The sequence below is a fragment of the Castanea sativa genome, chromosome 2 (genome assembly GCF_040712315.1).
Source record: "Castanea sativa cultivar Marrone di Chiusa Pesio chromosome 2, ASM4071231v1".
NCBI lineage: Eukaryota > Viridiplantae > Streptophyta > Magnoliopsida > Fagales > Fagaceae > Castanea > Castanea sativa.
In genome coordinates, this window is record NC_134014.1 from 13,775,931 (window position 1) to 13,848,019 (window position 72,089).

The 72,089-nt window shown below is 36.3% G+C and overlaps 4 protein-coding genes and 1 pseudogene across 6 annotated transcripts; 1 reads left to right on the forward strand and 4 right to left on the reverse strand.

Moving 5' to 3' along the window:
• Positions 1–13,954: 13,954 nt before the first annotated feature.
• Positions 13,955–15,838, reverse strand: LOC142623204 (ferritin-like catalase Nec2). Its single transcript, XM_075796601.1, has 3 exons — positions 15,487–15,838; positions 15,065–15,290; positions 13,955–14,459 (listed from the first exon to the last, which is right to left on the reverse strand). The coding sequence occupies exons 1-3, from the start codon at positions 15,804–15,806 to the stop codon at positions 14,079–14,081; spliced, it is 927 nt and encodes a 308-aa protein (XP_075652716.1). The 5' UTR covers positions 15,807–15,838; the 3' UTR covers positions 13,955–14,078.
• A 3,237-nt stretch (positions 15,839–19,075) lies between these two features.
• LOC142623273 (uncharacterized) lies at positions 19,076–22,540 on the reverse strand. Of its 2 annotated transcripts, none has more exons than XM_075796663.1 (5): positions 22,447–22,540; positions 22,147–22,268; positions 20,951–21,146; positions 19,987–20,006; positions 19,076–19,494 (listed from the first exon to the last, which is right to left on the reverse strand). In XM_075796663.1, exons 2-5 carry the CDS (start codon positions 22,260–22,262, stop codon positions 19,464–19,466), a joined length of 363 nt encoding a protein of 120 aa, XP_075652778.1. In that variant the 5' UTR covers positions 22,263–22,268; positions 22,447–22,540; the 3' UTR covers positions 19,076–19,463. The 2 variants fall into 2 exon arrangements, with proteins under 2 accessions (XP_075652778.1, XP_075652780.1); XM_075796665.1 differs by having other exon boundaries at positions 22,147–22,264; positions 22,447–22,518.
• A 349-nt stretch (positions 22,541–22,889) lies between these two features.
• LOC142623886 (uncharacterized) lies at positions 22,890–27,274 on the forward strand. 2 transcript variants are annotated; one of them, XR_012842238.1, is made up of 2 exons: positions 22,890–25,563; positions 27,085–27,274. XR_012842238.1 is itself a non-coding variant. In XM_075797368.1 (1 exon), the coding sequence occupies exon 1, from the start codon at positions 23,195–23,197 to the stop codon at positions 25,196–25,198; it is 2,004 nt and encodes a 667-aa protein (XP_075653483.1). In that variant the 5' UTR covers positions 22,890–23,194; the 3' UTR covers positions 25,199–25,704. The 2 variants fall into 2 exon arrangements, 1 of the variants encoding a protein (XP_075653483.1); XM_075797368.1 differs by lacking the exon at positions 27,085–27,274 and having other exon boundaries at positions 22,890–25,704.
• Positions 26,131–35,349, reverse strand: LOC142624920 (ferritin-like catalase Nec2; annotated as a pseudogene).
• Positions 35,350–38,297: 2,948 nt separating this feature from the next.
• Positions 38,298–40,263, reverse strand: LOC142623233 (ferritin-like catalase Nec2). Its single transcript, XM_075796630.1, has 3 exons — positions 39,914–40,263; positions 39,407–39,632; positions 38,298–38,675 (listed from the first exon to the last, which is right to left on the reverse strand). Exons 1-3 carry the CDS (start codon positions 40,234–40,236, stop codon positions 38,304–38,306), a joined length of 921 nt encoding a protein of 306 aa, XP_075652745.1. The 5' UTR covers positions 40,237–40,263; the 3' UTR covers positions 38,298–38,303.
• Between the last annotated feature and the right edge of the window lie 31,826 nt (positions 40,264–72,089).

Consider the following 72,089-nt stretch of genomic DNA (forward strand, 5'->3'; position numbering starts at 1 on the left):
TTTTTATTTATTTTAAAAACATATAAAAAACAGATCTGATTTTTCTGTTCAAAAAGCATTTCCACATACAAAAACAAATTTGATTTTTTTATGCCAAAATCATTTTTCTTCTAATCATAAAAATAGAGCTGAATTTTTTTATAAAATAAAATAGAGGATACATTCATAAATGGTTTATGTAATTAGTTTATTTCACATGTTCAACATATCATACATAACATGCATAAAATGGTACATTGGTCACAAGAGTCTAGAAGACTAGACTCTGTATGGGCGGAATGGGTGCCTAACACCTTCCTATTTTGTAACCTAGCCTTTAGATTTAGATATTTGGCTGAGTAGATCTAGTCTTGTTTTTATTTATCTTGGGTAGATTGTAGCTATGACAAGAAACCATGTATATTTGGTAGTTTGTAATAAGGACCCAAACCCATGTAATTTTTAATTTTTTTAATTATGTATTTTATTATTCAATCAATGAGAAGAAGAATTTAGTCATTTATTTGGTATTTATTTTTTCTTATATTTTTGTATTAAAAAAAAATAAGTGGCAACCCCACACCACTTACCCAAAAAGAAAGGTGCCCTAAAAAGCACTCCAAAAATATCTCTTTTTTTATAGGCAATTTCTCGGTCTCTCACACCGGTCAAGGTGCTTGACTGTGGGGGAATCCTTTTCCGCCTCCTTTGGGAGTAATAGAAGTCATCCAGGCTTATTCAAGGGGTACGTTAGTGACCTGGAGGAAAAGGGGTACTAACTATGTTCCCAATGGAGAGTAGTCAGGACACGTAGCCATCCAAGAAGAGGTTGAAGTATACTTGGGAGCCCATCGCCTTTGATGATGATGATCTAGAGGGAACGACCCAACCAAATGATGACACGTTGGTGGTAATAGCCCTAATAAGTGGTTTTATAGTGAAAAGGGTGTTAGTAGACCAAGGAAGTGGTGTTAGAGTGATGTATCTTAATCTGTTTTGGGGGCTTGTTTTGAAGAATGAAGATTTGTCTAAGTACGATACACCCTTGGTTGGTTTTGATGGTCGGATGGTGGTCCCCGAGGGGCAGATTTCGCTCTCCATGAACATGAAAGGCAAAGAAGTGATGGTGACCTTTATAGTGGTCAATTCATTCTCATCATATATGAAAATACTCCAAAGACCATGGATTCATGCAATGGAAGCAGTTTCATCTACATTGCATGTTAAGGTCAAATTCCATACCAAGCACGGTATTACTAAAGTAAGGGGAAACCAATAAGTGGCAAGACAATGCTTGGTAGCCACTATTAATTGGGAGATTAAGCAGAAGGAGTCTGCCGAGGAGGCCCCTTTATAGCAATTACAGGAACCTAGAGGGAAAAGGGGTCTAGTTGTGCCAAGGAGTTGATAAGGGGGAGTATTTTGCCAGATGAGAATAGAAGTTTTTAAGTAGGAGCAGGAATGTCTAAGGAAGATAGGGTGAAAATGTTGTTGTTGCTTGTACAAAATGTAGATGTATTCGCTTAGAGCCTTTATGAAGTACTTAGGGTAGATCCAGAGTTTATAGTGCATAGGCTTAATGTAGATCCACTCTTTCCACCCAAGAAATCAAAGTCGAGGAGGTCAGTTAAAGAGCATGTTAAAGCCGTCAAGCAGGAAGTGAAGAGGTTAAAAGAAGCGGGGGCAATAAAAGAGGTTTTCTTCCCGGAATGGTTAGCAAATACTGTGGTGGTGAGAAAGAAGAACTAGAAATGGAGGGTATGCATGGACTTTACCGACCTGAACCGAGCATGCTCAAAAGACCTCTTCCCTATACCAAAGATTGATCAGCTAGTAGATGTAACATACGGACACCCAAAGATGAGTTTCTTGGATGCTTTTCAGGCCATCAGATTGCCCTGGTTGCTGAGGATCAGGAGAAGACAACGTTCATTTCTACCGATGCTAATTATCATTACACTGTGATGCCATTTGGCCTAAAGAATGATGGGGCTACTTATCAACAGATGATAAGGAGAATGTTTAGAGATAAGATTAGGCGTACAGTGGAGGTGTATATTGACGACATGGTGGTGAATAGTAAGAAGGAGCTTGGGCACATCAATGATCTTAGGGAAGTGTTTGAAGTACTCCGGCGACACAAATTGTGTCTTAACGCTGACAAGTGCGTCTTTGGAGTGGGGGCTGGCAAGTTCCTCGGATATATGATTACTCATCGAGGAATAGAAGTTAATCCTGATCAAATCAGTGCTATAAAACGCCTCAAGTCGCCGAACAATCCAAAGGAGGTCCAGGTGTTGACTGGCATGCTAGCTGCATTAAACCGGTTTATTTCTAAGTTTGTAAATCGGTGCCATCCATTCTATCAGCTTTTGAAAAAGTGAAAGGGATTCCAATGGATCGAGGAATGTGAAAAGGCCCGACGAGGATTTGTTCATGTATCTTTTAGTGTCTGAGCATGCCGAGAGTGCCTTGTTGTTGAGGGATCAAGGTGTGCAACGACCAATATACTACGTCAACAAGACCCTGGTTGATGCCAAAACGAGATATTTTCCCTTAGAGAACTTGGTGTTAGCCCTAGTGTATACCACGCGGAAGTTGCCCCTCTATTTTCAAGCTCATACCGTCTACGTGTTGACCAAGTATCCCTTGTAGTCCTTGTTGAGGAGATCTGATTTTATGGGCAGGATAGCCAAGTGGGGAACCTGACTGGGTTCTTTTGACATAAGGTATAGACCTAGAAGTTCAGTGAAGGGTTAAGTCCTTGTTGATTTTGTTGCAGATTTTTCCTCGAGAAGGGAGGTGGAGATCGTTTGCCATGTGGAAATCCAACCATGGAGAGTATTTGTGGATGGTGCATCTAGCGCATTGGGGGCTAGGGCAGTAATTGTTATTATCACACCAGAGGGGATAAAGGTGGAACATTCTTTCAGGTTGGGCTTTAAGGCTTCCAACAATGAGGCTGAGTATGAAGCCTTACTTGCCGGACTAAGAGCTATTTTGAATTTGGGTGCATGGAAAGTGGAGGTTTACTCGGATTCTTGGTTGGTTGTGAATCAGGTGCGGGGAAGCTTCGAAGCCAAAGATTCCTAGATGATCAATCATTTATAGTTGGTAAAGTAGACTATGAAGTAGTTTTAGGAAGTGAAAGTTGTTCAAATTTCTCAGGGACAGAATCAACATGCTAATTCTTTGGCAACCTTGGTGTCATCACTAAATGAGGAAGTACCATGGTTGATCAGAGTGGAGGTGGTGAAAGAACCTAGCATTGATACAAGGGTGAGCGTCTTAGTGGTGGCAATGTCCAAACCTTGCTATATGGATCCAATCATAGATTTTTTGGCCAAGGATCGAGTGCTAACTAATGGAAAAGAAGCAGACAAGGTACGCTGAATTGCTGCTCGGTATTGGTTGTCAGCAGACCGTATTTTGTACCGAAGGTCTTTCAGGGGACCGTATCTACAATGCTTGCAACCAAGCAAGGTTGATGAGCTCTTAAACGAGCTCTACGAGGGGATTTGTAGTAGTCATGTTGGGGATGCATATTGGCCCACTGTGTAATGACCCAGGGATTTTGGTGGCCATGGATGCATAAGGACACTGCCGAATATGTTCGAAAGTGTGAGCAGTGTTAAAAGCATGCCCATTTGATACATCAACTAGACGGGAGTTTGAATCCTAGTAGTAGCCCGTGGCCTTTTGCATAGTAAGGGCTAGATGTTATTGGTCCGTTTCCTTGGGCTACAAGAAACTGCAGATTTTTTCTGATCCCCGTGGATTACTTCACTAAGTGGGTGGAGGCCAAAGCATTAGCCAACATCCAGGATGTAGATGTCAAGAAGTTTGTATGGAAAAATATAGTAACAAGATTCGGAGTCCCAGAGTCCTTGGTATCTGGCAATGGGTTGCAATTTGACAATAAAGCCTTCTACAAGTTCTGTAGTGATCTTGGTATTAAGAGCAGGTATTCAACCCCGGCATATCCACAGAGCAATGGTTAGGTCGAGGCCGTGAACAAAGCAATTATGAATGGGTTGAAGAAAAGATTAGAGGGCATTAAGGGGATGTGGGCCAAGGAGTTGCTGAAAGTCTTATGGGCCTACAAGACAACCCCCTGAAGATCTATGGGAGAAACTCCTTTTTCGCTGATGTACGGCGGGGAAGCGGTAATACCAGCTGAAATAAGCCTTTTAATGCTCGGGTTTCAAGATTTTGAAGGGAAAAACTGGTTTTGTATCTCATACAAAACACATAGCGGAAGCAACAAACAAGGATCTATTTCATTCATGATTGATAACATGCACTATGTAAATTTTAAAATTTAAGAACAAGATAGCGTACCTTGGTATGGTGAAATTCAAAACCAAAGATTGAAGTACTCGAGAATACTTTTAATTTTCACTCCAATTCCACTTTAGGCCCAAGATGTGTGGTCTCTCAATCAATTTTCAAAGAGAGAATGAAAGTGTGTCTCACTCTCACATACACACCATTTCTTATATCTTAAATAAAAATTTTGTATGTTTCTCCCTTTATAATTAACTGATTATCTAATTGGGTTGGCCTATTGGGCCTTTCCAATTGGGCTTTAGTGTGTGGCTTGGAGTGGGACCAAAAGGGACCAATAAGACACTAGCTCCAATGGGTCTTGGGCTTTTCTATCAACTCTTGACAAGTCCAAAGTTACTATTAATTCTATTTAATACCACTATATAAATATAATTGCACTCTAGGCCTTATTAATAAATTATATCCCAAGACTTTATTATACATGCAACCCCTTCATTAAAATATTCGTAGTAATACAAAGTCATATATATAGACTGCTACTTTGAAGATTACTACATCTTAATCCTTGAGTACCCGGTTTAATCCTTTATGTTATTCATCATATATTTATGAAATCCAATTTCATAAATATACACTTTAGCAACTCCTTACTAAAGTGGTTGGACCCAACTCTCTGAATAACTAAGCCCATTAAACTTATTTCAAGGGAATATTTTGTATCTCCATTAAGAGACTATGAATTCTATCTTAAGAATATATGTTCCATCAACACTTAATGTGGCTGCCCAACATACTAATGTTTTGACCGTAACTAATAGATCTCACTTCTGATATATCAAAGCAACCTACATCTCATGATCAGGTTCATTATTCTCTCAAGATTTAGAGTTGATGTAAATAGAAGTCGTGAGATTTATTATTCATTTGACAGTCATTAGGAGAATAATAAATCTCACAGCAGTCCAGTTCAATATGTCTTAACTCTTAAAACATATCAACATACCAACTAGAAGTCTCCACTTCCATGATCAAGACAAATCATCTTAGTTGATATGTTATTAGTCTTCGCAGATGAAACGCCCAATTTCATCACCGACTACGAGCTACATTTTGAGTTTACAAGGAACTTGTGATTTATATCTTCTGTGACTAAATCACATACAATGCATCTCATGGACTATGATAATGTCCCATTAGTTCATTTATAGATAGTCTCATATAACTAAACAATTTAATTATTAAATACATGCCAATAAATTGGGTTTTAGGGCATAAACCCCAACAGATTTGCCCCTGCCGAGAATGAAGAGTTGATGGAAAAAAAGTTAGACTCGCTAGAAGAACACCGGGAGTCAGCAACCATAAGGTTGGCCGAGTATCAACAGAAGCTTGCTTGTTGATATAACCAGGATGTTAAGAGTAGGGAGTTTAGTGTTGGAGACTTAGTGTTGTGGAAAGTAGTGGGGAATGCTTGGGATACCAATGCAAGAAAGTTAGCTCCAAATTCATAAGGCCCCTACAAGATTACCTCTATTGCAGGAGTTGGAGCGTATTACTTGGAAGAAATGGACAAAAGGCCACTACCCCGATCGTGGAATGTTCAAAATCTGAGAAGATTTTACCATTAATTATAGGAGTTAATAGTTATGTACAACTACTGTGCAAAAGAACAATGTTTGTGCATGCAATATACATAAGAGCTTTATCTTATCTAAGGATAGAAGCTTGTTCTCGGTTCGATCCCTATCACCGAATAGGTGGAAACCAAAGCTTTATTTTATCTAAGGACAGAAGCCTGTCCTTGGTTCGATCCTGGTCATTGAGCAGGTGGAAACCTAAGCTTTATTTTATCTAAGGACAGAAGCCTGTTCTCGGTTCAATCCCTATCACTAAACAAGTGGAAACCCAAGCTTTATTTTATCTAAGGACAGAATTCTATCCTCGATTCTATCCCAGTCAATAAGCAGATGGAAACCTAAGCTTTATTTTATCTAATGACAAAAGCCTAGTCTCGGTTCAATCCCTATCACCGAATAGGTGGAAACCTAAGTTTTATCTTATCTAAGGATAGAAGCCTGTTTTCGGTTTGATCCCTATCATGGAATAGGTGGAAACCTTATTCCTATTTTATTTAAGGACAGAAGCCTGTTCTTAGTTCGATCCCTATCACCGAACATGTGGAAACCTTATTCCTATTTTACTTAAGGACAGAAGCCTGTTCTTAGTTCGATCCCTATCACCGAACATGTGGAAACCTTATTCCTATTTTATCTAATGACAGAAGCCTATGCGCGGTTAATATCACCGAACATGTGGAAACCCTACTTCTATTCTATCTAAGGACAGCTTGAAATCTTCCCCACTTCACCAAAGAACAAAAGCCTTTGACTAGTTTAGAAGCGTGCATTATTTTGGTTACATCACATTCAATGAGCATAGTAAAAAATGTTGCAGAAACGATTTATCTCTAACAAGGGCAATACTAATAAAAATTGTTCACAAATTTAAATAAAAATTGATGTCTTGTCTACCTATCCCGGAGACTCAATAAACTAAAGTAAAAAGAAAGTCTTGACACCACATCTCTTTGATAATAGGTAGTCAAAGTAAATATAATAAAGAAAGCGCTGGAAAAATCAAGGGGAAATTAAAATGATTTCTCTCTTTCAAGCCATCAGGTCCTCAGGTTGGGATGGAACGGTATCCATAGTAGGCTGAGTGGGAACCTCCACGGCAGGTTGGGTAGCAGGGTCTAGAAATGGAGATGGAGCTATGCGTGGCATGGCATCTAGGTTACTGGTAATCTCAAGGTCAACCAACTCCACATGGGAGTCAATCTCTTCCACCAACTCCCTCATGCTCGAAGTGTCCTCTTCTTCTTCGGCATTTGTAGGATTTTGAACTGGGGGGAAGGGGGGAGGCTCTGGGAAGGGTATTTGCTCGAGATTCCTCAGCGGGGAATCATTGGGCCACCCCATCACTTGTAAGGCAGCCACCCACCCTTCGCTTAACCCATGTCGTCGTGCTTGGTAGACAATTGGTTCCACAGAAATCTTAGGATCTGTGAAGCCCGCATTATACCACTTGTCTTCGCAGGCTTCTAGAGCCAGCTTTAGCTTAGTAATCTCGTTGGCTTGAGCCAAATTCAAACTCTCCGCTTCTGCCAGCTTGAGCTCCATTCCCTAGAGCTTCACATCCATCTCAATCAGCCTTTTCTCTGCCAGTATCCGAACCCGCTCATACTCTTGCGCTCTATTCTCAACATCCTCTGTAACCTGGCCCTATCTTTTGTAGTGGCCTCAGCAACATCCTTCAGGGCATTTTTCCTGTCAGCATCCTCGGCAGCCTCTTTTAATCGGTCTTCAATTACATATGCCAATTGTGCTGCCTGATACCACTATAACAGCAAACATAAGATAATATCTATATATATATATATATATAGAAAGTAAGATAAATATATTTATTAGAAAAAGAACAACGTGTATTACCACTATTATATGCCACTGCAACCGGGTAGCTAAAGATTCATTGGTACCACCCAAGAAAAAATGCACGTCCTTAGGGAGTTGACGTCCTTGCCCCAAACTTCAGGCAACTCGACCACCCTTCCTTTGAGCCCAACTTCTGACACTAGCTGTCACAGGAAGAGGCTCATTCTCGAGCCTGAAGATGGTCTGCAACCCCACAGCTGGGTGAGAGAAGGACGCCACATCGGACTCAACCTGTGCGGCTAGGCGGGAGCCACCAGTGGGTTCCTAGATGACTATGCCACCTGATGCTCAAGCTAGGGGAGTTTTTGGGTGAGCATCCCCCAAGACTCTTGGTGATTGGTCCACTGTGCGCTACCTTTTCCGAGTGCGGGCAGCTGGAGGATGTTGATTTCTGCCTTGGGTTTGTTGTTGTTGTGCCGCCGGGTGTGCACTGGGTATAAACTGGTCAATAGTCATTGTCCTTTTGGTGACCATGTTGCTTTCTTGTTCGGCTTCCACTTCTGAGGAGCTGACTAACTCTGCTTCTTGTTCGGATGGCTGAACTTGGACTTTTGGCTCTTTAACAGGTCTGTGAATAGCATGACCTTGGAAGACGGAATTTGCTGAAGCGTCCCTCACCGATACAAGAGACTCTGACCTAACTAGCCTAGGGCTGAGGTCCCGAGCTTCTCCTACTGTTAGGTTAGGAGGAAGAAAGTTTGGATGCCACACGTCAATATACGACAATAAAGGGTTGTCCACCAATAGGGCTTGTCCGAAAGGTTGCTAGGTAGAGTAAACCGACTCGCAACCAAGTATGAGCTAAGATGCCTGGAGATGGCCACCAAAGTTGACGAAAATCTTTGATCGAAGCACAAAATTCAGATCTCTCACATGCATAACCCTGATGTCCGGCTTAAACCTTTTGCCTTCTGCGTTAAATTAAGGCAAAAGCTGGTTAATGCATGTTTCAACAAAAATAAAGACGAGTAAAACACACTATATTGTAAACAAAGTTAAACGTGCACGGTACTGACCAACGTCACAGGGTGAAGTTGGTCAGGTGAGCTTGTTGGCATGCCAGTTGCCACTCACCTGGACATATTCTCCTGTCGAGTTTCTGTTAGAGTCGGGAAGGCACAATATGAGCCGTACCCATACATCCCTAACTTTTAGGTAGTAGTCAATCTAATGTTACCACATAAACCATACATAAAGTTTATATCGTGGTGGTTTAGTTGTAGCTTGTACAATTGGTTTAACCGGTTAACACAACTCACTACTTGGTAAAAAATAGGGGGGAGTTGGTCGGGACCTAAACCATAAAATATAAGGGTACTAAGTATTAGGGGGTCTACGGGAAATCTAACCCCTCCCTCTAAAATAGCCATTAAAGGAAAAAAAAAAAAAAAAACTACATGAGGGCGCTGTTGAAAAGAGATATCACCCTCCTGACAATAAGCAACCTCTACATCTCCAGGAATATCATAAATTGCCCTAAAGTTAGCTAAAGACACCTCGGTGTTAAGAAGATGTGTGAAACCGATCCCTAACTTTAGAGTGATAAAAAGAGACTAGAAAAAGAGAAGGAATGAATGAAGAAACTTACTGTGGGCTCTAGGAATTAGTGATCTTGGTTGGAGGATCTATGCGTGGAAGAATGTGCTCTGCAGAGAGAAAGTTGAAGGAGTGAGGACGTAAAAAGTAGTATAAAGAATCAAAAGGTACTATTTATAAGGAGAAAGCATTTAATGAAAGAGAAGTGGGAAAATCTTTTTAAATTCTTTTTGTAACTCCTACATGTGTGGCCTCAATTCACGAATCGTCAGATCATGATTGCGGTTAGACTTGACAAGCTGTCATAACGCTCCTTTTAAGAGAGCATTAATAACCGTCATGTCCATTTAATGACTGACGATTAAGCTTCTCGAGGAACCTCTAGTATTTTCAAGGCATCCTTGATTAATTCTCGGTAGCTGGACACAAATCAAGGGGGGGCTATTGTACGGCATATGGCTCCAAGCCCATTGGGCCTTGGCCCGAACACTCCCAAAACATTTTCGAGTAAGTCTAATGATAAGCCCTTTTCAGTTAAGTGAATGTTTGGTAAGCCCATACTGATCAAGTATGAATTGGTCGGGGTGTACTTATTCAGAGCTGCTCATAATCTCGGTAGCTCGATATTGCCTTGGGAAAGATCACTGCTAAGCAACCTTTTGGAGGCTAGAACCAGTTCCAATGCCATTATTATTGTTTCCAATGTGGTATATTCCTTGTCAAGAATAATAAAATCGAGTCCCACCCACATGAGTGAGACTTGAGCGTAATCATGAACACTTCACCAACCTCAAGCTATAAATAGGGGAATTGAGTAGAATAAGGGTTGGTGATTTGGAGTCTGAAAATAGAGAGTGAAAGCAAGAGAAAGCATTGTCCATGGAAAGAGAGGATCTTAAAGGGGCGAGGGGAGAAATTTGTGAGGGCAAAAGAGTTGCAGTTAAGATACCCAGTAATGAGCTACCCGTAGTAGAAAATTCAAGACCCATTCTATATAAATTGTGAGCCCAACATTAGGCCCAATCCAGTGAGGAAAATTGGGCACGCACAACATCTTACACAAGAAAACAAAAATGTTGCAATTGTAATCCAACCTATAGAGAAACTTTGACACAAAATTTCCTACAAATCAGATTGCCTGCTAAAGTTAACCACCCCAACACATTTGCCCTTCACAACCAAGAATGATAAAGGAGAAAGGACAAGGAAGATAGACCGAAGTAAACCACATCCATATAATATCTAAAAGTTGAAACGTAGAATTTAGTGTTACTAGGTTTCTGTTGAGTCACATTAGTGTAGCATTTTGGTTCATTTTAGTCCATTCCATCCATTCAGTTCGTTTGGTCCATTTTGGTCTACTTTGATACATTCAGTCCATTTCGTCTAATTCAGTGATGCTTGAGAGTTTGTGTAGAAAGAGAAGCTGCTTCATTGACAATTATGTCAATCTCAGCATAATGTTAGTAAGTTCTTGATAAAATTACATTTTTTTTTTGTTATTAAAGTCTTGATAAAATTATTTTATTGGCTTAAATGTACTTTTAGTTTCTACATTTTGGCTTTTTTTCATTTTGATCCCTACATTTTTATTTCACCACTTTTAGTTCCTAAACCAATTAACGCGTGTTATTTTAGTCATTTCCGTTAGTCAACAACCAGAAATAACAAAAGTGACTAACGGAAGGATTAAAATATTATTAAAATTTTACTGTAGCACTCATCAAATTTTTAACAGATTTAAAATTGAAAAAAAAAACAAAATTAAAATCTAAAAATATATCAAGTTCTATGTTCAACAAGAACACCAAATAACATAAATCCAGATTTTAAACATAAGAACACATGCCCAGATTTTCTTGCCCTTTCTTGTCAACCAAACAGAAACACAAATCGATCTCTAGCAAGAACACAAACACAAACCTAGCAGCAGATCTTCTCAGATTTTCTCAAACCACAAAACCCAAATATACGAAATCACAACTCAAACCCAGATTTTCTCATCTTTTAATCAACAACGAAACCTCCAGCAAATAAAATTCATTAACCCAAAAACCAAATTCATAAACCTAGAAAATTCAGCATAAAAACACCATAAAAAAAAATCATAAATTCAACGTCCCCTTCGCCCCTTTCTCCCTCTTCGATTGGATTGCTAAACACAAGCTCAAACAGAAACCTCACATACCTAACGAAAAACAAATCTAGCCACTATATATACATCAATAAAACCAAACCAACTCAAATTTACAAGCTCTTCAGTAAGAACAAAACAAAGAATTTTCCATACACAACCAGAACCAGAATCGCTCTAAGAACCCTTCTGATTCCGTCTTCGACTTCTCTAACGATTCCTCCTTCCCTTCCTCTGGCGCCGCCGATGACGACTCCTCCTTCCGTCTCGTCAACGGTAAGCCTCCACCTAAGCCCAAGTTTGGCCCTAAGTGGAGGTTCCAGCAACAGCGTAAGCTCCCTTAGTCCCAACCCAATCCCAGCCCATTTCTTCAAGCTTAGATGGTTGCTCCACCTCGATGACCCACATGTTTTCAGACGGGTTCTCGACTCAAAACCTTATAGGTTTCGAGCAACTGGGTTCAATTAGGCTAAACCAACTAACCCCATCTCAGATCCACCAGATCCACCTCCAAAACCAACACTTTTACCCACAAAATCAACTGCCACAACTTCCCAAACCTTCATCACCATGGCTCTTGCGTTGGCAGCGATTTCGGTGAGTACCAGCCTCTCTATTCCTCGGTGGACGCTAAGCTCCAAGCCATTTGTGAAAGCTTGGCTAACGCACCGCTGAAGACAGAGAAGCAGAGTAAGAATTTGAAGACAGCTGAAATCAAAGCTGAGCTGAAGAAGAAGAAGAAACAAGAGGAGGAAGTGGTGGTGGAGTCACCATGTTTTCTTTTTCATCTTCTTCATGCTCGACCAAATTCCCTTCTCCACCTTCTATTCTTGTTATTATGTTGTGGTGTGTTCTTATTTTTTTTAATTATTAACACATATTTTTTCTTTTGTTAAATTTGAAAAATAAATATTTTAAATTATAATATGAAGTGGCATGCTACAATAAAATTTTAATCCTTTCGTTAGTCACTTCTATTATTTCCGGCTGTTGTCTGACGGAAATGACTAAAATAACACGCGTTAATTAGTTTAGGGACTAAAAGTGGTGAAATAAAAACGTAGGGACCAAAATGAATAAAAGCCAAAATGTAGGGACTAAAAGTACATTTACGCCTATTTTATTTCTCAAAAAAAAAAGAGTCTCGAATTTTTTTTTCTAATATAAGTGATGGATTTATTTAAATATGCTCTCTCTTCAAGACATATAGATGATGAACCATTTGTAAGGAGAACTAGATATAAATTCTAACCTCATATTGCATTATTTACAAAATATCTCGCCTTATATAATAATTTAATATAAATTGCATTATGTTTCCTTGAAAAACAAACTTACAAAATTTAAAAGACTTTCAAATAACAAATCTAGATAGTTTAATTTACACAAATTAATATATTGTGTCAACTATATTTTGTTAGAAAATAATCACGCCATTTTAAGAAGAATTTGAGACGAACACTTTTTTTTTTTGCTGAATAAATTTGAGACTAACACTTAGTTCTTCTAAATTTAATTTATTATTTTCATTTTACACTAAACCAAAAAAGAAAATCAAATCATCGTCACATATGTCTGCCACTAGTAATCTTTTAAAAGCCGGCACAAAATCAGAAAAGCATTTTCCAAACTCCCCGTAAATGCAGATACATCACAGCAAGCAGCAACAACATCATGGCTTTGCTTCCGTTCATGATTAGCACAGAATTCATCAGAACACGTGAATGATGTCATAGGAAAATCTTCTTATGTCAAGGAAAGTAGTAAGAATTAAAATAAAATAAAATAAACAAAAAAACAAACTGACGAAAAAAATGAGAAACATGTAGAAAACCCCCCACGCTATCACTTTGTTTCAAAGGCAATAATAGAAATGACAAATAAAGGGTGCTCTCCTGATGCAGTGAGCTATACGAATGTAGTGTCAGGGTTGTGCAAGTGCAAGCATGGTAAGGTGAAGGAAGCGAGGAATCTCTTGTTATGAGGATTGAACCCAACACGGCAGTGTATAATGCATTGATAAATGGGGTTTGCAGAGAATACAAGTTTTTGAGGATGCATTTGGGTGGTTATCTGAGACGGTGGATAAAGAATTGATGCTAATGTCATCACATACTCGCAGTTGCGGTTCAGAAATTTTTTTCAAGACTTAAATTAAACAAAATTTAATAGAAATAAAACTTGAATATTTTGACTTCACATAAAAAAAATAAAGAACCAAGCACAAATACATAAAATTCAAGTTTAAATCGATACAATATTCCACTAATTTTTTTTTTAGGGAAATTATGGCCAAGAGGTTGAAAAAAGCCTTTTTGTAAATATACTATTTTTTTTTCATCATGATCATTAATATGAAAAGATAAGACATTTTCTCATAGTCTAGGATCTAAAAGAAGATTATTCAAGTCAATGTGAATTTGTTTAGAAAATGAATCTTGCAATATAAGTGATATCCTTATAAGAAAGTAGGTGGTTGTATGGGGCTAAGCTTTTGAACACATTGATTACACACACACACACACACAAAAAAAAAAAAAAAATTCCATTTCATCACATTAATAAAGAAAACTTCTTATTCTTATATAGGACCACAAAGTAGTTGAAAATCAGTGAAATCAGTGACACATAGCTACAATAGTATTCTAGTAAGCTTTAGACAAATGAGATTTGGCAATACGACCATCAGCTCCCTTTGGATAGAAACCCCCAGGTTTGCGCTCATCGCCACTCCCATATACAATCCTCAATATCTCCTCGGGAGTTCTGTCATATGCAACTGAGTATTTGTCCCCAGCAAGCACATTGCCTGTAATTAATCCCTCAGCGCCCTCATCCTTAGGAACCACAAGGCCTTCATCTTTTACACCTGCATTTCCTAGCTTATCCCTGAGCTGTGAAAAGCGGCTGGTAAACTCTGCAACAGTTTTCCCATATGGCCTAACCTTGATATTTTTGTACTTATATAGCAATGCACGAATAACTGCATCCTGGCCTGATTCCACACCCAAAAGGCCAGCAACAAGCTGAACATTCACACGCATGCATGCATCATTATTATAGTATTGTTAGTTAATAACGCGTGAAATGCACGATTGAAGTTCAACAAATTAAGATAATCTCTATTTGTTGCATGTGTGTGTTTTTTATCTCTTCAAACAATTATTTATTCTACTATTTAAAGAAAATGTGAAGTGAAAATATTCTAATGATCACATTCTAATGGAAGACAAATATATAAGGTTTTATAGAGAATCGTCATTGATTCTTTTTTTTTTTTTTAATTAGAAAAATAACGTTAGAAGATGTGAGTTTTGAAAAGCTTATGTGGTAAAATTACAATAAGTCAATAAAAAGTTAAAAGATTTTCATTTTATATTATATATGTAAACTACTGTCAAGTTTATTATAAAGACTTTACAAACTAACTTAACCGTGAATATGATTGGTGCTATTTTAAAAACATAATAAATAAATATTTAATTTTTTTTTTTTATTATTTACACATCAATTTATAAAGTTTATATAGTAAAATTTGTATTATTTTAAACATCACTAATTTGTAACTTTCATTCTTCTCAAGAAAAAAAAAATTATATGGATAAAGTTGATTGTCAAATTTGAGGCTTACCCTCTTAGACTTAGGATCTTGGAGTTTGGCGCTTGCTCCAACATACCCCGTGAGCCCAACATAGGGAATAAGATAGGATGCAAGGAGAAAGTTAAGGCCATTTCTGTAAGGGTCAAAACAAGGGACCAATTTTGTTTCAAATGCGCTATCCACCACCTTAGCAAATGATTCAGCACTCAAATTCAACAATGGCCTTGGGAATCCTTTAACTGTACTTTGAATTGCCCTGCATCAAGAAAGTATGTATCGCCATAAGCACTTTGGTAGGGATGCAATAATTGCTACAAAACCGATTTAAAAGAATGTAAATTGATGAAAAATTACTTATTTTAGGACAAAAGTTTACAAACTGAAATGACAATGTCAAAAACTGTGATATGTTTAACATTAGTATGAAAGAAAATAAATATTAGACATAGAACCTTAGGTGTCCAACTTCTTGGAGAGCAAACTGCTTAATGACATCTCTAGTAAAGGGTCCTAGATTTGCACGTTTACCGCCGATGGGTGTTGGACCTCCCAAGGTTAAATTTGGTGCAAATTTATCCAGGCCATAACCCAAAGCGCCATACAAGAAGAATTCAGCTTCAAGGTACTCTAAGTTTAGAGGAAATTCCAAAAGATCAACATCAACCTCTAGGAGTGAGGAATTAGATTTTGTGATTTCGGAAGAATAAGATTTTGGAAGGAGGAAGAGGATAAGTAATGCAATTGTAGTGACAATGGAAGTAGCTAGAGACATAATGTCTTGACTTCTTTCTTTGCAAGTGATGTGTGTTTGATTGACCCTATAATTCGTCAGTCCTATATATAGAGTTTCTAGTTGGCAAGGATTAGTATGGTTTCATTGGTGAATGTAATTAAAATTGGTAAGCTGATAAAGCAAAACACTATAAGTAAATTTGATTTTTGGGCAGTTACTAATTATCTCAAAGAAAATTGCTTTAAAATTATAATTATAATTTTGGATTATTTCTTGTCATGAAAATGTCCCAAAATCATGCCTGGATACATAATTATCATTTATAATATTTCTTATCATGAAAATGTCCCAAAATTGCTTCTGGATATATTTTCAAGCATAAAAATTAAGGATCCTTATCGGTGTTGATATGGGATAAATGAAAAGGGAAAAACACAACAAAAATCTTGCACCTTTGTCAAAAACAGACAAAGCAAGAATGACAATCATGATTATAGAAAAAGAAAAAGAAAAAGATGAAATAGGAAAGATAGAAATAAAGGAAAGACAATCAGGAAGAATGAGAATAGATCAAAATTCATATTTATTCCCTTTCAATTTACAATTATTTTTCCCCCATATTGTCTGATTGAATTTTTGTTGGATAAGTCTCATATTAATCTAATATTTTCAAGACCTTACTATAAGGGGGAAAAGATAGTATCTAACCATTTTTTTTTTTAAAGAAACAATTATTATCATAAAAATTGGGTTTCTATATAAAATTGGTGAAATCTAGTCTGGGTTTAATCTTCGCCTATACCAAAAACTGATTAGAGTCATGGTTTGATAATAAAAAGTTGTCATCAAGTTATACCTGGTGTAACTCTAAGTAATGTTATACCACCCAATAATTTTTTTACAGAATTCATATTTTGAAAATCTCACCGTTGAATTACATGTTCTATATGTTCTTAACATTCATGCAAATTTTCATGTCAATTGGATGTTATTTACCATTTAATCCATAAACTCATCTTTTATGTATTATTTTAAACTACAAAAACTTAAATTTAAACAATTGATTAATGACATGGCTATTAATCTTTGATCACCTTGAAATTTTGCAAGCATGAAGAATATACAAAAATAATGTAATCTAACGGTGAATTTGTCAAAATTCGCATCCAATTAAAAAGTATTGAGTGATGTAACATTGTTTAAAGTTATATCAGGTATAACTTGAACTCAATCTCTATATAAATATATATATATATATATATATTCACTATTCACTTTTCAGGACCCGTGAGGGGTATCAGGTGAGAGGTATTAGGAGCAACAGTAGCGCCAAATCCAGAAGAAATCAATTTGGTTTTAGAGCCGAAAGTAGTTTGGCATGTTGTACCAAAAGCAACCAGCAACATTAGTGAAGATAGGGCTAGTAAAGGTGACAAGTAAGGGCCTTTAGGTGAATATGACATGCCAAATGTATTCAAGAGAATCATTATTAGTGGAATAACAATAGTAATGTCTTTATTTGTACCATTGTTATTTGTTCCTCCCATCAAAATATCCATATATCATATTTGTTAGAAATATTCTAAGATATTTTAATTGTTTAATACAATAGATTATCACGGTTTTATTTATTTATTTTTATTCAGAATTTTAATCTACAAGGTCTACTTATGATAATTGTGTTATTTTTATTATTAGACTAAAACACTAATTGATTTTTGATATATGCTGAGATTGAACCCCAAATCTCCTATCCAATTATTAGAGATTTCCCATGTACTCTGGGTGGATCTAAACTTCTAAAGGGTCCACCAAAATCCTCCTTCTCCTGCACGCACTCACAGAGATATATGCAACTGGGTATTTGTCCCCAGCAAGCACATTGCGTGTAGTTAATCCCTTAGCTCCCTCATCTTCACGAATCACAAGGCCTTCATCTCTGCAACAGTTTTTTGATACGCATGGTTCAACCTTTGTATGTGCCTGCTCATATGCACGAATAATTATTGGATCTTATTCCACACGCAAAATGCCTGCAACAAGTTGAACATCCACGTGCATTGTATGCACGCTCAAGCAGCCAACACAAAAAAAGTCATATTATGGAAGAGGTACAGCCCTATGTATGCAAACATGTCAGGTAATTTATACACAAAAAAAAACAGGATATTTAACAAGGATTATTAGATAGAGTGCCTTACCAGGAGCCCATTCAAATAGCCATCAAATATAATCCGGTTCCAGCTATCAAAGCATGAATGGATAGAAAACCCTGCCTTTGGTATTTGCCCATTCGAAGTGATTGTTATGACAAGAAATAAAAGATAAACCCAGTCAATGTAAAGAGCAATTTAGTAATAAAAAAAAATTATAAATCATTTCATACACCAAATAATACCTTGACTTAGTTCTCTCTCTCTCTCTCTCCTACCTAGTACCTACCAATGACCTTTCATAGATTTCGCAAAAATGAGAGCTTTATGCATTGGTTACTGTCTTTTTTATTTTATAAAGCATAAGTTAATTAGACTAGTAGTTACATTTCATAAGAGGGGTTGTTAAAACAAAAAAGCAATAGACAGCTTTCATATTAGTTTGCAAATTCTCAGCATTGAAGGTCGGTATTTCATTCCTAGCCTCGCTTGGTTTCTTCTGTGCTCTAAAAAGAATAAATTTAAGGTCCAATTAGTTCAAAATGGACTGTATTGGACCAAAGTGGATCAAGTAAGACCAAATTGGACCAAATGAGATCATAGTGGACTGAATGGACCCATCAAAGTAGTCCAAAGTGACGCTTTAGCTTTTAGATTTTATTCTATAGATTACTACATTGGGCTTCTCAAGTTAACCACGCATCATCCCCTCAAAAAAAGAAAAGAAAAGTTAACCATGCTTCATATCACGCCATGTTTACTTAGGACCTGTTTTGTACCCTTCGTCCACAAGAATCTTTTGGCCTTGGCATGTCTTAGTTTCTATCATATTGAACATTATCTTGGAAGTTGGAACCACCATCACTACATTTATAAATGGTGGTTCGCATTAAATGAGAGTATGAGTCCACTATTTAAAAGCTTGAAATGCACCCAAAGGGAGAATTATAATTTTTTTTAAAGATCAAATTAGAACCGTGAGACCACATCTTGTCTAAAACTCATTGGTGTTTAAGTATGATATTAAAAAATAATCATTATAAAACTAACGTTATAGATTCAAATTCTCTCGTATCCATAAATAAAAATAGATATGTTGCACAAAGTCGCTCCAATAATATCGAATAGCAAAGTTGACTTAGCACAACCATAGCATTGTCAAATCTCAAATTGCACTAAGAGATTCTAGAATTTTCTTTTTTTCAAAAGACGTCTTACGTACTAAAAAAAAAAAAAAATTGAAGTGTGATCCAGCCTACAGAGCAGCTTTCATACAAAATTTCCTGCAGATCAGATTGCCTGCTACAGTCAACCTCCCCAACACATTTCCCCCCCTGCAACCATATAAGCATTATAAAGGAGAAGGGATAGGGAAGATAGACTGAAGTAAACCACATAATAATCTTTTAAAAGTGGATACAAAATTATTAAAGCTATTTCCAAACTCCCGGGGTATGCAGATACATCACAGCAAGCAGTAGAAGTAGCAACAGCAGCAGCAACATAATGGCTTTGCTCCCGTTCGAGATTAGCAATGAATCCATCAGAATATGTGTACCATGTCATAAGCAAATCTTCAGATGTCAAGGAAAGTAGTAAAAAATATATATATGTATATATATAAACCAACCAAAAAAATGTATCAGCAACAAGACTAAATGAATTGAACTAATAATTTTGGATCTTCAAGAAATTGCTGTAGGATTGTTTTAGTAGATACCAGCACTCTAGCACTATATCCTGCCATCATGATTGACATGTGGCTGGGGGAAAAAAGCTTCAGAATAATTATGCCAAACGTCAAGCAGCCTGAGTTGGGAGCTTCCTAAGGTATCTGATTTTCATCGCTTTTGAAATTGGAATTGCTAGAGAAATTTTACTCAAAGCCCTTTAGCACCACCCTTATGAGCCCAACATTGTTAATTGGTTGTTGATTCTAGCAACACTAGAAAGCACAAGAAAAATTTTCACATAGAGAAGGTTAGATAGTCCATGTTCTGATTTATAATCTCAACACTAACACCATGTTATTACTAGTAATTGTCTCAGTGTATTAGAAAGGATACGTCCAGAAAAGTACGAAGGACTGCAAAAGAAAAAAAGAATATGTTAAGAAAACATTAAAAATTTGGAATTACACAGTAATGTTGATATGTTATACATGAATAAGTCCCAAGTAACATAACATAAATCAACATCTAAATGGCCACAGCTTTCATTTTATTCCCTCCTTGGGCCATATCCCAAGGAAGCCATTCTCTTAATCTCTTCAATTTAGCATTTATTAAATAATCTTTTTCAGTAATCAAAATTTCTGAGCTCCAAGCACAAATAAGACAAGCTGTGTCAGTAAGATAATAAACATTTTTTCATCAATTCTCAGCCAAAAAGGAAAAATCTTCAGTCAGAAATAAAATTCTCTATAAATCATTGGAAGAAAATGTATTGGGCAACTACCAACCAGGCAAGCCATGGAAACAGAAAAGCTCTTTTTAATGAACTAATATCAAAGAATAATTGAAGGCAGATATTTTACATGATTAAACTATAACCAAACTTAAGTAGCTTCCTTGGCCTAACATCATTCACATGAATTTGCAAAAAGAGAAAAAAACAATAGAGTACTCAATCAAATAGAAGAAATCCTACAAGATTATTTGCTTTAGAGGGGGCTAGAAGGAATTATGCTCACATTTCAAATAATTTCAGAAATTTTCTAATTAGCCGGGTTTGGATCACTTTAAAAATCAGAAACATGTAGAAAATCGCACACTACATCTTAGAAAAGTAAGATCATGCCTGTTGACTGTTAAGCCCCCCCTACCACTTTTCTAAACCCTTAACTGATGTAATATGTCAAAATAAGAGTGAATCAATGCAAAGTACAAAATACGACATTTTAAAATAAAATTACAAAAACTAGACAGAAAATGCTATGAAAGAGCTAAGCCCTATGGTAACACATCAGGAAGTTTATACCAAAAAAAGAAAAAAAAATATTAACAAGCACTATTAGATAAAGAGACATACCATGAGCCCGCTCAAAAAGCCATCAAATATAACCCGGTTCCAGCTATCAAAGTATGAATGGATTGAAAACCCTGACTTTGCTATTAGCCCAACTGAAGTGATTGCCATGACAAGGAAATAGAAGATAAACCCAGTCAAGCTTGTGAAACCTAATATTCCAGCAATGACCCCACCAATGATTGACAGAAAAGTCCGGCTGCACAAAAAGTTAAATGCTCAGATTCTACCTACAAGCACAACACTTGCAAATCATTTTTTCATTTTTATTTTTAGGTCACATTTTGTTGCATTGACGGTGCTCTGAGGCACCAAATCCTAAATAGAATTTCGATTGTGCTATATGTAATATGATACACCAACAATCTTTCATTAAACTCATTGCATAGGGAAAAAAAATCATCCCCTCAAGCATTATTAAGACAATTCTTAACATAATTTAAGTGTTAAGTTTCCTTTGGTTTTTTTTTTTTGGCTAAAATACAATTTACACTCTCTAGACTTGAGGTTGCTTCTAAATTGGTTCCTTAACTATGAAAACTTGTAATTTACACTCTTGAATATTACAACAATATCAATGTGCACATTTTGTCAACATCAGTTAGAATCTTGTAGTTAATCTAAAGAAATGATTTTGTTTTGGACAGAAAAATACTAATATTAAAAACATCATTTTTAGGCATCGGTGGGTTAACAATGAATATATGATGGACCATAATGGAGTACATTAACATAGTTGTAATGGTCGAGCATCTAAATTGTTGGGTCTGAAAGTTGATGGACACCCAAACTTAAACTTAGGATGTAAAGGGACAATAAACCAAGCCTCCAAATATTCGGGGTTAGCTATGGATCCTTGACAAATTAGTTAGGATTAGGCATATGTATTTTTTTCATCACATTCTATTCTATGCGAAGTCATGGACAATGTAATGCGCACTTTAGCAACAAAAAAAAAAAAATTATAAATCACTTCATACACCAAATAATGCCCTGCCTTAGTTCTCCTCTCTCTCTCTCTATCTCTCTCACACACAGACACACACACACACACACACAAACCCTTCCTACTAATCACCTCTGGTAGATTCCGCAAAAAATGATAACTTTGTGCATTGGTGACGACTTTTTTATTTTATAAAGCATAAGTGAATTAGACTAATAGTTACATTTTCATAAGAGGGGTTGTGAAAACAAACCTGTAATAGATAGCTTTCATATTAGTCTGCAAATTCTCAGCATTGAAGGTTGGTATTTCATTGGTGGCCTCACCTGATTTCTTCTCTCTTCTACTTGATTCACTATGTCCTGCCATACCTTCCTAAACACACACACATAAAACGAGGAAACACTACTAATCAATCAGACAGATCTGTGAATATAAGGAAGAATTCCTTACAAAACAAAGAGTATAACATCGATTACAAAAATAGAAGACTAAACAGTTAGATCAAAGAATGATAACCAACTAAATTAAACACACACAAAAAGAGAGATACCTCTACGGTTATTGGAGATCGGAGAGAGAAGTATCAAATAAACTCACTACCCTTTTTCAACTAGGACTTGCCGTCAAGACTCAGGACCCGAATATTATATATACACTAAATATTCGGGTCGGGTTCAATTGCAAAAATACCCGAATTAAACCGACCCGAAAAGCACGCGATCAACTACTTAACGGCGTTATCTTTTGTTTGTGTTTGTGTTTGTGTTTTTTTTGAAAAGGGCTACGTCCACAATATTTTTACAATATTTTTACAACAAATCATAGGTAGTTAGTTGTTATTGGTTCAAATTTGAACCTAACACTAAAATTACTTTTTTGCCCCAACAATAACAACCAGTAACATCCTGCCACTTAGAATTTGTTGTAAAAATGTTGTAAAAATATTGTAGACATACCATTTCTCTTTTTTTTTTTTTTTTCTGTGTCAGTCAGCATTTTTCGCTCTCAGATTCTCTTCGCTTTCCTTAAACCCTGTCTGGGAAGTGGGAACCTTAGACTTTGATCTACAGAGAACTCTGAGGTACGTTTTCCGTACAAAAAAGATTGTAACTTTCAAAGTTTCTGTCACATAATTCGATATTTTGTGTTTTGGGTTTTCATTTCTTGAATTGAAGAACTTGCTTGAGCTACGGTTTTGTACAAAAAGAAGAAAAAGATTGTATCTTCTGGGTTTTTCTGTTGCATAAATCAATTTTTTTTTTCTTTTTTGGGGTTTTGGATTTTCATTAGTTGAATAAATGTATTTGAAAGAAGGGTGTTCCTTATTGTTGAAAGTCCACAAACCTTCAATCCCATTTGTGCTAAACACAAACCCAATTCTCAATCCCACCAAACCCCAAGTTGAACAAAGCCCACCCCTCGTCAGAGAAAACGACGTTGTAAACAGGTTGAGTCGCGAGCGTGACATAGTTATGGCCTTGGAGTATTTCAAGTCCATAGCCAATTCAGGAACTTTCAAACACACCCCATTAACGTACCGGACTATGATCGAAAAACTCAGTTGGGAAAACGATCAAACAGATGGTGTGCAATACCTATTGCACCAAATGAAGTTGGAGGGAATTCACTGCTCCGAGGACTTGTTTGTGGGTGTGATAAAATGTTTTTGCCGAGCTGGGTTGGCCGAGCAAGCGTTGAAGACTTTTTATAGGATTAGGGAATTTGGGTGCAAGCCGACAGTGAAGATATACAATCATGTTTTGGATGCATTGCTTAGTGAAGATAGGTTTCAGATGATTAATCCGATATATAGTAATATGAAGAGAGATGGGATGGAGCCGAATGTGTTTACATATAACATTCTTTTGAAGGCATTGTGTAAGAAGGATAGGGTTGATAGTGCTTGCAAGTTGCTTGTGGAAATGTCAAGTAAAGGGTGCTCTCCTGATGTTGTGAGCTATACTACTGTAGTGTCTGCATTGTGCAAGCATGGTAAGGTGGAGAAAGCAAGGGATCTTGTCATGAGGTTTGAACCCAACACTGCAGTTTATAATGCATTGATAAATGGGGTTTGCAGGGAATACAAGTTTGAGGAGGCATTTGGGTTGTTATCTGAGATGGTGGATAAGGGAGTTGATGCTAATGTCATCACATACTCAACAGTTATTAGTTCTCTTTGTGATGTGGGGAATATTGGGTTGTGTCTTGCAGTTTTGGCCCAAATGTTTAGAAGAGGATGTACTCCCAATATTTACACATTTAGTTCCTTAATAAAGGGACATTTCTTAGGAGGGAGGCAGTATGAAGCTCTTGAATTGTGGAATCGAATGATTCAGGAGGGATCTGTGCCCAATGTTGTTGCATACAATATTCTAATACATGGTCTCTGCTCCAATGGGAATATGGGTAAAGCTGTATCTGTTTGCAATGAAATGGAGAGAAATGGCTGTCCTCCCAATGTGACTACATATAGCACTCTTATTGATGGCTTTGCAAAATCTGGAAACTTGGTTGGTGCATCTGAGACATGGAACAAGATGATAGCCCATGGTTGTCATCCAAATGCTGTGGTGTATACCTGCATGGTAGATGTCCTCTCAAGGAATTCTATGTTCAACCAAGCTTATTTTCTTATAGAGAATATGAATACTGAAGCTTGTCTGCCAAATACGGTTACATTCAATGCTTTTATCAAAGGGTTATGTGACAGTGGAAGAATAGACAGGGCTCTTAAAGTGCTTGGTCAGATGGAGAGATGTGGGTGTTTTCCGAACATCACAACATATAATGAGCTCTTGGATGGTCTCTTTAAAGTAAACAGATTCAGAGAAGCTTTTGCGCTTGCTAGGGAGATAGAAGAGAGTGGGATTGGGCAGAATTTGGTGACTTATAATACCATTTTGTATGGATTTTGTCTTGCTGGTATGCCTCATGAGACTTTGCAGCTTCTTGGGAAAATGCTTCTAGGGGGGATAAAGCCTGATGGCATTACATATAACATAATAATTTATGCCTACTGTAAGCAGGGAAAGGTTAAGTCTGCCATCAAAGTTTTGAACAGAAATAGTTCAGCAGAAGAGTGGCATCCAGACATAATAACGTACACTACTCTTATATGGGGGATCTCTAATTGGTTAGGCATTGAAGAAGCCATTGTTTTTCTTCACAAGATGTTAAATGAAGGAATCTACCCCAACCTTACCACCTGGAATGTGTTAGTCCGCTGTTTCTTTAGCAACTTTGGTCATATGAGGCCAATTCACATTCTAGATGATATCCTGGGTAATGGATTAGATACATGAGTTTGGATGTTTTTTCAGAAAGTGAATAGCAAAAAAAAAAAAATTGTTGGCCAAAACATCAGTCAAATGCAACAGACACTAAAATTGACTGAAAATTTGAACTATTGGTGATCTTCTTGCTGGACATATGTTTGGTATTTGCATCCTATCTCCTTGCTTCAAACTACAAGTGGTCAACCAAGATTAGTAGAAGGGATCCATAAAGCTGACCTGAATGTCTGTTCTATAAAATATTTGCTGGAGCATTTTTTGTATTGCACAGAATCCCTCAGATGTTGGATTAAAATTTTTTGAATGGATAGAATAAGCGGAAGCCAACTTGGCATGGTGTTGACAGAGGATTTTCTCATTTTCTTGGACCACAGGTATAGATTATGTATTCTCTTTGCATAAAGGTTCATATTTTAAAGTGGTATGTAATTGTCATTGTTTAAATACCTTGTAGTATGTTTCGCTGGTTATGATTTTTACATATACCACTACAATGACATTTTTTGGTGGATAGGCAATACAATGACATACTAAATTTTAATCGTACTTTCTATAGCCTGTGTTCCTGGAGCTCTTGCTTTCCATATTTCATTTTAATTTTTTATTTGAGTGATAATATATCATTAAAATGCAGTTTTGACATTGCTTTGTGGCAAAGTTGAAGGTTAGCCTGTAATCTAGGAGAAGTATCTTGTGCATAATTCCTCTTACAATATGTGGTTTCCATATAACTTTTGGTAAATTAACCACTGGCTCTTGCTTAGAAGAAATTGCTTAAGGTGATCGTTTGAATTAGGAATCTAAGCTTTTGAACACATTGAATACACATAACACAATATTTCCTTTATCACATTATTAAAGTGAAAACTTCATATTCATGTAGGACCACAGGGTAATTGAAACCTATTGTGAATTCAGCAACACCTAGCTAAAATAGTATTCTAGTAAACTTTAGACAAATGGGCTCCCTTTGGATAGAAACCCTCAGGTCTGCTCTCATCGCCACTCCCATATGCAATTCTCAATATCTCCTTGGATGTTCTGTCACGTGCAGCTGAGTATTTGTCCACAGCAAGCACATTGCCTGTAGTTAATCCCTGAGCGCCCTCATCCTCACGAACCACTAGGTCTTCATCTTTTACACCTACATTTCCTAGCTTATTCCTGAGCTTTGAAAAGTGACTTGTAAAATCTGTAACAGTTTTCCCATATGACTCAACCTTGGTATTTGCTTGCTCATATAGCAATAGAAGAATAACTGTATCTGGGCCTGATTCCACAGCCAAAAGGCAGTAACAAGCTGAGCATTCACATGCATGCACAAGCAGCCAATACAAAACAGTCATTCTTATAGTATTATTAGTCAATAACCCTGTGACATGCACGAAAAAGTTCAACAAATATGATATTCTCTTTTTATTTTTATTTTTATTTCCAAAATATGGAATGATAGTTTAATAGGCTATATTATTGATTATGATTGTATTTGTATATGAAAAATTGATTGTTCTACTATTTAAAGAAAGGGTTAGGATGTGGAAATATTCTAACGGATGACGTAAGTATAGGAGGTTTTATATAGAATTCTTATTTAATTTAAATTGAATTCAAAAATATATATTATAGAATAATGACCTGGAAAATAATGGGCTTTGAAGTCAATAAAAAGTCATATGGCTTTCATATATATTATAAATATAAGCTACTAACAAGCTTACTACAAAAAGTTTACAAACTAACGCAACAGTGAATATGATTGGTTCTGCTTTCACAATTCAATAAAAAAAAATATTTAAATTACTTTTTTGTTATTATTGACACGTCAATTTGTAAAGTTTACATGTGAAATTTCTAGTATCTTAAACATCTCTTGTTTATAACTTTCATTTGTATAGGGATAGACTTGATTGTCAAAGTTGAGGCTTACCCTATTAGACTTAGAGTCATGGAGTTCGACACTTGCTCCAGCATACGTGGTGAGCCCAACATAGGGGATAAGATTGGGGTTTGGCACTTGCCCCAACATACCCAGTGAGCCCAACATAGGTAATAAGCTAAAAATGCGAGGATAAAGTTAAGTCCATTACTATAAGGGTCAAAGAGGGACCAATTGTGTTTCAAATGCCCTATCAATCACCTTAGCAAATGATTTAGCACTCAAATTCAACAATGGCCTTGGGACCCTTAACTGTACTTTGAATCACCATGCATCAAGAACTTATGTAGCACCATTAGCACTTTGGTTGTGATGCACTAATTGCTACTAAGCCAATTTAATAGAGAGGAAAATGATGAAGTACTACTTATTTTACTACAACAAGTTTACAAACTTCTTGGATTATAGATTGACCATAGTTAATTAATCTAATTACCCAAGTTGATTAATTAGTCAAATTACATACAAATCAGATTAATGCACAATCAAATCACCAAACTAAACTAAGTGCAGCAAAAAATCAGTTTGACACAACAATTTAACCACGATGGGGAAAACGCAAAACCCCACCAAGTGAATTTCAATTCACCACTCTTGAAAAATCCACTAACAAGAAAAAATAGTTACATGCACAATGAATCATACCCTATAGGCCTATGCCGAAGTACATACCTAGAGTAGAACCTACTGAGCTCTACCAATCTTATCACCAATCCCTAACTAGACTTGATATTGTAGAAGAGTTTTCCTTTGCATGAATCACCCTATTCATTATTAACTCCATAGCAACCTTTTTGATTGTTGTAACTTTGCAGAGTTCTTTAATCCATTCTTGGATGAACCGGAAGTAGCTTTGCACAAAACCCTAGGTGCACAAACGTTGTAGCAACTCCTGTCATGTATGTTTCTCTATGTCTGTGATGATGGTTGTAAAATATATCTTTTACAATGTTATGAATACCGTTTCAGACCCCGTTTCGGTTTGTCCATTAGAATGGAATATTTCGATACCGGCCTATTTCGGCGTACCGTTTCAGAGTGTTTTGGGGTTACGTTATTTTATAATATATATATATATATATATATATATATATATATATATATATTATTAATAAAAAAAAACCTATATAAATTATTAAGGGTTTTAAAAAAGTTATAAGTACATATTTCAACTAATATGTAATCTTTAAGCTGAAATAATAATAATAATAATAATAATAATAATAATAATAATAAGTATCAATTCAATCATTTATAAAATATAATAAGAGTAATAATATGAAGAAAAAAAATTGATGTTAATACTTAATATTAGTAGTTGGAGGTTGGTACAGTGGAAGAGGGTAAAGGCTGAAACATTTATTTTTATTGTTAGTCACGTGGGGCTTACAAAAACAAAACAAAGAAAAAATTTAAATTTTAAAACATAGGTGACAAAAGAGGAGTATGTGGGCTAGCAAAAACTAAACAAATAAAAAATTTAAAACAAAGGACATAGCATTTAAGGATGAGTAAAGAGGCTGACAAATAGTCACATACATTACCTGTACAGCACACAAATAAAAAAGGAAAGGCAAACTGGTAGCCAGCAGCAGGACCGAAACACACTAGAAGAAAAATCAAAAAGAGAAGAAGAAGGGTCTGAAACCCACCAAAGGAAGAAGAAAAAGAAGAAGAAGAAGAAGAAGGGTCTGAAACCCAGAAGAAGAAGAAAAAAAAAAAAACAAAAAAAAACAAGAAGCAGAATGGTCCGTAACCAAGAAGAAGAAGAAGAAGGTATGATTTTTTTTTTTAAGCCAAAATCTGGTATCGGCTGAAATTTGTATTTCAGCCGAAATTGGCCGAAATAGCCGGAACACCTCGAAATAGGCCGAAATTTGACCTAAGGTGGAACAGGGGTATTATGGTGCCGGTTTGCATGCCAGAACGAAATATTCTGGCCATTCCGACCGGAACGGAACGAAATCAATAACAATGATCTTTTATATGCTTTAGACCCATAGTGCATGAATTCCTAGAAAACCAAGTCATCATGGACTGAAAATAGAACTTTAACCTTCAGTCTTCCTGGGAAAACTCGATAGATCAAGAGGTGTCGAGCATAGTATTGAGATTCATTAATTCTTTATAAATTGACAGGTATCGAGCTAGGTATCAAGACCAAAGGTTCAGCTTTTCTTGAGCAGTCTTGTGCCTTTAATCATACCACTTGTTTAAATCCAAGATTTTCTTGAACACACTAGAAACTAAGACTCAAATACATGATCTCGGATATGCTAAAACATAAAAATATGACCTTTACAAAATTGATACCCATATATATAAAAAAAAAGTTAAAAAACTAACATGACAATATCAACAAATGTGATATCTCTAACATTAGTGTGAAAGAAAATAAATATTATGTTAAGGACATATTTTATGTAGTTGGCTAATCCTTTGACAAAACGCATTTTACTTGTATTTGAGTAGATTTAGGATGTGTTTAATATTCAAAGAACATGTTGTTCAAAGTTTAGTATTAAAGTCATGAAGATTGGACCAAGAAACAAGTGACGAAAAGGTGTTTACTAAAGTTGGACACCTGCTGGACACCTGCGGATAGTTGCTAAACAGTTGCTCGATAGATAGATATCTATTGAGGTTTAATGAAGCTCAACAGATGCTATCTATCGAGGCTATCTATCGAGGTTATGAAAATCAGAATTTTCAGATCTGATTTTTGGGTCAGGCTTTTGTATTTGTGTAGGGTTTCTTTTCTCACAACCCTAAGAATATATAAGGCGTATTTTAGAGGTCGTCACATAAGATAATACAAGGAGAACATATGCAAAAGGTGACCGAAGCCTTATTCTCTCAAAAAGAAGCTACTGCGTCTTTGCGCCTTAGGGTTTTGGTAACCAAGTGCTTCTTGATCTTTATTGTTGATGAAGTGAAGAACTTTGCAACTAACATTCTTCTTTCTCAAGTTAGTAAATGAGTCACGTATTGGGATTTGTGCAAAGGAGTGAGTCACGACTGGGATCCGTGTATCAAAGGATGGCGTTCATATATTGAAGAGTTTAGAGGTTTTGAAGCGATAGAAGGTTTCTGCTGTGAGTTCATCTATGAGGATTGTAGAGTTTAGGGACAAAGGTTTTGTACTAGATCTGAAACTCTCTCTTTACTATAATGAATTGCTTTTTGGAAAGGTTTCCCCCCAGGTTTTTTATTAGTGAAACTGGTTGGTTTCATTGGTTTTCCTAAGTCGTCATATCTTGTCTTATTTATTTTTCCGCTGCACTTAGTTTTGACATAATATTGATGTTTGTTTGTTTTAACAAGTTTTATGCATAATAAATCTAATTAACAACTTGGATTTAAAACTTGTTAATTCTATCAACCGGGGTCTAAATTTCCCAACAAGTGGTATCAGAGCGGGCACACTCTGATTAGGTTTTAATCTTTGCTGTGTGATCCATTGACCCTTGTTGTCATGGAAACTCTTGATTGTTTTGATTTGCATGATCTTGTGTTGAATGATGATGATGATGATATTCATGATGCCTATTGCAAGCTTTATAATTTTTGTATGAAATCTCTTGAATGTTCTACAAAATTAAAAGCTAAATTTAAAAAGGTCAAGCTTGAAAAAGATAATTTGATTGCAAAATTGGATGAAGCCAATAATTTGAATAAGAATTTTAAAAATCAAATTTTATCTCAAGTGGACAAAATTAAGAGTTTGGAAGAGTAACTAGTTGAATTTAAAACTGAAGTTGAAAAATTAACTAGTGCCAAACTTGTTGTTGAGCCTAACTCAAAAGAAAAAGATTTTTATATTCCCCCATTTAAAAGGAATAATGAAGAGTTGAAGGCTAATATTGCTAAAATAGACAAAGGTAAACAATCTGATGTTAACGGTGAAATTTCTAAACCTATGTCTAAAACTCCTAGGTTGAATAAAAATTCTAAATTTGTCCCTACTTGTCATCATTGTCATATTGTTGGTCATATTAGGCCAAATTGTCTGAAGTTGAGGTCTCTGTCAACCTCTAACGTTAGACCTCCTTCTAGGAAGCCGAGTAGCTCTAAAACTACTCATGTTTGTCACCATTGTGGTGCTTCCTGTCACACTCGGCCTAATTGTTTCAAGTTGTTTCCTCATAAGCGAGTGTCTAATAGGTCTCATCCTTTGTCTAAAGGCTCTGTACCTATTCTTAGCGAGTTATTAAAAGTTTTGAGCATTTTAACTCAATTTCAGGAGAATTCTAATTCCTCTATGTCCTTTAGTAGTCATACTAGGACACGTGCCTTTTCATTTTCACGGCCAAAGACTCGTGCTGTGTGGGTGATAAAGGATCCTAAGACTTAATTGTCTTTCTGTTTGTCCTCTGCTTTAATTCCTTCTATCTATAGTAGGACTCTCTTTGTTTGATTTCTTATATTCTTTTGAAATTATGCTTTCATGCATTTGCTTTTTTCTGTCACACTTTCATGCATATGCATCTTTCTTTCATGCTTTCATATTGTTTGATTGTTTTTGTAATTTTGTTTGGTTTTTATTTTGTTTTGTTTTCCAAAAAAACAAGGGGAAAAATTAGAAAAATACAAAAACAGTGTGTGTTTGTGTACATCGGTTCTTGTGAACTTTAAAATGGCCATTGAAACAGAGTTTTCTAAACTTTGTATCTCTTGTAGCTTAGATGAGCATCTCTATGCACAACTAAGCAAGAGAGCTTTGTGGCTCTTTGTTTGTGATGAGTAAGGTTAAGTGATCTCTTGTAATTAACACTCGTATCACTTTTTTTGATGGGTCGGACTAGAAAATCCTAAGAGAAATGCATAAATAACCATCTCACCACTATTACCCGCCAATCATGATATGACATCTGTATGCTTCGGCATAGCAAAAGTGCAATGTCAATGACATCTGTATGCTTTGGCATAGCAAAAGTGCAATGTCTTTCTGTGTAGGTGATAAAGGATCTTAAGACTTAATTGTCTTTCTGTTTGTCCTCTACTTTAATTCCTTCTATCTATAGTAGGACTCTCTTTGTTTGATTTCTTATATTCTTTTGAAATTATGCTTTCATGCATTTGCTTTTTTCTGTCACACTTTCATGCATATGCATCTTTCTTTCATGCTTTCATATTGTTTGATTGTTTTTGTAATTTTGTTTGGTTTTTATTTTGTTTTGTTTTCCAAAAAAAAAGGGAAAAAATTAGAAAAATACAAAAATAGTGTGTTTGTGTATATCGGTTTTTGTGAACTTTAAAATGGCCATTGAAACAGAGTTTTCTAAACTTTGTATCTCTTGTAGCTTAGATGAGCATCTCTATGCACAACTAAGCAAGAGAGCTTTGTGGCTCTTTGTTTGTGATGAGTAAGGTTAAGTGATCTCTTGTAATTAACACTTGTATCACTTTTTTTAACGGGTAGGACTAGAAAATCCTAAGAGAAAGGCATAAATAATCATCTCACCACTATTACCCGCTAATCATGATATGACATCTGTATGCTTCGGCATAGCAAAAGTGCAATGTCAAAAGTTTAACATAATTGGGTATTTCTTTTCTCTCTCTTGTATACCCATGCATGGTTTGCTTAACAAAAAGAAAATATGCAAAGAAAATAAAAGCAAAAAAGAATAAAATGCTTTAAATATGATTGCAAGCGTGTTTTCTAGGAGATGTGAGAGTTATAGGATGTACCTCAAATGTGATAGTTCCCATCAACCAGTTATGATTGTGTGTGAGTTAAAGTGATTTTCTCATATCTCAAATCGTCATAATATAGAGACACTTATGCAATCTTGCGATGTTTTCACACACAACACGCAATATTCTTTGCTACTCTCGATACATGTGTAGGTACAATGTGATTTGGCCCTCACAAGGTTTACATGCGTTGATGTATGCTCACTAAACTATTTTAACTTGTTTTTGAAATATAAAATTGGTTAGACTTGTTAGTGTGTGTGTGTGTGTGTGTGTGTGTGTTTTTGGGATCTCAAATGCTTAACTCTTTGTTGTTTGAGAGATGTTTTGAGAGGTTAAAATGTTGGGTGAATCTTTGGCTGAGTTGCATGTTTGATTGCATTCATATATAAGTTTTTCCTTTCTTGAAAAACTATTTTTAAGCCATCTCGACACCTTCTCGGCACCTCTCGACACCTTCTCGACACCTCTCGACACCTAGCTTATCTGTCGAGCTCTTATGTTGCATCTTATCGCAATCTCGACATCTCTCGATAGCTAGGTGGATCAATCGAGAAAGTTCATGTCCCCTCGATAGCTTCTCGATAGCTGTTCGATCCATCGAGGTCTGCTCGATAGCTTCTCGATACCTCTCAATCGATCGAGATCCTCTGCATGCATTTTTTTTTTCTTCATGTTTTGCATGTTTCTTTTATCTTGTCATCCATATCATATTGTTTTATTACATTCATGTTTCTCGAGTGAAGCTTTCTAGCTTCTTGTACCCATTGTCAATCGTGACAAAAAGGGGGAGAAATTGGAGAATTTGTGGTTTCTTTCTTTAAGATTCTACAAGTTAGGGGAAGAAATACATTCCTTTGTAAGGGGGAGATGTGATGATGTATGTTTTCTTCACCTATCTCTACATATGTTGTTTCTTTTCTATCTTTATACACATGTTTCTTTACTTGTATGCAATCTATTATTTCTATCTCACACTAAGATGCCTTGATGAGTTTTGTTTAAAGTGTTTCAGAAATACAGGTTGTCAAAGTCTTCCATGCCATAAACTCTCTTTTTGCAAAGTTTTTCAAGAGTTTGTGATAGGGTAGATTTTATTGTATTCAACAGGTGAGTATGAGTTGAGTGATCTATGATTTCTCTCATATGTTCATTTGTTTGTTGTGGTTTTGTCACGGATTGCCAAAGGGGGAGATTGTTAAGGATATATTTTATGTAGTTGGCTAATCCTTTGACAAAACGCACTTTACTTGTATTTGGGTAGATCTAGGATGTGTTTAATACTCAAAGAACATGTTGTTCAAAGTTTAGTATTAAAGCCATGAAAATTGGACCAAGAAACAAGTGACGAAAAGGTGTTTACTAAAGCTGGACACCTGCTAGACACCTGCGGATAGCTACTAGATAGCTGCTCAATAGATAGCTATCTATCGAGGTTTAATGAAACTCGACAGATGCTATCTATCGAGACTATCTATCGAGGTTACGAAAATCAAAATTTTCAGATCTGATTTTTGGGCCAGGCTTTTGTATTTGTGTAGGGTTTCTTTTCTCACAACCCTAGGCATATATAAAGCGTATTTTAGAGGCCGTCACATAAGAGAATACAAGGAGAACATATGCAAAAGGTGACCGAAACCTTATTCTTTCAAAAAGAAGCTACTGCGTCCTTGCGCCTTATGGTTTTGGTAACCAAGTGCTTCTTGATCTTTATTGCTGATGAAGTGAAGAACTTTGCAATCAACGTTCTTCTTTCTCAAGTTGGTGAGTGAGTCACGTATTGGAATTCGTGCAAAGGAGTGAGTCACGACTGGGATCCATGCATCAAAGGGTGGCGTTCATATATTGAAGAGTTCAGAAGTTCTGAAGCAGTAGAAGGTTTCTGCTGTGAGTTCATCTATAGGGATTGTAGAGTTTAGGGACAAAGGTTTTGTACTAGATCTGAAACTTCTTTTTACTATAGTAAATTGCTTTTCTGGAAGGTTTCCCTTCAGGTTTTTTACTGTGAAACTGGTTGGTTTTATTGGTTTTCCTGGGTCATCATATCTTATCTTATTTATTTTTCCGCTGCACTTAGTTTTGACATGATATTAATGTTTGTTTGTTTTAACAAGTTTTATGCATAATAAATCTAATTAACAACTTGGGTTTAAAACTTGTTAATTCTATCAACTGGGGGTCTAAATTTCCCAACATATTAGACATCAAACCTTAGGTGTCCAACTTCATGGAGTGCAAACTGCTTAATGACATCACAAGTAAAGTTGTCCATCTTTCCATGCTTACCGCCAATGGGTGTTGGACCTCCCAAGGTTAAATTTGGTGCAATTTTATCCAGGTCATATCCCAAAGCTCCATATAAGAAAAATTTAGCTTCAAGGTACTCTAAATTTAGTGTAAATTCCAAAAGATCAAAATCAACCTCTGGGATTGAGGAATCAAATTTTGCGGATTTAGAAGAGTAAGCTTTTGGAAGGAGGATAAGTAATGCAGTTGTGGTGATAGTGGGAGTAGATAGAAACATTATGTCATGGCTTTTTTTGATGCAAGTGATGTATGTTTGATTGACACTATAATCACTGTCTTTTATATAGAGTTTCTGGTTGGTATAGGAGTAGCATGGTTTCATTTCAAATGGAAAGGATCCTTAGGGGGTGCTGATATGGGATAAATGAAAAGGTAAAAACATAACTAAAATCTTGGACCTTTGTCAAAAGACAGGAAAGAAGAGAAAGAAAAATATTATAGAAAAAGAAAAAGATTAAAAAGGAAAGTTAATAAAGAAGAATGAGAATAAGATCAAAATTCATATTTTTCCGTTTCAATTACAATTGTTCATATTATTCAGTGCATTCTTTGATGCAAATTGGGCAAGAGTTCACATTTATCGAAGATCAACCACTAACTATTATTTTCTTCTTAGTTCTTCTCTGATTTCTTGGCAAAGCGAGAAACAGATTGTAGTGGCTTGCTCCAGTATTGAAGTGGAATGTCATGCCCTTCTCAAGGATTTAGGTGCGTTCACATCTTCTACCACTCCTCTTTATTTTTATAACTGGAGCGCCATTCAAATTGCTTACAATGATGTCTTCTATAAATGAATTAAACACATTGAGATTGATTGTCATTTTATCTGTCGTCATCTTGTCCATAGTGCTCTCGAGATGCTTTCTATCCCTTCTTAAGATCAACTTGCAAATATTTTCACTAAGTCAAGATGGTCTCCCCCACCCACATTGAGTTTGGGGAGGGTTGTAACATGTAATAGGCTTGTGAGCTTTAGGTTTGTCTTGTACACATAATTGTACTTGCCTCCTGTATTATTGCACTCTTGTAGTCTTGTATATTTTATTACTTGAGAAATAAAATACAATTATTTAGTATTTCTAACAATTGAAGCATTTTGTTCCTTCTTCCACAATATCAGAGCCACTTCTTCCACCGAGTGTAAAATTTTGCTTTGGCTGTTATGTCCTGTTTCTTTGGATAGAAAATGTGACAAATTTATGTTTTTGAGTTCTTTATAGAATCTAAGACTGAATTTTTTTAATGGGTTTTGGTTTCTGTAGTTACTGTTCAGACTGTGAAGGCAATTATAAAGCAACCCAACGTGATTCTTCGGTACTATAAAATGGATCTAGTTTTCATCTCATTGCCTTTTGGAATTATTTGTTCATTTTCTCAAATATTTTTGGGCGTGAATTTGATTTTGTTGGGAATGTGTTTGTTGTTTTAGCTCAATGAAATTTGTGAAGGCCAAGAGGTCTGGAAAGGGTGGGAACCACTATTAGGAGAGCGTTGGGTTGAAATTCAAGAGCATTGACTCAATTTTTTTTAATTTAAAACTTTATTTTATTGAATCCCAAATGAAAATAAGGAATGTAACAATTTCTTGTATAATTCTAATTGTAAATATTATTAATAAATTTAAGTGTATTTTATAAGCAAACCAGTCTTGGCTAATTGCTTTGATTTTGTTACTTATTGTGTATGCCAACCAAAACAAAGGAAAAAAGGCTTTTTATTTTTTTTGCTGAAGCGAAAGATAGAATGTATTTATACTACTATTTAAGAGGTTTCTCCTGTTTGGGATCCTCGTTTTTTTGGTTCAAAAATACCCCTACACCCCTGTGTTTAAGTAGAGTAGTCCTACACCCCTATGTTCAAAAATGCCCCTACACTCCAAGTTTAAGTAGAAACAACACTAAAGGGTAATATGGTAAAAATACAACTCTAACTCTCATTAAAAAATTACCTAAAAAATAAGGTCACTCTCCTGTAGAATTTTAAATTGTTTTATCCACTTATAAATTAGATTTTTAAAATAAAAATTATATATATAAAATAAAAACACAGGAATTTTTTTTACTACAAAATAAACATGTAATATTTGCTCTTTTTTTGAAACTAGTCTCATGACACTGACACTCTTAGTTGTATTAGTAGTTTTAAATGTGTAATATTAACGAAAAATGTGTAAACCTCAAATTAGAATGAATGGAAAATTATGACACTTAAAAAAAAAAAAAAACCTCATTACACGCGCAAAGCGCTTGTGACGAGGCTAGTTATTATTATACGTCAATTGACTTAACTTAGATGATGACATTATACAGGCTTTTTGCGTCAACAAAAATTTTGATGCGAAAAAGATATTAGTTGGCACTAAAAAAATTTATTTTTGTAACATAATTCTGCGTCAACTACTGGGTTGACTCGAAAAACGTTTTTTGGGGCAACATACTATTTTAGTGTCAATTATTAGTTGACGCTAAAAGTCGTTTTTCTTGTAGTGTTCTAGGACTCCATCATGATTCATATACAGATACTTGCCCATTGTCTCACGCTGCACAGTGGACTTCATAGCTCCTCTGGGTTGTGATTCTCCAAAAGAAGTCTGCGTAGATTGATAGTGAGACGTGGGAAGACATTAGGGCTACATGGTTTTGTAAATGGGTTTTAATTTCCAACGAAAAGGAAAAGAACTACACGATGTTGATACCCCTTTATATCTATTATATAAGTAGACTGGTGGAACAATTTTAGAAGGATAACCTAAAAAACAATAGTTAAGGTACAATAATTAAGTTTTGTCACTTAACATATATAATCACTTTGTTTTATACTTTACTATTGTTCAATTTCTCTTACTTAGCTCAAGTTCATTGTTCAAGTTATAAAGCCTAACCTTTTTTTTTATTATTAAAATGATATCGCAGGATTTGAACTTATAACATTCTTTCTATAATAAATTGATAATTATTTTTTATCATCAGCTCAGTACACTAATGACTTTATTGAAACCCACCTAAGCTTTTGAACAAACAAGAAAAAATCATAAAACAACAATTTTGTGATGCGTATAATCATAAATACTCAAAAATGATTTATTTATTATAATACAAAGGTCACATGCTTTAAACAGTGAACCGAAAAACACCAGAGCTTGTTTCTTGTAATCAAGCTGTAGGCATAGAATTAATGTAGATGAGATCTGGCAATGTTACCATTGCCTCCTTTTGGATAGAACCCACCAGGTTTATGCTCATCACCGGAGCCATAAACAACCCTCAATATCTCCTCAGCGGTCCTATCATATACAACAGAGTCCGCATCTCCAGCAAGCACGTTCCCTTTGATCTTTCCCTCGGCACCTTCAGATATGCGAACCCAAAGACCTTCATCTTTGACACCTTCATGTCCAAGCTTGTTCCTTAGATCCGAAAAGTAATTTGAAAATTGTGCCACACTTATTCCATATGGTTCCACAATCTCGTGTGCATGCTCATACAGGTATGCTCGAATAACTGCATCTTGGCCCGATTCCACGCCTAATAGGCCTGCAACGAGCTGAACATATACACGTCCACATTCTTATCATAATATCTTCATGATTTTTGGACAAGTAGTAATATTTTATGACATCAGAGTAAGTGTTATGAACTCAACTTTTGTTTCTATGCTCTACCAATCCACCTTTCAAATCAAAAAATGATTTGGTTTAAATTAAACTTGATGTAACTTTTATCAATATTATATCACTCAGTAACTATATATCAAACGTGGAATTTGACAAATCCACGATTAAATAACTTGAATTGCATTGTCTCCTTATACCTTATATGCATGCAAAATATAAAGATGAGCAGAGATTAATTATAATCTCATATATAAAATGTTTAACTATCCATTTTTGTACTTTAAAGTTAGGCAGAAAAAATGAGATGATGGAGTAAAAGGAAAATTGCATATAATTGAACCAAATTTTGCATGTATGTTAAAAATATAGAGAAAATATATAATCCAACAATAGAATTTTTAAAATATTAATCCAAAAAAAAATTATTAGGTGAGTTATACCAAATATAAGTTGATTATGGACCTTTGAAAAATTACAAATTCCAATGGTCAAGCTTTATCATTTCTAAGGGGAAAAACGATAGTTTACTCTATAAAAAACAATGGTAGTATATAACTATGTATATATACACACATATGCACGTAAAAGCAATAAATTTTAATTACTGTCTATTTCTTAGAGCATTACTAGGGATCAATAATCAAGTTTAAATATTAGTTACCCTTCTAGAACTAGGGGCTTGGAGTTTTGGAATTGTTCCAACGTAGCCCGTGAGTCCAACATAAGGAATAAGGTAAGCTGCAAGGAGGTAGTGAACTCCACTATAGTAAGGATCAAAAGGTGGGGACAACTTTTTCCCTACTGCAGCATCAACCACGTTTGCAAATGATTCTTTACTTAAGTCCAATAATGGTCTTGGAAATCCTTTAACAACTTTTTGAATGGCCCTGCATCAAGAATTTAATAGTTAGTACCTTTGACATTTAAAATAAATTATTGCTACGATAGGATTTAAAGTGTATAGTATCTACATTATGATAATTGTTGCTTGTCATTATGTTATGCCATCAATGTGTTTCTTTTCATTATAGATGGGATTCAAATCCAAATCCTTTATTCAAAGACAAAAATATTTATCTAATAAACTAACTAGAACCCATTAGCCATTATACCAACACACAAAATTAAAAGACATAAATATATTAAATAATGATTTCAAGAGAAAAACCTCAAGTGTCCAACTTCTTGGTAAGCAAATTGCTCAATAACATCCCTGGTAAAAGGATCCAAATTTGCCTTTTTAGCACCAATGGGTGTTGGACCTCCCTGGGTTAATTGTGGAGCAACTTTATCTAATCCATAACCCAGAGCGCCATACAAAAAGAATTCAGCTTCAAAGAACTCTAAATTTAGAGGAAATTCCAGAAGATCCACATCTGCTTTTGCGATTGATGTGTGTGAGTCGAGTTCAGAAGAATAAAATTTGGGAAGGAAGAGTAGCGACATTAGTAAAGTGGTGATGGTGGTTGTGCTAGTAGCATGTAGTGCCATAATTTTCTTTTTTGCTGGATATTTTTGCAGACTCTCTAGTCTTCAGATATGTCAGATCGATATTACTACTGTTTATATTTATATATAATCTCTGGCTGGTTATATTTAGAAAAATGCCACATTGCTAATGTCGTTTTTTTTTTTTGTTTTGGGATAAGGCTATTGTCATTGTTTATATTTAGAATAAGGCCGATGTAGATATGTCAGATTGATGATAAAGCTACTGTTTATATTTAGAATAATGTCAACGTAGATATGTCAAACTGATGACGAAACTAGTGTTTATATTTAGAATAATATGGACATTACCTTTGCGCCAAAGTTTATCTACAAAAGTTATAACTTTACTAAATATCTTTTTATTGGAGATAAATTTTGACAAATCCATCATTGGAAGAAATCTTCTTCTTATATTCTTCATACTTGCAAAAATTTTAGAAAATTAAGAATCAATAACTATGTCATCCATAAATGATTTAAATTACAAGTTTTTGTATTTTAAAATTATGCATAAATATAAGCTTATAGGTTATATAGTAAATAATATCTGATTGACACAAAATTTAACATGTGTATTAAAAGCGTAAAGAACATGCAATTCAATGATTAGATTTTCAAAATATGTAGTAATGTTTATTTTATTGAGTAAGGTTATAAAATTAGGCTTTAACCAATTTTGTAGCTAAACTTCATCTTTATATTTGCATGGCTTGATGGCTAGCTGTTGAATAGGGATGATTTGAAAAGGTAAAACTAATTGTATTATATTTGGGTTGTGAACTTATGATGCAACAATGCTAATGTGGACTTTGCCACAACCAATTCTAAAAGTTAAATTGCCCCTCGACTCGTACAATAAGTCTAATTACAACCAATTCTACCAAATTTTTGGTAGTTACTGAAGTGATAACTTATGATTGGTATATAATAAAATTGATTTTGGTGTTGACTCGAGTGAAAATGATTTCGTCTTAATCACAACCTTTCACCTCAAAAAATGGTAAAATATATATAATTTCTTGTGTGCGTAACATTGTTTGGGTTCCATAGGATTTGGCTTATAGTTAAGCACATTGTGTCTATCCATTGTGTGATATGGATGTCCCTTTGGAGGCTTATGCGCACGCTCTTTATGAATCCGTGAAATGGTCTATTTCTAAAAATAATATAATATTCAAAAACAAAAGTGAAAAGGATATTGATAGATAGATAGATACATAAGCAATTAAAAAAAATAAACAACAATAATTGTTTGTAATTTTAGGAGTTTTTTAAGAGAATTTTTTTTTACAAAGACTTAAACGTGTGTTTGTATTAATTTTTTATATAATTTTTTTTAGAATCTAATTTATAAGTGATTAAAGTAATTTGAAAACCAGTAGGACAATGGTCCTATTTTATAGGCAATATTATAGGGGACGTTAAGATGTATTTTCACCAAATTATCCTCCAAATTTTTTTGTGCTTAAAAGTAGAGTATAAGAATATTTTTGAACCGTAAAAAGTCTATCACAATAAGGAAAGCCTTTTAAATAGCAGTATAAACAATTAAAAAAAAATGTGCGGATAACTTTAGTAGTTGGTTTTGATGTGGAGTTTTGAGTTTGGAATTTGGATTAGGATTTGGGTGAAATTTTGAAATTGGATAATATTTTTTTTCATTATAGAAATTTTGGATAATTGCTTGGTAATTATCTCTTAATGTGAGAAAAAGAGGGAGTGAAAAAAAAGATGAGAGAGAGAGAGAGAGAAGGGACAAAAAACTATTCGAAACAATTAAAAAAAGTTGTTTTATCCCTTGATGTGAGAAAAAGAGGGAGTGAAAAAAAAAAAAAGATGACTAACATGAGAGAGAGGGAAAAAAATTGACAAAGTGACGCGGAGAGGGAGAAATGTGGGTTGAAGAAACTAATTTTTAAATTTAACTAAAATTTAGGAGTTTTTAAATTAGTAATTTTACATGTCTAACTACATTATTTAAACTTCCTAAGCAAATGAATTTATTTTTATAGTACTTTGGACATACAAAAGTATGAGTGCAAATAAAGAAAGCCCCTTAAATATTATTATAGATAATATATGAAAATAAAATAATACAGCAATAAAGATTAAACTACAATAGTCCAAAAACAAATTAAATGAAATTATACCATGTTCTAAAAATTGGTTGCTCATATCTTATTTGGAAAGTGGACAAATAAAATAAATTTATTGCATCACATTAACAAAAATTATGTTAAGAAGTTAGTTTTTTTTCTTTAAATAAAATAAACTATGATAGGGATAAATCTCAAAGCAGACGGATCCAATTTACAAAGTTAATAATAAGCAACGGTGCTATCAAGAGAGACGGTCTGGATAGCATAGCAGTCAAAGAACTGGTAGACGGAATCATGTCTTTAACGGAAGGCAAAGAAATGGACAAACTCTTTAAAGTGGATGGACTCTTTAAGGTGGATGGACTTGACGGAGACGGTGGCAAAGCCACGTGGCACCTACGTGACCTAAGTAGTCTCCAAGGAACCTAATATGGAAATGTCTTGCATTCTACGTTCAACCATAATCAGAGGAATCCATACAAGGAAAGAATCCCACAATATATGAACACTGAAAAGGATCTTCTCTACAAGGAAATGTCTTCTCCATCAAGAAACTAAGGTCATCTCTACACTCCTATAAACCCCCTCCCCCAAACCCTCACAAATCGAGGTACGCATAATTATACCCTAGCTCTGGCACTCTAAGATAGAAAATTCACTTTTCTAACTTAACCTTTGGAGGCTGGTACCACACCAATACTCTCTGTAGGGTTTTTTTCTTTATTTGTGTTGCGCAGGTTCCCAAGGGCACTTGAGAACTATTCAGCTTACTGACGATTTTCAACATCATCAGTTGGCGCCATCTGTGGGGATAAGAGGTAGAAACCATATTGCCCCTTCCCAGACAAAGAGTTGTATGGTACTCACACGCTCGATGGCAACCACCAACAACCAAGAAAGTGAACCCCGCACCACTGTCCTTGAAAGACAGGTGCAGACCTTAACTGCGGCTGTGGAATGCCTTACTAAGCAAACCCTTCTTAATTCTTCTCCCTCACCTCCGAAACATAGGTTCAACTCTAGGAAAGGATCTTCCTCCAAAACCAAAGGTTGGAAAGAAAAAGGCTCTGTAGAGTTTATTTAGACCCCTTAAACCACAATTGGATTAACCTAGTTAACAAGCCAAGTTATTACTTAGTTCAAATTCCAAATCTAGGTTAACTCAATCATATAATCATATCAATGTAAAGTACAGAATATAAAAGACACAAAGATATGATGACCTAGGAAAACCAAACCGATAAAAAACCTGGGGAGGATTTAACCTAGCTATCCTCAAGGTAAACCTGAATCCACTATGAAAGAATCGAAGTTGTACAGTAGCAACTTAGACCACTAACATCCTATTGCTACCCACCAGTAGAAACTTACTGACACGACCACGTGCAAGCTCCGAGACCACGAACTCCTTCTTTCTTGGATTCTCCAGCAAGTACAAGCACTCCCACTTGTTTATCTTTTAGCTCTTATGGCAGCAACTGAACGATCATCAAGTTCTCGAAGAAATCTCCTTCTTGATAATCCCAAGCTTGTGTGGAAGCAAGCACCTCTCAGATCTCACAAGAGATTCACACAAACAGCAATATCAGCAACCAAGAATCTTGAGAGCTTTTGGGTACAAACCCTAGATACAAAAAGAGGCACACTCTTCTCTCTCTTACAAGTCCTTAAAAACGTGCTTAGGGTTTCCTTTATATAGTGGGAGAAGTAGATCTGAAACCCTAATCCTTAATGGGCTTGAACTGTGTTTGGGCCAACTTAAAATTCTGCAGAAAATTCCTGATGCACGATTCTCGATCGATCGAGTCTATTCTTCGATCGATCGAGCCGTGTAGAAATAGAACAGTATTTTCCTGCAACTACTCGATTCCAAACTTACATTAAACCAAACTTTGAGCAACTCCAAACCTAGACTAAATTTTTTGATCATGGTTTGCCAACACAATACACATTGAAGTTCTGATACATTAGTCCCTAAGGTCTTAGAACCTAATAGGCTCAAAGTGATTCAGTCACTTTTTCTCTCTCTCCCTTTATGTTTTTGCATTACTTGTTTGTTTTGCTTTCTTGTTTATGAGTCAGTCTAGTTTTATGCTTTGTATGTTTACATGTTTTTGTTTGTTTGTTTTCAGTTTTGTTTTATTTTTTTTTTACATATAAAAAATATACAAAAACAGTGTGTGGTTGTGTATTTTGGTACTTGTGTACCTTGGATGGCCTTTGAAACAAAGTTTCTTAACTTTGTATCTCTTGTAACTTAGATGAGCATCTCAATGCACAACTAAGCAAGTGAGCTTTGTGACTCGTGTTTGTGATGAGTACGATTAAGACTATCTCTTATATCTCATGCTTATATCTCATGCTTATATCACTCTTTTGGACAGGAAGGACTAGAAAATCCTAATAGAAAGACATAAATAACCATCTCACCACTAAAACCCGCCAACCATGTATAACATCTGTATGCTTCGGCATTGCAAAATTGCAATGTTAAAGCTTAAATAATTGGGTATTTCTTCTCTATCTTATATGCCCGTGCATGATGTGCTTAAAAGAAAAAATATGCAAAGATAATAAAAGCAAAAAGAATCAAAAATCTTTTAAAATGATCGTAAGCGTGTTTCTAGGAGATGTGGGAGTTATAGCATCTACCTCGAAGGTGAGTCCCCATCAAGCAGTTATGATTGTGTGTGAGTGTATTTGATTTTCTCATGTCTTAAATCTTCATAATATGAGACACTTATGCACACTTGCTATATTTCACACACAACACAGACACTCTTTGCTACTTTTGATACATGTGTAGGTACAATGTGATTTGGCCATCACAAAGAATACATGTGTTAATATATGCTCACTAAACTGTCTTAACTTATTTTTGAAATATAAAATTGGTTAGACTTGTTTAGTGTGTGTGTGCGTGTGCGCTTTTGGATCTATGGATGCTATGCTTATATGTTGAGAGATGTCTTGAGAGCTTAACATTCTGATTGGATCTTTGGTTGAGTAGCTTGCTTGTTGCATTTATCTCCTTGTGTTTTTCCCTTTGAAAAACTCATTTTCTTCAAGCTCGACAACTTCTTGACAAATCCTTGACAGATTCATTTCTATCAAACTTTCTTTCTTCTTTTTCTTGATAGAAACCTTGACAGATACTCGATCCATAGAGATTTTAGAGTTGCTCCTCGATAGAAGTTCAAAAGTTTCTTGATCTAACGAATTTTCTGGGTTTCATCTCGACAGCTTCTTTGATCCATCGAGCCAAATTTCTATGCTCTCTATCTGCTCGATAGATTCTCGACAAATTGTTCGATCCATCGAGGTGATTTTTTCCATCGACAGATCCTCAACAGCACATCGACAGATTAATTTCTGTCAAGATTTAAAGCTCGACAAATCCTTAATAAGAATCTCGATCCATTGAGTTGCGATTTCTATTTAAAGGCGAGATGCGATTCAGATTTCATTTCTCTCACTCTTTCTCGATAGATCCACTTCTCTCTTGACCCAAACACTCTCCTCTCACTCTAATCTCCACTCCTTTCAAGATTTCGGCCTAATCAAGCTTCAATCTTGTGTTATGAAATTCAAATCCTTCCTCTCTCTCTCATGCATTTCACGCATTAGACCTAGGTTTTGGGGTTTTTGCTATATTTTGGGGTTTTTGAGATTTTTGTGAATATTGTGGGTTGGGATATGTGAATCTGATCTTATATGACTATGCATTGCATCCTTATTGCATTATAACAATGTTTCATGCATATTTAGATATGTGTGATTGATTATTGTTGTTGAGTGCTATTAGGTTTGGATTGGGTGACCTCATGATGCTCTTAAATTCTCATGTCACATGTTCATGCATTTTTCATGCATATGTTCTTTTCTTATATACTTTGAACATGTGTTTCCTTCTATTCTCTCTCTCTCCCTCTCTCTCTCTCTCTCTCTCTCTCTCTCACAGATAAACTGCGTTAGGGCACCCAAACAGCGCAAATCCATCTCGGCTCGGAACCCTCTTTAAGGTTTCGGGTCATCCTCTTCGTCTCTTCCTTCTATTCCATCTCACATTCGGTTCCATGATGAGAAGGCCAAGACGGACTTCTTTGAGAACTTCTAGGTCCATGGTGTTCATTCAAAATGCTAGGTCATTCTGTCGAATTTCTCCGACACTACATTACCCGATGTATTCGGACTTGGGGATGGGAATCTCTATGTGAGAAACTTGTGCGTTGTCCCGTCGTGTTTATATAGGAGTTCTACTCCAACATACACGACATCAATACCTATGTGCCTCAGTTCGCTACGCAATTCAAAGGTACATGTATAGTAGTTACCCCGGATCTTGTTGACAAGGTACTATGAGTCCTTAGGGTAGCGCATCCTGACTACTCTGGTTGTGATTGTCTTTGAACCGTGTCTAAGGATGAACTCATCTCCCATTTTTGTGGGACTCCTTCCATATGGGGTGGTAAGCTAAACACTCCATGCTCAGGTTTTGCAAAAAGCCCGAGATTCCTTAACATGGTGATGACATTCACTCTCACTCCATTGTCTCACTATAACTCCACCACTAAGCCGCGTTCTCGTTTTCTTCTATCTTTGATGGAAGATCTTACCATTGTTTTTCCCTCTCATTTCATCACATCTATTATTGATTCTATCAGGATACCGCGACTTGTGATAAGCTCATCTTTCCTTCAGCTATCACGCAAATCCTTCAGCACTTCTCCATTCCCATTCCTCTCTCTCCTCTCTTCACCATCATGGGTGCCATATGTGCTGGTTCTGTCTGGCGGAGTGAGGCCCAACTTCAACCGAAGCGGCCACGAGTAGAGACGACTGATCCTGCAGCTTCTTCTATTCCACCATCTTCCTCGGCTTCTTCTACCTTTGCTTCTTCCTCCTCCGCAACTGGTGCCACTCTCAATGCCATCATGGAGCAGCCACAGCGAATGAATGCTACTTTTGGTGGTCGTCTTGACTATCTCACTGATGAGATGTGTTAGATGAACACTAGGATAGGACGAATTGCATGCCGACAGGCTCGCATAGGCTGCTATGGACCTTCTCCCTCTCCTTCTCCAGAGCGTCCTGTAGTTTCTCCTTCTGAGAATGATAAGGATGATGCTGGCTCTTTCGATGATGAAGACCTCTCAGTGACTTGCCATTTGCCATTCATGACCTCCCCTTTGTCATTCGTGACAAAAAGGGGGAGTAGTTTTGGGTTTGAAAGTAGTCTTGTTGATAGACCAAGAATGTATTAACCTCTAGTGATAAATTAACCAGTTAATTAGCCAAGTTAATTAATTAATTCAAGTAACATGCAAAATGCGTGATAGCACAAACAAATCACAAACTAAGTTAATATGCAGCAAAAAATAAAGTTGACACAATGATTTGTTTACAAATGGGGAAAACCTCCAAGGCAAAAACCCCACCAGGTGATTTTAAGGTCACCACTCCCGAGAATCCACTATTATCACAACAAGTGGTTACAAGTAAAGGAATTCTAGTACCTTATACCAACCTATAATTAAACCCTTGCCACAATACACAATTGGACTTGTTCTGTAATGATAATCTCTCATTTTCAATGCACGGCTCCTAGTATGTGACTAACCAACCGACGCGCAAATCCCAATACGCGGCTTACTCACCAACTTGAGAAAGATGTTGGCTGTAAAGTTCTTCAGTTCATCAACACAATGAAGATCACGAAGCTCTCTGGTCACAAAACCCAACAGCATACAAACGTAGTAGCTTCTTCAATAGAAAGATGAATTAGGGAAAATTCTGACTCTGGTCACAATTTGTATAAACAAAACTTTGCTTCGCACTTGTGCAACCTTTGACGGCCCTTAAAATAATCTTCATATATGTTTAAGGTTGTGAGAAAAGAAAACCTAAACATGTACACATTGATTTGAGTGAAATCAAATCTGAAAAACTGATTTTCATAAATCTCGATAGATAGGTTATCTATCGAGCAGTTGTCAAGCATCGGGATAAACTGTCTTTTAATCCTCGATAGATGATATCTGTCAAGCTAGCTGTCGAGCTTTAAAATCTAGCACTTCTTCACTTGTTTCTTGGACAAATATGCATGTCTTCAATACCTGGACTTGAATTCTTGTTCCTTGAAGTATTAAACACATCCTAGATCTACCCAATTACAAGTAAAGTGCGTTTTGTCAAAGGATTAGCTAATTCTAAATGACATATGTTCCTAACATGATTCACATATGTCCTAACAATCTCCCCCTTTGGCAATCCATGACAAAACCACAACAAACAAATGAACATATGAAAGAAGTCATAAATCACTCAACTCATTCTCACTTGTTGAATACAATAAAATCTATCCTAACACAAACTCTTGAAAAACTTTGCAAGAAGAGAGTTCATGGCAAGAAATACTTTGATAACCTCTATTTCTGAAACACTTTAAACAAAACTCATCACGGCATCTTAGTGTGAAACAGAAATATAAGATTTCATACAAGTAATAAGAAGCATGTGCATAAAGAGAGAAAAGAAACAAAACATGAAGAGATAGGTGAAAGAATGTAATAACAACCTCACTATATATATATATATATCAAAATGAATACAAGGTTTTCTATCACAATGTAAGAACAATGTATCTAAAAAGAAAGAAAAGAAAAGATACAAAAAGTCCTCACTACATCCCTCAAAGATAAAAACACTCCCCGTAACAAAAATATCCCTTACACTAACTCTCCCCTTTAAGTACATGACTACTCTCATATCCAAAACTACTCCTCCTTTTTGTCACGAATCACAAAGGGTAAGTCACTGAGAAGCAGTCATCTCCTCGTCACTGAAAGAGTTAGCACCACCATCGTCCTCGTCCTCAGATGCCTCTGGAAAAGGAAAGGGAGACTCTACGAAGCCACCAAGGCGAGCCTGTCGTTGTGTAATATGACTAACACGGGTGTTCACCTGACATAACTCATCACTGAGAGTGTCAAGGCGAGCATCCATGCGTTGAAGCTGCACCATGATCGCCTCGAGGGTCACACCATCCGCGGAAGAAGAGGGAGCAGATGTGGATGTAGCTAAAGAAGCCGGAGGAGTCGCCTTCTAGGTTCGTGGCCACTTCGATCGAAGTTGGGCCTCACTTTGTCAAACGGATCTATGGCACACATGACGAAGAAGTGCTCCAACTCGGGATATGAGACAAAAAAGTGGTGAATGATTCGTGTGATAACGGAAGGAAAAATGAGCTTATCACGAGTTGCCGTATCCCTATAGACATCTATAAAGGAGAGAATGAAATGAAAGGGAAAATCAATAGAAAGATCCTCTAAAAGGGATAACAAAAATCGAGCACGAGGCTTTGTGATAGAGTTATAGTGAGAGAATGGATGGAGAACAAATGTCATCACCATATTAAGGAACCTCGGACCTTTAGCAAAGGTCGAGCAAGGGGTGTTTTGATGACCACCCTAAGATGAAGGTGTCTCACAAAATAGAGACATGAGTTTGTCTTTAGACACAATCTTAAGTCAATCACAGCCAGGGTAGTCAGGATGCTCTACCCTCGGTACGTGTAGCACCTTAGATATAAGATTCGGAATGACTACAATGCACATACCTCGAATGCAAGTGATAAAATAAGGTACAAAATAATCAAATCCGTGCATATTGGAGTAAAAATCCTTTATGATCACGGAGGGACAAGTGACAAGGAGGTCACAAAGTGACTCACAACCCCTACTGTAGATGACAGTGGGAAGGTCAGTATCAGAAGAGTCCAATAAGATGACTTGGCACTCCGAATGAATGTCGCGTCGAGAAAGTTCTTCGAAAAGTCCTTACAGGCTTTATCATCACGGAACCTAACATATGAGGGGGTAGAATCAGAAATAGATGCCTCGAAACGAAGAGAGTTCCAGGACAAAATGGACTTACGCTTAGTTGCCATAGAGCAACTAACTGAGAGAGAGAGAGAGAGAAGCAAAAAAGTACCAAACATAATCAATATGAAAAAATAAAGAAATACTGAGGTACGTATGCATAAAATATACATGAACATGTGACATGCAACAATAAAAATATCATGGGCTCAACCCAATCCAATCCTACCAACACACATCATTGCAACAAAGTAAACACACATCTATAATGCATGAAACATTGTTAAAATGTAAATGTGATGCAATGCATGAGCATACATGATCATTTAAACAAAACCCATCCCAAAAATTTCACAAAAACTTCATCAATTTTGAAAAACCCCAAAAATTTTCAAAAACCCAAAAACCTAGATCTATATGAATGAATGCATGAACAAGAGAGAAAACAAGATCTTACCAGAGAGAAGAAGATCAATCTAGGCCGAAAAACAATTGGGTATGAGGTTTGGAGAGAGAGAAAAGTGTTTGGGAAGAGGGAGAGATGTTTTCTATCGAGAGAGATTGGAGAGAAATAAGTGAGAAATCACGCTGAGGCTTTAAATAGAAACCCATGATTCTCGATGGATAAAGAGGTATTAAGAGGTGTCGAGATTTAAAACTCAATAGATAAAGCTATCGAGGAGTTCTTGAGAGCTGTCCATAGCAAAAGAACCTCGACGGATTGAGAAGCTATCGAGCATACAGAAATTTACTCGATGGATCGAGTGGTGTCGAGAAGCTATCGAGATAAATTTTCAAACACTTTGATGGATTGAAATTGCGATAGCAGCTATCGAGAAAGGAAGCTCAAGAGGCTCGACAGATAACCTAGCTGTCGAGAGGTGTCCAGTAGCTGTCAAGATGGCTTAAAAACAGTTTTCAAAAAGAGAAAAACACAGACATGAATGCAACCAAATATGCTACTCAACCAAAGATCCAAACACTATTTTAAGCTCTCAAAAACATCTCTCAACAAGAAAAATGTCAAGCATATAGATCCAAAACACACGCACACACTAAACAAGTCTAACCAATTTTATATTTTAAAAACAAGTCAAGACAGTTTAGTAAGCATACATTTACACATGTATTCCTTGTGATGGCTAAATCACATTGTACCTACACATGTATCAAAAGAAGCAAAGACTATTGCGTGTTGTGTGTGAAAAACATCGCAAGATTGCACAAGTTTCTACATGTTATGACGATTTGAGATATGAGAAAATCACTTTAACTCACACACTATCATAACTGCTTGATGGGGACTATCACCTTCAAGGTACATCCTATAACTTCCACATCTCCTAGAAGACATGTTTGCAATCATATATAAAGCATATTGATTCTTTTTTCTTTTATTTTTCTTTTGATATTTTCTTTTTAAGCATACCATGCATGGGCATATAAGAGAGAGAAAAGAAATACTCAATAATGTTAAGCTTTTGACATTGTACTTTTGCTATGCCGAAGCATATAGATGTCATTTCATGATTGGCAGGCAACAATGGCGAGATGGTTATTTATGCCTTTCTCTTAGTATTTTCTAGTCCTACCCATCAAAAAGAGTGATACGAGTATTAAGTACAAAAAATTACTTAATCTTACTCATTACAAACACGAGCCACAAAGCTCACCTGCTTAGTTGTACATAGAGATGCTCATCTAAGTTACAAAAGATACAAAGTTTAGAAAACTTTGTTTCAATAGCCATCCAAGGTACACAAGTATCAATGTACACAAAACACACACTGTTTTTTTTTTTTTTTATGAAAAAACAAAATAAAGCAAAACTAAAAAAAAAAAATGTTAAAAAACGCATAGCATAAAACTAGACTAACTCAAAACAAGAAAGCAAAACACACAAGTAATGCAATAAACAATATAGAGGAAGAGAAAGAAAAGTGACAAAATCAATTCGAGCCTTTTTCCTTCCATACCTTGGAAGAACCTTTCCGTTTAGCAAACCTTGATCCAGTGGTGATGGGGAAGAATTGAAACCGTTCAAATTCAAAACGAACATGATGGCTTTGAGTAGATCTCCAAGAGGAGCAAGAAAGGATGGAAACTAATTTTGGTTTCCCGATGAGATCATATTGTTGCTTTGTTGAGTGGTTAACCACTTATAGCAATTAGGTCGAGTATGTCCGGTTGCTCCACAATGATGGCAGAGATGCTGCTTCTTCCATTTATACTTTTGGGTATTGCCCTTCTTAGCCCTAGGGTTTCTAGTCTCTTTCTTATCAAGCTTAAGGGGTGCTCCTAAGATAGATTTATCATTGTCTATGTTCTCACTAACTAAAACAATTTTCACATCATTATTCTCAAATTCAATATTATTAGCAGGAGAAACAAACATAGTAGTACTGGAAGAAGCAATATTAGGAGAAAAGAAATCATACCCTAAACCGATTCGATCAGAAGTTGATTTTTGGGCGCTAAGCATCTTATCAAGTTTTGCACTTGAAGTCCTCTCCAACTAAGCGCTGACTTAGACCAACTCTGCCTCAAGCTTCTCAGTCTTCTCAGCCAAGAAATTGTTCTCAAACCTTAGTGCTCCAATAGTCGGATTAGTTTTATCAAACTGTTATGACATATGTGTTTCACTTGTTTAGAACATATGTCATTCATTATTTATGTAATTGGCTAATCCTTTGTCAAAATGCACTTTACTTGTAATTGGGTAGATTTAGGATGAGGTTAATGCTTCAAGAAACAAGGTTTCAAGATCAAGTATTAAAGCCATGAAGTCTGTCCAAGAAACAAGTTGAGAAGTGTTTTTCATTAAAGCTCGACAGCTGCATCTATTGAGCTTTAAGAAGCTGTTCCAGCCCCGAGGCTTGACAGCTACTCAACAGCACCTCGACACCTGTAGCTATAAAGATTTAAGAAAAACAGGTTCCTAGTTCTGGGTTAACTCTAATCCGTGGATGTGTCTTTGGGCCTTCTTTTCTCCTAACCCTAGACATATAAAAGGATTATTTTAAGGGCCGTCAAAGTGTGGCAAGTTGCACAAGCATTGAGAATTCCTTGTTCATGCAAATTGTAACTTGAGAACAAGTTCTTGCCCTAGTTCATCTTTCTTGTGAAGAAGTTGCTATGTCTTTGCATCATAGGGTTTTGTAACCAAGCATCTTCTTGATCTTCATCGTGTGGATGAATTGAAAAACTCTGCAGCCAACAAATCTTCTCTAGTTGGTGTTTGAAGTCGCATACTGGGATCCACGCAATTGGTTAGTCACATACTTGGGAGCCATGCATCAAAAGGAGAAACTGTCACTACAAAACAAGTTTAATTGGGTATTGGGGTAAGGGTTCAACTGTAGGTTGGTAAGGTACTTGGGATTCCTTTACTTGTAACCGCTTGTTGTGATAATAGTGGAGTTTCGGGAGTAGTGACCTTAAATTCACCTGGTGGGGTTTTTGTCGTGTTGGTTTTCCCCATTCGTAAACAAATCATCGTGTTATTTATTTTCCGCTGCATACTTAGTTTAATTGGTGATTTGTTTGTGCTACCATGCGTTTGCATGTTAATTTGATTAATTAATTGAACTTGGCTAATTAATCAACTTAATCCATCACAAGGGGTCAATATGTTTTTGGCCTATCAAGTGGTATCAGAGCAGGCACACTCTGATTAGGGTTTAATCCTTGTGTGTGATCCATTGACCCCTGTTTGTCATGGATAGAGGTCAGTCTCTTATTATACCTCATTTGTTTGATGGTACTAACTATGCATACTAGAAAGTATGCATGAGAGCTTTCTTGCAATCTCTAGATGAGAAGGTGTGGCAAGTTGTGGAGATAGGCTGGACCAAGCCTAAAGAAGTGCTAGCCGATTGGGATGAAGCCAAGATCAAGGCGGCAAACTTCAACAGCAAAGCATTGAATGTCTTATTTAGTGCGATCACTAATGAGGAGTTCAAGAAGATATCCTCCACTGAAACTGCTAAGGAAGCATAGACCATCCTCTAGACAACCTATGAAGGAACAAAGGCTGTCAAAGATTCGAAACTACAAAGGCTCACTACAAGCTTTGAAGAAATTAAGATGGAGGAGGATGAGTCATTTGATGAGTTCTATGCCAAGCTCAAGGACATAGTGAACTCAGCCTTCAATCTTGGGGAACCATTCCTGAACCCAAGATTGTGAGGAAGGTGCTTAGATCTCTACCCGAGAGATTCCATGCCAAGATCACAGCAATAGAGGAATCAAAGGATATTGACAAAATTCCTCTGATTGAGCTGGTTGGTAATCTGCAAACCTATGAGCTAGGGTTGACAAGAATTGGCAAGTCGGGAAAAAGCAAAAGCATGGCACTAAAAGCCAAGAGTAGTGAGACAGATGAGTCATTAGACGATGAAGACTCTAAGATGAAGTCCTACATCACCAGGCAATTCAAGAAATTCATGAAAAATGCCAATGGAAAGGGCTTCAACAAGGACCGTGGGCAATCTAGTTCTTCTCAGTTCAAGAGCCAAGATAAAAGGAAGAAGGATGCAAGGGATGGCGGTCAGTACACTATTCCCACAGGACCCAAGTGCTTCGGATGTCAAGGTTTCGGTCACATGAAGCAGGAGTGTCCCACATATCTCAAGAGTATTGGGAAAAGCAAGGCACTAGCTGCTACCTTGAGCGACACTGAGCCTGAGGATGATTCCGACAATGAATATGACAAAATTTTGAATGCCTTCACTGCCACTGTCAATCCTACTGAAGGGATTATTGAAGATGTGGATGAAGAAGAGGAATTGGTGGAATCCAAGTTTGAAAAGATGGATAATCAAGATGATATCCATACAGCCTATGAGAAACTATACAAGCTTTCTGAGAAACTCTATAGGCTAGCCACCAAGAAGCTCAGTGCTGTGGATCTTAACCATGAGGAACTTTCCACAAAGTGTGATGAAGCTAATCAAAATATTGGGGCACTGAGATTCGAGAACAACTTCTTTGCTGAGAAGATCAAGAAGCTTGAAGCGAAGCTGTTTCAAGTTAGAGCTCAATTGGAGAGGGCATCAAGTGCGAAGCTGGATGAGATGCTCAGCATTCAGAAATCTGCTTCTGATCGAACAGGATTGGGGTATGAATTCTCTTCTTCTAATATTGCTTCTGCTAGAACTACTATGTTTGTTCCTCCTACTAATAATATAAAAATTGAGAACAATGATGTTAAAACTGAATTAGCTAGTGAGAATTCAGACAAGAGTAAATCTATCTTAGGAGCACCCCCTAAGCTTGAGAAGAAGGACACTAAAAACCCTAGGACTAAGAAGGCTAACTCTCAAAAGCCTAAACAGAAGAAGCAGCATCTCTGTCATCATTGTGGTATTGCCAATCATACTCGACCAAATTGCTATAAGTGGTTAGCTACTCAACAGAGCAATGGCATGATAGCATCTGGGAACCAGAATCAGCTTCAAACCTCTTTTGCTCCTCTTGGAGATCTTTTCAAAGCCCTCATGTTCCTTTCAAACTTGAACAGTTTCAATCCTTCCCCCTCATCATCGGTTCAAGGATTTGCTAAGAGGAAAGGTTCTTCCAAGGTGTGGAAGGAAAATGGTTCCAAGTGATTTATTCACTTTTTCTCTCTCTCCCTTTCTTGTGTTTGTTTTTGCATTACTTGTGTGTTTTGCTTTATTGTTTTGTGTCAGTCTAGTTTTTATGCCTTGTTTGCTTTGTTTAAACATGTTTTTGTTTGTGTGTTTTCAGTTTTGTTTTATTTTTGTTTTTCAAAAAAAAATTTTTGAAAAATCAAAAAAATACAAAAACAGTGTGTGTTTGTGTACATCGGTTCCTGTGAACCTTAAAATGGCCATTGAAACAGAGTTTTCTAATGTCTTATAGCTTAGATGAGCATCTCTATGCACAACTAAGCAAGTGAGCTTTGTAGCTCTTTGTTTGTGATGAGTAAGGTTAAGTGATCTCTTGAACTTAACACTCGTATCACTCTTTTTGATGAGTTGAACTAGAAAATCCTAAGAGAAAGGCATAAATAACCATCTCACCATTGTTACCCGTCAATCATGAAATGACATTTGTATGCTTCGGCATAGCAAAAGTGCAATGTCAAAAGCTTAACATAATTGGGTATTTCCTTTCTCTCCTTTGTATACCCATGCATGGTTTGCTTAATAAAAAGAAAATATGCAAAGAAAATAAAAGCAAAAAGATTAAAAATGCTTTAAATATGATTGCAAGTGTGTTTTCTAGGAGTTGTGGGAGTTATAGGATGTACCTCAAAGGTGATAGTCCCCATCAAACAGTTATGATTGTGTGTGAGTTAAAGTGATTTTCTCATACCTCAAATCATCATAACTTTGAGACACTTGTGCAATCTTACGATGTTTTCACACACAACACAGAATATTCTTTGCTATTTTTGATACATGTGCAGGTACAATGTGATTTGGCCATCACAAGGTTTACATGCATTGATGTATGCTCACTAAACTGTCTTAACTTGTTTTTGAAATATAAAATTGGTTAGACTTGTTTAGTGTGTGAGTGCATGTTTTGTGATCCATGGGCTTAAGATTGTTGTTGAGAGATGATTTTGAGAGTCCTATATGTTGATTGGATCATTGGTTGAGTTGCATGATTGATTGCATTCATTTTTATGTTTTTCCCTTCTCGAAAAACTATTTTGAAAAGTTGGCTCGACACCTCCTCGATACCTGGCTGTCTGTTGAGCTTCTCAGCTTTTTCTTATCGTAATCTCGATAGCTTTTCGACACCTTCTAGATCAATCGAGAAACTTTCTGTCCTCTCGATAGCTTCTCGACACCTGGTGGATCGATCGAGCTTCAACTTTCTTGTTTGTGTTTGGTTCTCGACACCTTCTCGATAGCTGAATCTGTCGACGTGTATTTCTCGACACCTACCTCGACAGATGTCTCGACACCTCTCAATACTTGCATCTGTCAAGATTTACTGAGGTACTATATAACAGTTCTGCGTGATCCGGTTCTCATTTCTCTCGATCTCTCTCTCGACAGTTTTGTCTTTTCTCCTTCCCAAACACTTTATTTCACTCCAAATCTTTTTCTCAAGGTTTCCTCAAGCTTCTTCAAGTTTTTCTTCACTTGGTAAGCTTCTTATTCATCATTCTACATGCATTTCATGTTTTTTTTTAAACCTAGATTTTGGGGTTTTTGAAAATTTTGGGGTTTTTGAAAATTGATAAGTTTTTGTTGAAATTTTTGGGATGGGTTTTGTAGTTTTTATCTTAAAAACTCCATGCATTGCATCACATTCGCATTATAACAGTATTCTCAAGCATTTAGATGTGTGAAATATGTTTGTGTGCTAGTAGGATTGGATTGGGCTGAGCCCATGATGTTGTTCATAGTGCATGTCACATATTCATGCATTCCCCATGCATACATCCTTTCTTTTCAATATACTTGTTATATTTGAACTGTTTTGGGACTTTTCTGATTATTTCTGTCTTCCCCCTCTCTTTCTGTTTGCGTTAGAAGTGTCTATAGCACCTAAACGTAAGTCTATTCCGACCCAGAACCCTCTTCGTTCTAGGGTCTCCTCATCTTTTGATTGCACTCCTATCTCTGTTCAGTTCCGTGATGAGAAATCCCATCAGGATTTCTTGGAGAACTTCTCTAAACGAGGTGTTCATTCGAAACGCCACGTTGTTCTGGCAGACTTTACCGACACTGACCTTCCAAATGTCTTTCAAAAACGGGTATGGGAGTCACTGTGTGACGTCCCGGTCACTTGTCCTTCCGTGCTGATTCGGGAATTTTACTCCAACATGCATAGATTTGATTATTCAGTACCTCTCTTTGTTACTCGCGTTCAAGGTACGCGCATTGTCATCACACCGGAGTTGGTATCCGATGTGCTCCATGTTCTGAGGGTTGGGCATCCTGACTACCCTAGTTGTGAGCGTCTACGGACTGTGTCCAAAGACAAGATGATTTCTGCTTTCTGTGAGCGCCCTTCTAATTGGGGTGAGCACCAGTTTACGTCATGTCAACCTTTTGCTAAAGGTTCTCGTTTCTTAAACATGGTAATGACTTTTAATTTACATCCTCTCTCTCATTACAACTCTATTATAGAGCCTCGTGCTCGTTTTCTGTTGTCTCTTATTGAGGATCTTACCATTGACTTTCCTTCACATTTCATCTTTTCTATCTTAGATGTGTATAAGGATACGGCTACCCGTGATAAGCTTATCTTTCCTTCCGCTATCACGAGAATTTTACGCCATTTTTCTATCCCTTTTCCTGTCTCCAACCCTTTTTCTGTTATGGTTGCCATAGATGCCCCTACCGTAAAACGTAGTGAGGCACAGTTTCGGTCGCGTCAGGCAGGTTCAGCCACTCCCTCCTCCCGTTCTGCTCCATCCAAATCGGCTCGTGCTTCATCCGCTCCCTCCTCCTCTTCGAGCGATGTGTCACTAGGAGATATCATGGCGCAGCTTCAGCGCATGGATGCTCGCCTCGATGCACTCTCTACAGAGTTGTATCAGGTGAATGTTTGTGTTGGTCGCATTGCTAGGCGACAAGCAACCATGGGTAGGTTTGCTCCTGAGGCTTCTCCTCCACCACCTCCTATGGCTTCCACGTCTGGGGATGATGATGGTGATGGTGATGATGATGATGCTTCGGATGATGATGATGATGGAGATGCTAGCTCTACTGATGAGATGTCTACTTGACACTCTACCCTTTGTCACTCGTGACAAAAAGGGGGAGTAGTTTTAGGTTATAAGAGTAGTCTTGCTTAGGGAGAGTTTGTATAGGGACATTTTTGTTAGAGGAGTGTTGAGTGTTGAGGGATGTAGTGAGGATTACTTGTATCTTTTTCTTTTCTCTACTTTAGATACATTTTTTTCTTTTTGTACCTTAGGTCTTGTGATCATTTTTACATACATCGTGCTCATTTTGTTATATATATATGATGTTGTATGTTTCTTTCACCTTTCTCTACATGTGATGTTTCTTTTCTTTCTTTATTCACATGTTTCTTTATTTGTATGCAATCTATTATTTCTGTTTCACACTAAGATGCCTTGATAAGTTTTGTTTAAAGTGTTTCAGAAATACAGGTTGTCAAAGTCTACTTGTCATTAACTCTCTTCTTGCAAAGTTTTTCAAGAGTTTGTGATAGGATAGATTTTACTGTATTCAACAAGTGTATATGAGTTGAGTGTTTTATGACTTCTCTCATATGTTCATTTGTTGATTATGGTTTTGTCACGAATTGCCAAAGGGGGAGATTGTTAGGACATATGTGTTTCACTTATTTAGAACATATGTCATTCATTATTTATGTAATTGGCTAATCCTTTGTCAAAACGTACTTTACTTGTAATTGGGTAGATTTAGGATGAGGTTAATGCTTCAAGAAACAAGGTTTCAAGATCAAGTGTTAAAGCCATGAAGTCTGTCCAAGAAACAAGTTGAGAAGTGCTTTTCATTAAAGCTTGACAGCTAGCTCGACAACTACATCTATCGAGCTTTACGAAGCTATTCTAGCCCCAAGGCTCAACAGCTGCTCGACAGCGCCTCGACACTTGTAGCTATCGAGATTTAAGAAAAGCAAATTCCTAGTTCTGTTTTAACTCTAATCCGTGGATGTGTCTTTGGGCCTTCTTTTCTCCTAACCCTAGACATATAAAAGGATTATTTTAAGGGCTGTCAAAGTATGGCAAGTTGCACAAGCATTAAGAATTCCTTGTTCATGCAAATTGTAACTTGAGACGAAGTTCTTGCCCTAGTTCATCTTTCTTGTGAAGAAGTTGTTGTGTCTTTGCACCGTAGGGTTTTGTAACCAAGCATCTTCTTGATCTTCATCGTGTGGATGAATTGAAGAACTTTGCAGCCAACAAATCTTCTCTAGTTGGTGTTTGAAGTTGCGTACTGGGATCCGCGCAATTGGTTAGTCACATACTTGGGAGCCGTGCATCAAAAGGAGAAACTGTCACTACAGATTAAGTCAAATTGGGTATTGGGGTAAGGGTTCAACTGTAGGTTGGTAAGGTACTTAGGATTCCTTTACTTGTAACCGCTTGTTGTGATAATAGTGGAGTTTCGAGAGTGGTGACTTTAAATTCACCCGGTGGAGTTTTTGCCGTGTTGGTTTTCCCTATTCGTAAACAAATTACCGTGTAATTTATTTTCCGCTGCATACTTAGTTTAATTGGTGATTTGTTTGTGCTACCACGCGTTTGCATGTTAATTTGATTAATTAATTAAACTTGGCTACTTAATCAACTTAATCTATCACAAAGGGTCAATACGTTTTTGGCCTATCACAAACTTTGTGGAGATTTCTTCTCGTACAAGCTCCACATCACTGAGCTTCTTGGTGGCCAACTTATACAACTTCTCCTGGCTTTCCGAGACTTTGTATAATTTTGCATAGGCTGTGTGGATGTCATCTTGCCCATCCATCTTTTCAAACTTAGACTCCACTAAGTCCTCTTCTTCATCCACATCTTCAACAATCCCCTCAATAGGATTTTCAGTGGCAGTGAAGGCATCCAGGATTTCATCATCCTCATTTTTCGAATCATCCTCAGATTCGGTGTTGCTCAATATAGCAGTAAGTACCTTACTTTACCCAATGGTCTTGAGATACGTAGGGTGCTCTTGTTTCATATGTCTAAAGCCTTCACACCCAAAACACTTAGGTCCTGAGGGAACAGTGTACTGACCGCCATCTCTAGCATCCTTTTTCCCTTTGTCTTGACTCTTGAACTAAGACGAACCAGACTGCTTGCGATCTTTGTCAAATCCTTTAGCATTGGCATTCTTTATAAACATTTTGGACTACCTTGTGATATAGGATTTCATCTTAGAATCTTCAGCGTAAGAAGACTCATCCATGTTCGTGCTCATGGCCTTTAGTGTCATGCTCTTTCCCTTACTCGATTTCCTGATTTTTGTCAAACCCAACTCATAGATCTGTAGATTGCCAACCAGCTCTGTCAAAGGAATTTCGTCGATGTCCTTTGATTCCTCAATTGCGGTGATCTTGGCATGAAATCTCTCCGGTAAAGATCTAAGCACCTTTCTGACAATCTTGGGTTCGAAAATGGTTTCCCCAAGATTAAAAGCTGAGTTCACTATGTCCTTGAACTTGGCATAGAACTCATCAAACAACTCATCCTCGTCCATATTGATCTTTTCGAAGCTTGTAGTGAGCTTCTGAAGCTTCGAATCCTTGACAGCCTTGGTTTTCTCATAGGTTGTCTAGAGAATGGTCCATGCTTCGATAGAGGATATCTTCTTAAAATCCTCATTCGTGACCGCACTAAATAAAGCATTCAATGCCCTGTTGTTGAAGTTAGCCGTCTTGATCTTAGCATCATCCCAATCGGCCGGTGCTTCCTATGGCTTGGTCTAGCCTATCTCCACAGCTTGCCACACTTTTTCATCTAATGACTACAAGAAAACTCTCATGCGTACTTTCCAGTATGCATAGTTAGTGTCATCAAATAAAGGGGTTATAATAAGAGACTGTCCTCTATCCATGACAACAGGGGTCAATGGATTACACAGCAAAGATTATCCCTAATCCGAGTATGCCTGCTCTGATACCACTTGATAGGCAAAGAATGTATTGACCCCTAGTGATAAATTAACCAATTAATTAGCTAAGTTAATTAATTAATTTAATTAACATGCAAACCGCATGGTAGCACAAACAAATCACCAACTAAATTAATATGCATCGGAAAATAAAGTTGACACGGTGATTTGTTTACGAATGGAAAAAACCTCCAAGGCAAAAACCCTACAGGGTGATTTTAAGGTCACCACTCCCGAGAATCCACTATTATCACAATAAGCGGTTACAAGTAAAGGAATCTCAGTACCTTATACCAACCTATAGTTAAACCCTTACCCCAATACACAATTGGTCTTGTTCTGTAATGACAATCTCTCATTTTCAATGCACTGCTCCCAGTACGTGAGTAACCAATCGATGCACGGATCCTAGTATGCGGCTTACTCACCAACTTGAGAAAGATGTTGGCTGCAAAGTTCTTCGTTTCATCAACACGATGAAGATCACAAAACTCCTTGGTCACAAAACCCAACAGCTTCTTCAAGAGAAAGATAAACTAGGGCAAATTCTATCTCCGGTCATAATTTGCATAAACAAAACTTTGCTTCACATTTGTGCAACCTTTGACGGCTCTTAAAATAATCCTTATATATGTTTAAGGTTGTGAGAAAAGAAAGCCTAAACATATACACAAGAATTGGAGTGAGATCAAATCTGAAAAAATGATTTTCATAAATCTCAATAGATAGGTTATCTATCGAGCAGCTATCGAGCATCGGGCTAAACTGCCTTTTAATCCTCGATAGATGATATTTGTCGAGCTTTAAAATCCAGCACTTCTTCACTTGTTTCTTGGACAGATTTTCATGTCTTCAATACTTGGACTTGAACTCTTGTTCCTTGAAGTATTAAACATATTCTAGATCTACCCAATTACAAGTAAAGTGCATTTTGTCAAAGTATTAGCCAATTCTAAATGACATATGTTTCGAACATGATTCACATATGTCCTAACATTTGTACTTAGGGGGAGAGTTAGTATAGGATATTTTTTTATAGGGGAAGTGTATATAGTTTTAAGGGATGTAGTGAGGACTTTATGTATTTTCTTTTTTTCTTTATTTACATTAGCCTTTTGTATACCGGTCTTGTGACCATTTTATTACATACATTGTATTTTATTGTCATATATATGATGATGATGATGTATGTTTTTCTTCACCTATCTCTACATACGTTGTTTCTTTTCTCTCTTTATACACATGTTTCTTTATGTACGCAATCTTTAGTTCTGTTTCACATATGATGCCTTGCTAAGTCTTGTTAAGTGTTTCCGAAAGACAGGTTGTGAAAGTTTATCATGCCATGAACTCTTGTCTTGCAAATTTTATCAAGAGTTTGTAGTAGGGATAGATTTCTTATGTAATACAACAAGTGGTTATGAGTTTAGTGATTTAAGACTTCTCTCATGATTATTTGTTTTGTTGTGGTTTTGTCACGAATTGCCAAAGGGGGAGATTGTTAGAGACATATTTTATGTAATTGGCCAATCTTTTGACAAAATGCACTTTGATAGGCGAAAAATGTATTGACCCCTTTGATAAATTAACCAATTAATTAGCCAAGTGAATTAATTAAGTCAATTTAACATGCAATAGCATGGTAGCATAAACAAATTACCAATTAAGTAAAATGCAATGGAAAATAAATTTGACACAGGTGATTTCTTTACGAATAAGGAAAATCACCGAGGCAAAACCCCACCAGGTGAATTAAAGGTCACCACTCCCAAGAATCCACTATTATCAAAACAAGCGGTTACAAGTAAAAGGAATCCCAGTACATAATACCAACCTAAAATTGAACCCTTACCCCAATACCCAATTGGACTTGCAATATAACGGCAATTTCGCCTTTCAATACACGAATCTCAGTACGTGACTAACTAATAATGCACGGATCCTAGTACGTGACTAACACACCAACTTGAGGAAGATGTTGGCTGCAAAGTTCATCAGTTCATCAATATAAAGATCAGGAAGCTCCTTGGTTACAAAACCCTTGGCGCAAAGACGTAGTAGTTTCTACAGAGAGAATGATGAACTAGGGCAGTTTCTGTCTCCGGTCACAATATGCATGTAACAAAAACTGCAACCACCCTAAGACGGCCTTTAAAATAATCCTTATATATGTATAAGATTGTGAGAAAAGAAACCCTACACAAATACACTTGGATATGCGTGTAATCAAATCTAAAAAGTCTGATTTCATAATTCTCGACAAATACAGCATGTGTCGAGCTGCTGTCGAGTTTCAACATTAAATATCGATAGATAGGCTGCTGTCGAGACATCTGTTGAGCTTTAATGAACAACACTTCTTCACTTTTTTCTTGAACAAACTTGCATGGCTTCAACACCTGACTTGAACAACATGTTTCTTGAAGTCTTAAACCATCCTATATCTACCAAATTACAAGTAAAGTGTGTTTTGTCAAAGGATTAGTCAATTACTTCAATAATGGCCATAACACACTTTACTTGTAATTGGGTAAATCTATGATGGGTTTAGGACTTCAAGAAACATGTTGTTCAAGTCAAGTGTTAAAGTCATAATGATCTGACCAAGAAACAAGCGAAGAAAGGCTATTCATTAAATCTTGATAGCAATCTCGACAGAAAAACTTCTATCGAGGTTTATAGTCAAAGCTCGACACAAGCTGTTTCTGTCAAGACTTACGAATTCAAAACTTCTAGATCTGATTTTCGGCCAATGCTGAAATATTTGTATAGGGATTCTTTTCTCACAACCCTAAACATATATAAGACTTATTTTAAAGGCCGTCACGCATGCATTGAGTGACCTAGTTCATCATTCTCTCTAAAGAAGTTACTGTGTCTTTACACTAAGGGTTTTGTGACCAAGAAGCTTCTTGATCTTCATTATTGATGAACTGAAGAATTGTGCAGCCAACAACCTCTTCAAGTTGCTAGAGTTAGTCACATACTGGGATTCGTGCATCAAGGGAAAGATTGCCACTACAATACAAGCCCAATTAGGTATTGGGGTAAAGGCTCAACTGCAAATTGGTATTTCGGGATAGGCCAAAGGGTTTGGTAAGATTCCTTACTTGTGACCGCTTGTTATTGATAATAGTGGATTCTTGGGAGTGGTGACCTTAAAATCACCTGGTAGGGTTTTGCCTCGATGGTCTTCCCCATTCATAAACAAATCACCCATGTCAAATTTATTTTTCGCTGCATTTAGATAATTTGGTGATTTGTTTGTGCTGGCATGCTATTGTATGAAATTTGATCTAATTAATTAACTTGCATAATTAATTACTCCCTCCGTCCCACTTTGTTTGTCCTCTATTTCATTTTGAGATGTCCCAAATTATTGTTCTGTTTCTAAAAATAAAAGTTATTAGTTTACTAATGTTCCTATTATACCCCTACTTTATTTTCAAAACTATTTGAAAAGAAAACTAACTAATATTTTTTTTTTTTAAATCAATCTAATTGGGACACCTTTTTAGTTGCCTAATTAAGAATAACTCTATTTTCAAAAAGCTGATAAATTTATTTAAGCATAGTTTTGTAAACTTATACATTTTTATAAGGTAGACAAGACAATAAATGATGTTCCCTTAAAAAGTTTGACTTTTCAAATAAGACAAACAAAATAGGATGGAGGGAGTAATTAATTGCAATGGGTCAATTCATTTAAGTCAACAAGAATTATCTACTTATTTTAGAGTTGTAAACTCCAAACTGATTATCTTACTAAAAACATATATATATATATATATATATATATATATATATATATAGAGAGAGAGAGAGAGAGAGAGAGAGAGAGAGAGAGAGAGAGAGTACATCATCCATACAAAGGTTTTGGTCTTACATATGACACACCATAATAAGAACTTACATATAAAACGAGTTTCTTTTGTTTTTAATAATAAATAAATACATACATACATATATATATATATATTAATAGGCAAAACTTAGAGAAAATTCGATTAGATTTTAATTAGATTCTCAATTTCGCGCCACGTGTCTCATTTAATTTTAAATTTTGTGCCAAGTGAATTATTGAGTGTAAAAATTGAAGAGTCCAAATTCAATTAGATTCTAAGTTGGACTTTAATTGGAGTCCAATTTTCCGCCACGTGTTTATCTAAGTTTTTAATTTTTGTGGCAAATGAATTATTTGGTGCAAATATCAAAAAGTCTAAAACCAATTAAATTATATATATATATATATATATATATATATATATATATATATATATATATATATATATATATATATATAATGAGAAACCATTACATATTTTAGAAATATATAGTTTTTTTTTAAAGTGTAAGCTAATACGATGCATAATTTGAACCTCTCCAAAAAAAATGTATAATTTTGATTGTTTTTAATTGTACTTGTGCATATGCATGGGGCTACACGCTAGTGTGTGTGTGTGTGTGTGTGTGTGTGTGTAGCTAAAACTCAGAGAAATTCCCGTTAGATTTTAATTAAATTCTTAATTTTGCATCACGTATCCTATTTAATTTTTAATTTTGTGTCAAATAAATTATTGAGTGAAAAAATCGAAGAGTCCAAATCCAATTAAATTTTAAATTGGATTTCAATTGGACTCCAATTTTCCACCACGCATCCATCTAAATTTTTAATTTTTGTGACAAGTGAATTATTGGTTGCAAAAACTGAAGAGTCTAAAACTAATTAAATTCTAAATTATATATATAGAACGAGAAACCATAGCATATTTTAGAAATACATGGTTTAAAAAAATGTAAGCTAATACCATGTATAATTTGAACCGTGTAATTATGATTGTTTTTAATCGTCCCCGTGTATATACATCCTACACACTACTTTGATAGTTATGAGAGTAACGATTTGAATTTTGGATGTCGTCGTTATAATTACCAAAAAGTGCAAATTAATTTTCAAAGTTATTAGCAAATATTACTGTCCATTTCGTTGACCTAAAAAACATCATCCAATGCTTTGTATTAGCAATAAATCATTATACGATGAGCGTCTATAAATAAACATCACCTGTCGTACTATGACCCAATGATTCTAGGGTAGGAAAGTCAGGACTAGCTTAATTGAAACTTACCTTAAGCCAGCTTGTGCGCAAGCTAGAACCCCCGGTAGGGATCTTGGTCACATGCCCACGACAGGGTATACTATCACAAAATGTTATGGCAGGAGAAAAATAATACAAGAAGATAACTAATATATTTTAACTAAAGTACCTATTACTGACAAAAGAGAATGCTTAAACAATCTTGCAAAAAGGGAAATACGATAATATAAGTACTGTAGGAATGAATAAGCAACAAGAAAAATAACATTAGCACTTGAACAATTATGATAAAAGAAGAAAGGGGGTTAGTATGCTAAACTTGGCTCCTTGGCAGATTTGAGTCCAAGAAGGGAACCAATCTCCAATGTAGGTAACCTCACAGGAATATCTTGCCATAGAAATTGCCTACTTTGGAAAATGGACCTAAGTGGCTTAATCTCAAGCTCTTAACTTGCTAGAGAATGGGCTATTGAAAGGGAGAGAAGTGGGTAGCCTATTGGTGCATGCTTCTCTCTCATTTACTTTTTCCCTCCCCTTTATCCTACCTTCTTTATTTTCTCTATTTTCTTCTTCTCTTTTTAGTGTTTTTCCCCACTATTTCTCCCTATTGTTCTTGTTGTTCCTCATTGTGCACGGCTGAGGCCTTTTTATACTACCTACCATGATAGGATTTGCCATTTTACTCTTCAACTGCTTTTGGCCTGTTGTGGGTGTCCTTTCCAAACTGCTCACTAGTCTGTTGGCTACCCAGCCACCACCACTACCCTGTGCTAGCTGTGCCACGTTTCAGTCCCAAACAAAGGAAGTTTTGTTTGATTTTCTAGCTTTCTGTGGCATTCTCATCCGAATAAGGGATGGGTATTCTCTCTTACTAACTCCTATAGCATGTGCCTAGTGATTCCAACTCATGTTTGCCTCTTTTGGGTGGTATGTCATCCCAACAGGACATTTCCCCCAGAAGGACTTGAGCGGGAACCCAAGAATAAACTTCCCCCTTCTCCCTACCACCAGACCACACCCATTCTTACCTCTGACCTATGGCCCACCGCCCCTGTATTAGCTAGGTAAAAATTGGTGGTGCCTAGGGGTATGCGTTCAAATCGAAAAACTGAATGGACCAACCAAAATTTTGGGTTTCAGTCGGTTTTCCCTGATTTTAGTTTAGTTTCTGTTTTAAAATTTCAAATATTTTGGTTTTCGGTTAGGTGGCAGTGCTGGATTTTTTTACACCAAAATAGACCAAACCGAACCGATATATATATATATATGTATGTATATGTATATGTGTATATATATATATATATGTATATATATATATATATGTAATTTTTAAACATAACTTATCAGTGGCTTAATGGTATGCTCCTTGTGTTTTGGCTAAGTGATCCCAAGTTCGAGCCTTTGCATGGGTGTTTTGCTATTTAATTTTTTAAAACCCTAGTAGCATGATATAAATACCACTTATATTCTCTCTTCTTCTTCTTTTTCTTCAGCCACCCCCTTTCCAAATTTTCTCTCTATCTCTACCCTTCTCAGTTCTCACTTCAGCTGCCTCTTTCCCCAATTTTTTCTCTAAGTCTCTACCCTTCTCACTTTAGCTGCCTCATTATTTCTTTTCTTTTCTTTCTCTAAGCCCCATGGATCATGGCCATGCCTCTCTCTTCTCTCTGACTAGAGGCATATCTCTATTCTTACTTCAATATAGATTGAAAAATCACTACAGAGACATGGTGGTAGGCTCAAGCATTATGAGGCATACTGTGGCTCCTGCTTTGGTGTAGAAACGGTAAATTTTTTTTTCTAGATCCTTTTGCTAATTCAAAATATTTTCAATTAAATTTTGGAATTTGTGTGTAAATTTTTGAACAAATATTGTTGGAAGATGTTCTTTCTCTATCATTCTGATTTGCTCAACAGCTCTCTCTCTGTTGCTCTATTACTTTGTTTTTTATATGTGATTAAATTTAGGGTTTTGAAAATCTCAATAACCCTCTCTTTGGAAAATCGAAAACCGATCGAAACCAACTGAAACCGAAATGCTACCAAAACCGATTGATTTCTAGCCATTTCGATCGGTTTCAATTGAGAATTTCACAAACCGAAATATTCGGTTTCGATTGGCCATACCCATACAAAACCGATCGAACGGAACCGAGCACACCCCTAGTGGTGCCTACGTCTTGTGCATGCTCCACTCCCATATGAGTCCATTGCTTGTCTAGTGTTCAGGCGTTTGCTATTGCCTATGGGTTTGTCTGGTATTGCAACGTGTTCTACTGCTTGTTTAACCTTTTATGGCATGGGTGAGTCATTGGTCTTCAATCTTCGCATCTAGTTTCTTCTTTGGGCTAGGTATTGCTTGGATGTGGGCCTTTACTTCTTTTAATTTGACCCTTGTCTCTTTTCACCCTTGGTTTGTGGGCTAACTGGTACTCCTGTTATGCCACTACATTGTTCTTGCCATGATATTGTTTAACTTTCGTTTGCTGGGCTTCCTCTGAGCCTACCATACTAGTTTCATATATTATTTCTTCGCTTAGTTTACATTGCCTAGTATTCTTGCTGGGTCAATCCTCATATCATCTTGGGCTTCCTCAGCCCATTTTATTCCTTCGGGCATCCTCAGCCCATTTCATTCCTTAGGGCATCCTTGGCCCATCTCATTCTTTCCTACTTCTTACATTACCATGGGCTATTGCTAAAACTTTTGGGCTTCCCCAGCCCAATTATCACATCCTTTACTTTTGGTTTTAGTGGCCTTCAAACCAATCTCATTTTCTAATCCCTTTCTTTGGGCTCCTCCGGCCCATCTTTGCTTGCTTTCTACTTCTTATGATTCTCATGGGATTACTACTTCATTCTTTTGGGCTCCCTTGGGCCCATTTGCTTTCTTTGGGGCCCTTTTACTATTTTGTAGGCCTACGGACCATTATTCCTGTCATTCGGACTTAATGGTTTTTTCTCTCACTTTGATAATTCTTACTTTGCTAATTCTTCTTTCTTCCCCCCTTTTCACATTGTTGGGCTTCTTCTGTTATTGGGCCCTTTTGCCAAAATGGACATGAACAAAATATATTTTCTATATATGTATGTAGAGAGAGAGAAAGAGAGTATCCTCCATATGAAGGTTTTGATCACACATATAATGCACCACAATAAGAACTTACATATAAAATAAGTTTATTTTTGGACATCTTTATTACATATATATAATTCTAGACGTTTTTTTTTTTTTTTTTTTTTTGAGGAACTAGACATTTTAGTTAAATACACAAAAGTGCCAATTAATTTACAAATCTATTAAAAAATATAAGCAGCCATTATTCATTGACTTAAAAAACATCACCCAATGCTACCATATAAAGCTATGAATTGTTATATGATGAATTTAAATGAATAAGCATCTAAGCAATCATATGGTGACCGTTCTTTTTTTTTTTTTTTTTTTTGAGAATAATATATGGTGACATTGATCCTAAAGCGAGCTAGATTTCCTTTGTTTAATTATTATTTGTATCCAATTACAATTTTGGTCTTTTTTTTTTTTTTTTTTGAGGAAAACAATTTTGGTCTCTTGTTTGGTTTGTTCTTATCAAACTTTTGTACGACTACATTATGGGCAACATCCTAGACAAAATGTTAGAATGCGTTTGGCTGTAAGTTTTTACCAAAAGTTTATTTGTTCAAATTGATTAAAATATGATTGCCCTTGTACCTTTTAAAAAAATTGAATTTGTAAAGCAAACAAATAAACTAAAAATTAAAAAGTTGTTGCCAAACAGATAATAAGGAAAGAACAATATTTGAACTTTTTTTTTTAGTACTTACTAACTACCAAACTCTTTACTAAAGACTTCATCTACTTTCAAGAATAGTAATTTTTAAAAATATAATCACTGTAAATATAATTCATTTTTATGAAATAGGAGAGATGGATTTGAATATTAGATATTTTTAGTTGAAAACACTAAGAAATACCAAGTAATTATGTAAAAATAGATTCCTTTGCATGCAAGAAATCGTTGAAGATGGATACATCACCTCTTTTTGTGGCTTTCTTTATGAAGCAGTTACCACTAGCAATTTTGGTAATAAGATAGGCCATGGTGATGATTACCACCGTCAAATTTGGTATTAAGTTTGGCCTTGCTGCAAGAACTGGCTTTGTGTCACTTTGTGATCACTTGACAATCTTTGCAGTTTGTTGAGGCCAATTTTTTGACAAAAGGGCCCAATAGCAAAAGGAGCCCAACAATATGAAAAAGGTGAAGAAAGAAAGTAGTAAAGAAAAGACCACTAGGCCAAAATGGCAAGAATAATGATCCATAAGCCCACAAAATAATAAGTGGCCTCAAAGAAAGCAAACGACCAAGGAAGCCCCAAAGAATGAAGTAGTAAGCCCATGAGAATCGTAAGAGATGGAAAGAAAGTGAAAATGGGCCGGATGAGCCCAAAAAAAGAAATTAGTAAACGAGGTTGGTTTGAAGGCCAATAAACCCAAAGGCAAAGGATGTAGTAATTGGGTCAGGGAAGCTCAAAAGATTTAGCAAAAGCCAATGGGAATAAAAGAGGTAGGAAAGAATGAAATAGGCTGAGGATATCCAAATAATGGAATGGGTGGAGGAAGCTCGGGATATTGAATGGACTGGCCTAGTTGGAATGTTGGGTAGTAAAAACTAAGAGAAGGAATAATATAAGAAATTGGCATGGCAGGTGCTTCAGCCCGCAAGCCCAAAAGTAATAAGAAAACAAACAAGGGTGACTGATATCATAGCAGGAATAATGCAGTGGCGTGGCAGAAGCACCAGCCAGCTCACAGACAAAAGATAAGAAGGGACATGGGCCAAATTAGAGAAGAGAAAGCCCACACCCAAGCAATGCCTAGCCCAAAGAAGAGATGGGATGTAGAGAATGAAGACCCAAAAGCTCATTCACGCCAGAAGAGTTAAACAAACACTAGAGCATGTAGCAGAATTAGACAAACCTGGAGGCAATGGCAAACACGTGAGAGCTAGAAAAGCAATGGACTCATATGGAAGTGGAGCATGCACACAAGGCTCAGGCACCACCTACGTGTACCCAGCCAATACAAAGGAAGTGGGCCACAGGTCAGAGGTAAAAGAGGGTATGGTATAGCGGTGGGGAGAAAGGGGGAGCCTATTTTAGGGTTCCTGCCTAAGC

Coding starts and splice junctions, on each gene's coding strand:
- LOC142623204 (XM_075796601.1), bottom strand. CDS start 15,806: ATGTCTCTAGCTACTTCCATTGTCACTACAATTGCATTACTTATCCTC. Junction 15,291..15,486: donor CAAGAAGTTGGACACCTAAG/GTTCTATGTCTA, acceptor TTCTTGATGCAG/GGCAATTCAAAGTACAGTTA. Junction 14,460..15,064: donor AAGATCCTAAGTCTAAGAGG/GTAAGCCTCAAA, acceptor GTGAATGTTCAG/CTTGTTGCTGGCCTTTTGGG.
- LOC142623233 (XM_075796630.1), bottom strand. CDS start 40,236: ATGGCACTACATGCTACTAGCACAACCACCATCACCACTTTACTAATG. Junction 39,633..39,913: donor CAAGAAGTTGGACACTTGAG/GTTTTTCTCTTG, acceptor TTCTTGATGCAG/GGCCATTCAAAAAGTTGTTA. Junction 38,676..39,406: donor AAGCCCCTAGTTCTAGAAGG/GTAACTAATATT, acceptor GTATATGTTCAG/CTCGTTGCAGGCCTATTAGG.
- LOC142623273 (XM_075796663.1), bottom strand. CDS start 22,262: ATGGCAGGACATAGTGAATCAAGTAGAAGAGAGAAGAAATCAGGTGAG. Junction 21,147..22,146: donor ATGAAAGCTATCTATTACAG/GTTTGTTTTCAC, acceptor CTTTTTGTGCAG/CCGGACTTTTCTGTCAATCA. Junction 20,007..20,950: donor GCTTTTTGAGCGGGCTCATG/GTATGTCTCTTT, acceptor TTTCTTTTGCAG/TCCTTCGTACTTTTCTGGAC.
- LOC142623886 (XM_075797368.1), top strand. CDS start 23,195: ATGTATTTGAAAGAAGGGTGTTCCTTATTGTTGAAAGTCCACAAACCT.